Here is a 60948-nt window from a genome sequence, read left to right as displayed (position 1 = left end):
GAGCCATACAGTAAAAGGCTATTTTTCGTCAGATGTTTCTTAAAATGTCTCCCCAAAAACAATGTAGTGTATTGAAAATATATGGAACATAAAAAATAAGATGTCATATAGGAAACATTAGGTACAATTAACATTTTGTTTGTTGTTAAAATAGGTCGATAAAATATTTTCTTTTAAAATGCTTGATATTTTTGTTTTGTTCTGTTTATAATCACCATCAAGATATTAAAAGGCAACATCAGTAAATAATTGTCAAAATGTCGAAGTAAAAACTATCGGCGTCGGACTGACCCAATTTGTACTCGGTATCGGATGGATATCTAAATGTTCCGTATCGCCCACGGAGGTGACGTGATGCGCAGCCGATATCACATGGCGCGTTCACGGCTCCGTAAAGACTGCATAGAGCTGCTGCTCGCTGACTTTTTTTGTAGTCGTCATGTTCTCGCTGCGGCAGGGACCAGGAAGACGAGCGCTGGACGGGCTGGTCCACGAGTGGCTCCCATGGGACTGGAGGCAAGAAGACGAGTAGAGAAGCAGCACATACACGCTGCAAGAAGCCCATGCTAAAGGTACAAATCTGAATTCTTGTCCTCATCCTCTGCTTGGGACCTTGTTTGTATTCTATGAAAATATTCCGAGACTGATCGTGCAATTTGTCAATGATGCTTTCTATTATTTCTTACTTGTGTCAAGTAGATTTTATTTGTATCGTCATTCCGAATCACTTTATTCAGCAAAAGTTGAGTCATGTCTAAATGTTAGCATAATAGTTGCTATTTATCTATATTCCAATTATAACATTTTAAAAAGTAGAGTAATGTCTAAATATTAGTGAAATACAATTGATAATAAACGTATTCTATATTACTGTAATTATGTTATTATAAAAAAGGGAAGTCATCTTTAAATATGAGCAACATAAAATTAGTATTATTCTATTACTCCAATTATCATCATTAGACAACTATATTACTCCAACCTAATAATATTAATAACTGAGTAGTGTCCAAGAAATAAAAACAATTTAATGGACATTTATTATTACATTATTCTGTATTATTGTGATTAATAGATGAATAAACATGAGAGTAAAGTCTAAATATTAGTATAAGAAATTATATAATTGTAATATACTAATCTATATTATGAGTTTATTCTCATTATATAGTATATTATCATAATCTGATTAGTGTTAGTATTATAACAATATTGTTAATCTAGGCTCCAGCACCCCCCACACCCGAAAGGGACAAGCAGTAGAAAATGGATGGATGGGATATATCACAGTATTATTAAAATTGAGTGTAAAGTCAAAATATTAGTATAATTTTGTATTTTTATTACAATATTCTATAATACTAAATGATCATACCTTTGTCCTTATATTATAGCTAGGGATGTCCGAAAATGGCTTTTTTTGCCGATATCCGATATTCCGATATTGTCCAACTCTTAATTACCGATACCGATATCAACCGATACCGATATATACAGTCGTGAAATTAACACATTATTATGCCTAATTTGGACAACCAGGTATGGTGAAGATAAGGTCCTTTTTTTAAAAATTAATAAAATTAAATAAATTAAAATCATTTTTTTGAATAAAAAAGAAAGTAATCTATCAATCAATCAATGTTTATTTATATAGCCCTAAATCACAAGTGTCTCAAAGGGCACAAAGTAAAAAGTAAAAACAGTTACATAGAAACTAGTAATGAATGAAAATGAGTAAAATTAACTGTTAAAGGTTAGTACTATTAGTGGACCAGCAGCACGCACAATCATGTGTGCTTACGGACTGTATCCCTTGCAGACTGTATTGATGTATATTGATATATAATGTAGGAACCAGAATATTAATAACAGAAAGAAACAACCCTTTTGTGTGAATGAGTGTGAATGAGTGTAAATGGGGGAGGGAGGTTTTTTGGGTTGGTGCACTAATTGTAAGTGTATCTTGTGTTTTTTATGTTGATTTAATACAAAAAAAACACAATACCGATAATTAAAAAAACGATACCGATAATTTCCGATACTACATTTTAAAGCATTTATCGGCCGATATTATCGGACATCTCTAATTATAACTTGAGCAAAATGTAAATATTAGTGATACAATAAATAGTGTTAGGCTAGTCTATATCATTGTAATTAGCATTTGATTTTAAAAAAAACAAGTGTTAAGTCTAAATGTTGATGATTATATATTCTTATTACAATATTCTGTATTATATTATCATTATTGGATTCCTATTATACATCCATCCATTTTCTACCGCTTGTCCTATTATAACTTGAGTAAAATGTATGTCAGTATTATAAAAAATATTGTTGTGGAATTGTATATTATTGTAATATTATATTAAAAATGGGAGTAAAATCAAAATATTAGTATGTGCATATTCGTATTACACTATTCTATATTACTCCAATTATGTTCTCATTCCAAGTTTTTATTATACTGTACTGGTGTTCCTAAAATCTAAATATTTGTATTAAAAAACATTGTTATGTTATTTTATACTATTGTAATTATTATTCTAAAAAGTTGAGTAATGTCTAAATACTAGTAAAACAAAAATGTATTTCCGGATTAAACCAGTGAAACCATATATTTCATTTTTAATATCGGCTATATTATTTTTATTTGGATGAAGAATGTTCAGAACTCCTGTTTCCATGCCAGCATTAATGGATGATTGTGCCCATCTAAATATGAAATGTATATTTAAAAAAAGAAAACATTACCAATCTGGCCCTTTTTGTCAGCAGCTCTATAGACGGCCCTCCATTGGCACGATGAAGAAAAATCCGCTGACTCAGCTCTTCCTCGCTCTACTTCTCTCCCTGCCACCGGTCAGCGGGCAGCTGATCAGTGGCCCGCTGGACTGTCGGAAACAGTGCGTGTGTGCCAGCGACATCATCAGCTGCTCCAGAGTCAATCTCACCTACGTTCCCGTCCCGCTTCCAAAGTACACGTCCATGTTGGACCTCAGCTTCAACACCATCGGCCGACTGCGAGCCGAGTGGACGCCCATCCCACTGACGCGCCTCCGCACTCTGCTGCTTGCCCACAACAGCCTCAACTTCCTCTCCTCGGAGGCGTTCGCGCACGTGACCGAGGTGCGCTACCTGGACTTGTCTTCCAACGAGCTCCGCCAGCTGGATGAGTCAATCTTCGGGCCCCTGAAGAAGCTGGAAGTACTTCTGCTCTACAGGAACTTGATCTCGCAAATCGACCGCTCCGCCTTCTCGGACCTTGAAGGCCTGCAGAGGATCTACTTGAACCAGAACCAGATCTCACGCTTCCCCTTGGAGCTGGTGAAGGAGCGAACCCGCGTGCAGAATATCACGGTGCTGGACGTCTCCTCCAACCGCATCAAAACGCTGACGCCTCAGGAGCTTGGAGCTCTGCCCGCCTGGATCGCCAACGGTCTGTACTTCCACGACAACCCACTGCCGTGCAGCTGCGATCTTTTCCAGCTGGTTGCACGCTGGCAGCTCAAAAGTCTCAGCTCCGTCGTGGACTTCAAGAGCGAGCACACTTGTGTCCTGGCTGGCACGCCCAAACAAAAGGTGCCCATACTGGACCTGCACAAAGCCTACCTGAACTGCAGCCAGGTGAAGACTACGGACAGAGAAGCTTACCTGGAGCAGTCCTTGGTGCTGGACTGTGACACCAAGCAAAGGAACATGGCAAAGAGCTGGGCGCTGCCGGGAAACGCCACCGCTTTGATACTTCCGGACGGAAACCTTCAGCTGGGGCCGCTGAAAGAAGATGACTCCGGCGTCTACACCTGCTATGCCACCAACGACGTCCTCAACGAGACCTTGTACATCACCGTGGTGGTCTTCAACGCCACGGTCGACGGTGGCATGGAGAATCTTAAGACGGCGTACACCACGCTCATCGCCTGCTTGGTGAGCATCGTGATGGTTTTCATCTACCTCTACCTCACGCCATGTCAGGGAGCGTGCTGCCCGGTTCACGACCCCGAGAAGAACGACCCGACGGGCAGCCTACGCTCTTTCGTCGTCAGTATCGCCCACGCCGACACGCAGACGGCGGCTGAACAGGGAGGCGGAGACTTGGCCAAAGACTTGATGGAGCAGAACGGCAGGTTGAACCCCTTGAGTGAAACAAGGAGGACGTCTGTCAGCTCGGACACGCCGATGGTGGTCTGAGAAGCACTTTCTGTACTGGTGGTCTAAGAAATACTTCCTGTATAAGACAATGAGTACAACAACAGCAACAGTAAGTACAGGAGATCTTCTCAAGGGCTATCATGACTACACAAGTAAAACTAGGAAGTACTTTCAAGTGTTTCATTCCTATTGTCGTGACCAGATCTGGTCATTAGGGCGTTAGGGTTATGGGTATGAAAACGAAGGAAAGTATGAAAAAGAACATTTATATCATCATCTGTGTCAGTAGAACATTTCAGCCTACAAGAACGCCACTTCTAACACGTTGCGGTAAGTTGTAGATGTTTACGTTTTACCTGCGCGTATGCTCTCATTAACGCTGTTATAATGTCACAAGTGACTGGAAAATGTGCATCTTTTGTAGTAGTAGTGTCTATCTCTCTCACACACACACAAACACCAACCAACTAAGTACCAAGTACCATTAAAATGTAGCTACTAAATACATTTGGAAGTTACTTGCAAGTTACTCAGTATTTGATTAGCTTTTTCACTGAGTCATATTACTCTCTGACTTGGGTAAAATGTTTGACTACTTTACCCATTTCTAACAATACAAATATAATACAAATCTTTTATTTTATTAAATTAAGAATTTGTTCCAACAACCGTACAATTTTTTTATTTTTTATTTACTACAATAAATTATAATATTCTAGTAGTTTTTTAAATTCTAATAATTCTCTTCTCTTGCAATATTGGGATGTATTTTTTTATTCTTATGAGAATAATGTGTACATTTTTTGGTCTTCTCATATTTAGAGAAGCATTTTTTCCCCTAAAATTTATTTCATTATCTATTGTTTGGATGACTACTTTAATTTTTTACCTCAGTCATATTAGTCTAAAGCAGTCCTTCCGAAATAGTGGGGCAGGACCCCGAGGGGAGGGGTGCGGTGCGATGCAGGAACATGTTGTTTTTTTGGGGTACTAGAATTTGACGAAGCGCATGTAGCGTTTGGCATCACTCTGACTATTGTTGGAGACGAGAAAAGATCGGTGTGTTGTTTTCTTAATGTTAATAAGGATTCAATGTTATGCAGAGGCGTACTTATTACAATTTTACAATATAGACAAATTATACTATTTATAGTCGCGGTGGAGAGTGTGGGAGGGCAAAATATTTTCTTCCTCCACAGGGGGGAGGACACAAAAAATAATTGAGAAGTACTGGTCTAAAGTAACAGTACTGTAAAAAAAAAAAAAATGAATTGATAATATATATGATAATAATATTGTGTTTAATTTTAAATAATTGTCTTAAAGTAATACTATTTTATATACTGAAATTTATTTTTAATATTATGTGAATATGTTCATTTTTTCTTGTCTACTCACAGTCAGACAAGTGATTTCCCGCAAAAAATATTCTATAAGTAATATCTGGATAACTTTTTTTTAACTTTTACTTAAGTCAAGGTTTATTTGAGCATCTCTGGCCATGACCCTTCAGAAGATCAAATAACATTTTTGTCTGCACAAACTACTGCTTAACAACGGGTTCATCAGCGAAAACTATGTCAACATTCACAAGCCTCCCTTCTTTTTTTTAACATTTGTTTATTAATATTCAGAGACATTTAAATGACATGTACCTCAAATGCTGTTTTTTACCAACTTCCCTCCATAATTGCATCCAGGAAGCCATCTTTGCTCATGGGACACAAATGTGTGCGAGGACGTGAAACGTGTGCACATTAGTGCCGAACCCTGAACAAACATTCCAGTCGTCATAGTAACATAATCATTACCTATAAACAGCGACATAATTAGTAATTATAATCAGCAACATTATAGTGCAAGTCAAACATTGCTGTAGAAGCAACTGGACAAACATTTGTATCATATCATCCTGAGAACATGCGTCTTCTGCAGGCAACTTGTGTGTTTTGGGGGGGTTTGTTTGCATAACAAGTTAACAAGGTTATTTTTTTATTTTTTTAAATGTGTAACTCAGACAAAAACAATTAAATGTTCACTGCAGAGCACGCTGGTTCTCAGAAATCTATGCCAGATTGACCCTACCTTAATTAATGTGTCTTTGTTGTAAGTAGTATTAGGGAAGAAATTAAAAGTTAAAGTTAAAGTACCAATGATTGTCACACACACATGAGGTGTGGCGAAATTATTCTCTGCATTTGACCCATCATCCTTGATCACTGGGAGGTGAGGGGAGCAGTGAGCAGCAGCGGTGGCCGTGCCCGGGAATCATTTTTGGTGATTTAACCCCCAATTACAACCCTTGATACTGAGTGCCAAGCGGGGAGGTAATGGGTCCCATTTTTATAGTCTTTGGTATGACTCGGCCGGGGTTTGAACTCACGACCTACTGATCTCAGGCGGACACTCTAACCACAAGGCCACTGATGAGCATAAAATTGTAATTTGGTGTTGGGGAAAAAAATCATTCACAATTCTTATGAGACAAGAACACATGTATTTCTCTTTTCTGTGCCTTCTAAATAGCGAAAAACTGCTAGCGCAAGTAATGGGGATTCATCTATTTCATCTATGAAGAGCTCTAAAAAAAACATCCAAAAAGCACTAACAATGTTTTGTATACATGCCGTGACCTGCATATTAACCTAGCCATAGCAACATTTCTATTGTAGGGGCTAATACAGAGGAACTACTTTTCTGGCGTAGTGACACAGTGTCTCACTCCGGCCGCTAGCAAGAAGCAATGCTAGCTCGCTAGCTACATGAGTCTCTTCTACTGCTGCCAACCAGGTAGACTTGACAGGTAAGCCTGGTTGGTCACGCCTATAAGAACAGCTGATAGGCAACACGTCGCAGTGGTCAGGTGACCCTTCTGAAGAAGACTGTAAATGACAGTTGAAACATGTCAGGTAAGAATTCCGTCTAATATACTAAAAATATTGTCTGGTTACAAAAAAAATTGAAAAGTATATGAATAAGAAGACATAATGAACCTTTTAAGCAACTTAAAGAAAGACTCGGGTACGAATGTGTTAAACCCCTCCGCCGCTTGGAGAGACTTGAGAAAACACGAGCACGATGCAAAAAATATGTACGATTCAACCTCCAATGTAGAGACAAGGACATTACGGCAACAAGCCTCAACATAAGAAACCCTATGAAAACCAAAAACGCAGAAAAAATCATTAGCATAGCACGAAAATAACTAATGAAGGAAAGGATATGGATCACAGCGAACAAGATTAACAGGATCACAGAGCAAACATAAGCGGAAATGGACAACTTCAAGTAAAACTCCCCAACTGAGCACGATACCGACACAAACAAGTTAATAGAAACACATCTCAAACTCATCTACGAACAAGAATTCGCCATAACCAAAGGACGGCAGATAATTAAATTAAATAAGCTTATCGACAGAAAAAGGAAAGAACAGCTGATAGGCAACACGTCACAGTGGTTAGGTGACCCTGCTGAAGAAGACTGCGGATCACAGTCGAAACATGTCAGGTAAAAATTCTGTCTTATATACCGAAAATATTGTCTAATTACAAGAACATTTTAAAAGTTGTACTGCCAACTTTTGACCCTTTAGAAGGCACAGAAAAGGAACATAAGGATTGTGAATGATAGACGAAATTCCAAAAAAGTGCAGTTTTCCTTTAATGAGGTGGCCACACACTGATTAAATTGACTTCAATTCATTTCAATGGGCAAAGTGGTTTCGCAATACAAGATTTTCAAAGGCACGAGTTGCGTGACACAAACTTTTCATAAGATGACCTTTTTTATCCGATTCGGTATCCAACAAAGATTTGCGCCAAAATTTTACCAGGATTGTTGTACACCGTCTTCTATCTGGACTGTTCAGATGGTCTTAAAAGACGTTTCGGCTCTCGTCTGAGCAGGCTTCACCAGTTCAGGCTGTCAGACACAGATAAAACAGCTCTAGTCTGCAGGATGGTGACGGATCCAAAGTATTTATCCTTTTTCCGGAGGGGAAGAACCACTCTGGATCCAGCACCGTGCTCTCAGACTAGACCGGTCTTAATTAATCGATTTAATGCCCTGACAATTAAAATAGACTTTATTCTATTCTAAAACATCCCCCTCATAATATTACATCTTAATTCCGTCATTGTTTTACCTTTTTATCCGTGAACGCGGCCCCTAAGGCTCCTTTTATAGCTTGCTGCTTAGCTTGATTTAAATCTTTGAATGGTAATTACGCTCTCACTTTATCACAATAGAGAAACCTTATGTGAAATTGTGCCTCTGCTGAATTCAATATTAGGACGTCAGAACAGGAATAATGTAAATAACCAGGTCTGAATTCCAAACCTCAGTTTTTATTATCATTATAGCCAATAGAAGCATGGTATCATGGGTATTTGTAGCGATACTACTGCGGAGTGTCTTTAACACTGATTTAACGCCTGGAATGCGAAGCGACCTTGTGGCTAAGGCTAGAGATTCTGCTTGTACACGGTAAATAGAAGCTTGGCAAGTGTAGCACATCGAATATTTAAGGGGTCACTTGAAGGAGATGAGCTCAACACTGTGGTCTTTTTCTCTGGAGGAAAATACTGTTGTTCACTTCAGACCTCCGCTCGACTGTCAACTGCCACAATTATGCCGTGAGCAGTGCCAGATATTCAATCTATGCTACATTTAAGCCAAAGAAAATTAAAATGCAAAATATGCATATACTGCATGTGTGTATGAACATGTTCTTGTCTTGCGTATCGTCCTTGATGTTCACTTCCTGTGTGGCCCCGTGTCCCAATACTTTTGTCCATATCGTCCTGAGTGTCAGCGTCCTCTACAGTGGACATTTGTGTTTTGAGCTGTTTTTATTCTGAAATGCAGAACTCTGACGAAGGAGTATAGTAAACCCTCGTATATCGCTGTTAATTGGTCCCGGGCCTGGTCGTAGTGAGCAGAACTATAGATAATAAATTGAATATTTTCATAGCCAAAGCATAAAAAAACTGTTTATGTCCTTCTACAGTAAATCAGATGATCAGAATCAGCTTTATTGGCCAAGTACGTTCAACACACAAGGAATTTGAGTTGGTAGTCTGTGCTCTTTGTTTTATATATTAACGATGAAAAGGTAAACAAGTACTTAAATAACTAATATGTGCAAGGCTAACAAAATAATAGTGCAGTGGTGAATAGAGCAAAGAGCAGAAAAGATTAAGTAAACATGAGTTAAAGTTAAAGTTTAAGTACCCATGATTGTCACACACACACATTAAGTGTGGCAAAATTATTCTCTGCATTTGACCCATCACCCTTGATCACCCCCTGGGAGGTGAGGGGAGCAGTGAGCAGCAGCGGTGGAGGGAGTACCAATACTAACTCTTAACATTATGGGAGCCCTTCCAACATGAAATAACACACCCACTAAGTCACTTTTACACTCTTTTAATCTAATATAGCAATTGGGACTGTGTATTTTCCATATTTGAATCGATACGAGTACTTTTGTGTGTGGTCAAATGTGTGAATAAATGTTAACAGTTTAAAAAATTATTTTTTTAATTCAACACTGAGCTGTGCAGTCAACTGAATCTCATGTGCAAGTATTAGTCAAATTTGCACGCATACGTTAGATGGCAGTAGTGTTTTGACTAAAAAGTGTTGCCTTAGTCAGGATGTAGTCTATGCCGTTAAGCTGAATAGGCCAGTCTTTTCTTTTGTTGAGTAATACACTAAATACTGTACTTACTTCGCACCAGCTGTTTGTAACGTGCATCTCAGAGGTGTTAAAATCGCCATGTACAATCGCTAATGTCTATGGTATAGTCAATGTGAATTAGCATGAAGCTATCGCATTTTAAAAAGTGTAGCCTTGTAAGCGCCTTCTTCTTGCTTTGTTGGTATGGAAAATTGAAACGAAGGCTGTCCAGCGGAGTGCGCTCTGAGGGCTTGTTTCCCAACCAAGTGCTTGAACCGAGTGCTAGGTCACCAAACGTGACGTCACATACAACTTTTAAGTATTAAAATATGGCACCGTTTGATTGTATGTGAATCGGTACCAGACTAGGCTTTGGTACCATCCCAAGAGTAAAGCTGTCTTATGCGGAGTCCTTCACTGGCCACGATACTATACGTAAACTGTTATGTTTTTGGACATCGCAACTTGCCGTAGTTGTAAGCAATGCATGATGGGAACCCGGATGTTGTGTCGTTGTATTGAAGTGCCGGCTAAAATAAAGACACGCTAAGAAATAGCTCCGTGCCCGTCTACTTATTGGTACGTAGACAAACCTACAAATAATGGGGACATATATAACAAGTGGCGACGAGGTGGTTTGAGATCCCACGGGCGCGGTGTGTCTGGAATGTGTGCGTGTAGTCAAGTTTTACGAGTGGCGGTGTTTTACTGAGGAGAAGCTAACGCGGCTAGTTAGCATTTGGCACGTCACAGCCTGCGTCTGTTGTGAATAGCGCGAAGAGGAATACAAAAAAAAAAGGAGAAGAGGAGACGTGTGACATCACCGGAGGGAGGACCGTCTGAGGAGGAAGAATTGTCAGAGGATATTGCAAATAACCAGGAGCCTGAAAGGAAAATGGCAGGAGTTGTTGGTAATATTGGCCCTTTTGATGAGCACGTGGAACAGTGGAGTGCATATGCAGAACGTTGACTATTTGGTATTGGCAAATGACATTGCTAATGATAAAATAGTACCCACATTTTTGTCAGTGATGGGTCCAAAGACATTTAATTTGTTACGTGACCTGCTGCAGCCCACCAAACCGGGGACCAAAACCTATGCAGAAACAGTGGATGTTCTGACCCAGCATTTTTCACCCAAACCATTAATGCTCGCAGAAAGGTTTAGATTCCACAGACGAAATCAAGAAGAGGGGGAATCTGTTACCATGTTTGTTGCAGCGCTGAGGAAATTAGCTGAACATTGTGAATTTGGGCAAGGTTTAAATGACGCATTAAGAGACAGATTGGTCCTCGGACTGAGAAATGAAGCCGCTCAGAAGAAACTGCTGACCGAAAGTAACCCGACGTTGCAGAAAGTCATTGAAATCAGTGTCGCCATGGAAATGGCCTCAAAGGAGGCTCACCAAATGAACGCTACAGGCGGAGTGCATACAGTTCAAACGGATAGACCTAGTGGACAAGGGACATGTTTCCGTTGTGGAAAATCAGGACACCTAGCCACGTCATACTGGTGTAAGGATATGGACTGTCGCAGTTGTGGAAGAAGAGGCCATATCGAGCGGGCCTGCTTAAGAAAAAAGAACAAGGAGAAAACATCAAAGTCTGCCAACATACATGACTCTATGAAGAACAGGAGGAAAACACAGGTGCGCACTGTGAGACAAAGGGAGACTGTGTCCAGCGATTCTTCGGAAGGAGAACAGGAGATGAGTGTACACACACTGAATATAATGAAGATGGATGAAGATTCAGAAGGTTACTGGGTGGAGCCCATGCTGGAGGGGCACCCAGTGAGTATGCAAATAGACACTGGTTCAAAAGCATCCATCATCTCAGAGGGGGTTTACAAAAAAGTTTTGGAACACCTTCCGCTGCGACCGTCTGATACTAGGTTCAAAACCTATCTAGGGGAACCTGTACCCATGGCAGGAATGACTGATGTCGTGGTACAGAGTAACAATCAGGTGAGGAAGCTCCCCATCTATATTGTTAAAGGTGATTACCCGGCTATTCTGGGACGTGTGTGGCTAGAGAAAATGAAGCTAAGCTGTCACACTGTAAAAATGGTATCACCAACAGCTACTAGTCTAGCTGCTATTTTGAGGAAACATGATGAGGTTTTCTGGAAGGAGTTGGGCAGTAGGAAGGACATTACTGTCAAGCTAAATATTAAACCGGAAACAACACCAAAGTTTATGAAGGCCAGGTCTGTACCATATGCTATTCGATCAAAAGTGGGGGATGAGTTGGACGCCTTAGTTAAAAGTGGTGTTTTGGAACCGGTGACTGTCAGCGAGTGGGCCACGCCCATAGTTCCTGTACCCAAGAAGACGGGAGAAATACGAATCTGTGGAGATTTTAAAGTGACACTGAACCCTGTACTGTCAGCAGAGCAGTACCCTCTTCCCCGCATTGACGATTTGTTTGCCCGGCTGAGTAAGGGGCAAAAGTTTAGCAAAATAGACCTTAACCAAGCCTACTTACAAATGCACGTTCATGAGGATTCTAAAGACTTGCTCACCATAACTACACAAAAGGGGCTTTTCAGATATTGTCGACTTCCTTTCGGGATCACATCAGCCCCTGTACTTTTCCAACGTGCCATGGATCAGATCCTACATGGCCTCCCTGGTGTACAGTGCTATTTGGACGATATTCTGTGCACAGGAAGTACGGACCAAGAACATCTCGACAATTTGGATGCTGCTCTTCAAAGGCTGAAAGAGTATGGGCTCAGGGTTCGCAAAGACAAGTGCAATTTTTTTCAACTGTCTGTTGAATATTTGGGACATGTAATTGATGCCCGAGGGTTGCATACTGCGCCGTCAAAGGTTCGAGCGATAGTGGATGCCCCGCCGCCAGAGAATGTTAGCCAATTACGTTCATTCTTGGGCTTACTGAATTATTATGGCCGTTTTATACCGAACTTGTCATCCAGGCTCAAGCCGCTGCATGACCTACTTTGTCAAGGAAAGAAGTGGAATTGGAGTGATGCCTGTCAAGAGGTTTTTCAGAAAACAAAGGAGACATTAGTGACGTCAGGGGTACTGACCCATTTCGATCCATCACTCCCCATTCAGTTGGCCTGCGATGCATCCCCGTATGGAGTGGGGGCGGTCATTTCACATTTAATGCCGAACGGGGTAGAGAGGCCTATAGCATTTGCATCACGGACCTTGAACAAAGCAGAGACTAACTATGCTCAGATAGAGAGGGAGGCGTTGAGCATCGTCTATGGGGTTCGCAAGTTCCATCAGTACCTGTATGGGAGACAATTTACATTGCTGACAGATCACCGACCCCTGACGACCATCCTGGGGTCGCACACTGGGTTACCCTCACTTGCCGCGAGTCGCATGCAGCGGTGGGCGTTGCTCTTCGGCACACTCGTATGACATCAAGTATCGCAAGGCTGACCTGCACGGCAATGCCGATGCCCTGTCCAGGCTGCCTCTTCCTATCACCAGGCCTGAGCCGCGGGCAGCAGAAATCTTTTACTTCAGTCAGGTGGATGGTGCGCCAGTTTCTGCTGCTCATGTGAGGAGGGCCTCTCGCACTGACCCTGTCCTGTCTGCGGTGATGGACATGGTGATGGGGGGTAGATCAGGTAGCGATGCCCCCAGTATTCAACCTTATCTCTCCAGGAGAGCAGAACTGTCGGTGCAATCTGGTTGCTTACTGTGGGGGAGGAGGGTGGTTATTCCGCCATCATTGCGTAAATCTGTTCTGCAACAGCTCCATGCAGGTCACAGTGGAATAGTTCGAATGAAGGAGATAGCAAGGAGTTACTTCTGGTGGCCAGGAGTGGACAGAGAGATAGAGACTACCGCCAAAACATGTTCCTCATGCCAAGAAGTTAGGAAGGCACCCCAACTAGCTCCCCTACATCCCTGGGAGTTTCCCGAAGAACCATGGCAACGGGTGCACATTGATTTTGCAGGACCTGTAGAGGGTTGTATGCTCCTTGTGTGTGTGGACGCCCACAGTAAGTGGCCATAATGAAAACCACTACCACTGCAAAGACGATTGAGAGGCTGGGGGAGATTTTCAGCCGGTTCGGTTCTCCTCTTCAGTTGGTCTCAGATAACGGGCCACAACTGGTGTCACAAGAAATGACTACCTTCCTTGAAGCAAATGGCGTACAACACATTCGATCCGCACCATTTCACCCTGCGACCAACGGTCTGGCTGAAAGGTTTGTGCAGACCATGAAGAAAGCTTTGAAGACTTCTCAAGAGCAGGGATCATTTCATCAGAGATTGCATAGATTCCTGTTGAGCTATAGGAATACTCCCCATGCCACTACTAAAGTTTCCCCCGCTTCTCTGATGTTCAAAAGAAACCTTCGAACAAACTTTGACTTTCTGAAGCCGACAACGGTGAAGGATATTGTTCAGCATCAACAGGAGAAACAGATTCAACAAAGAATGCAGAAGGCTAAAGAAAGAGTCTTTTTTCCGGATGAGCCAGTGTTAGCAAGGAACTACAGTACTGGCCCCCCGATGGGTCCCTGCAACCATAGTCAAACGATCTGGTCCTGTCTCTTACACCGTCAGTACTGCTGCTGGACTGGTATGGAAAAGACACGTCGATCAACTTCTTCAGGCGACAGTATCGACCCCCAACCAGCCGTCGGTGGATACTCCGAACGAGTCAGAGTTCAGCGCACCCCATATCCTGCTGCCACCACCCCAAAGAACAATGGAATATACTGGTGAGACTTCTGCTTCCGACTCTTCACTACGAGATCCTGTGATGGATGTTCCAACACGCACGGCTGTTCCAGAGTCACCCAGCGGAGACCGTAAGACTGAACATTCTGTTGAGCCCCGTTATCCGGTAAGAGAACGCCGTCCTCCAGAACGCCTGCAATTATAGAATCTATGTTTAGCGACCAACCCAAACCAACTGGGGCAGAATAATCCCCATGGGTGTGGTCACGGGGTGAGGCCGTTTAACCTCATCTCAGGGTTATGTTGGGTAACTGTTACCAAACAATGTTAAAAAAAAAAAAAAAAAATAGGTGAAGTGCCCCATGATACAGTGAGTTATTTGTGTTTTGCTATAAGGATTTTGTTGTTGGGGGGGGGGATTCTTTCTAAGGGGGGAGGAGATGTTATGTTTTTGGACATCGCAACTTGCCGTAGTTGTAAGCAATGCATGATGGGAACCCGGATGTTGTGTCGTTGTATTGAAGTGCCGGCTAAAATAAAGACACGCTAAGAAATAGCTCCGTGCCCGTCTACTTATTGGTACGTAGACAAACCTACAAATAATGGGGACATATATAACATAAACGTCACGCTCTGATTGGTTTGGTCTCACATAGTGGCAAATAATACTGTAGTATTGATCTTTTTAGTTAATTTAGTCATTTATATTTAGGCAAAAAATACATAAGAATATGCTTAAACGCAAACACTGTCCACTGGAGTGGACGCTGATTCTCAGAAGGATCTGTGCTAAACTATAAGAAAACATGACATTCCTTTTAGATCATTGCTGACAATTTCAGCAAAGCTGCCCTTCTGTAAGTGTCTGCGTTTTTGTGTGTGTGTATGTTTGTAGAACAAATACTATTAAACTTGTATCTGCTAAGTGGAAGTGTGCTGGCTGCTCCTACTGTGTTACACTGATACAAACTCTGCAGTAGAGTGAAATGTGAGATGGCTGATGTGATCTTTATCGTGTCAGACAAACATCTACTCCACTTGTCTATGTCTGATGTTGTGTGCTCTTTCTGTCCGTGGTATACTTTATATTGGTCTAAAGCAATGTAAAGTACTGCAGTAATAATAAAGTACTATACAAATTAAAGGTGTGTCAAATGTTTTGACTTCCCAGCGTCTCACTAAAGCGAATACAACCCCTTTCATTCGAGCATGCTTTTACATTATATCTTCTCATGGGATAATACTTTTGTACTATTGAAAATAAACATGGGTTTAGAAGTACAGATGTACTATCTTAACACAGAGGCATTATTCAGTAAATAGATGGCAACACCAGTGAGTGGCAAGATAAATTGTGTTGCTGACACACGGCTGTGGTGGTGGTGGTCGCGTCATAACTTGGTGGTGCATGAGTGCTGCCGTCATTGGGAAGCTGTTGTTCATAGCTGGGGTCATAGGCGCCGATCCCGTGGGTGCTTCGGGGCCCGAGCACCCAATGCTGAGCACCCACGTACGATTGATGGCAACTTTCAATCGTTAAGGTAATTTTTGAAAAATCATTCATTTGTTGTTGAATTTTGTGGCGTGTTTGGTCCGTTTTACATAATTATAAAGTCACAAATCGTACAGTCTATAATTAACAAAGTCTAACCAAGAGTTCATAGTGTCCGATGATGAACTGATGACTCAATCGTCTAGACCAGGGGTCTCAAACTCGCGGCCCGCGGGCCAAATGCGGCCCGCCGGACGCTAGTTTGAGGCCCCCGCCTTGATATGAAAGTTTAATGTTAGTGCGGCCCGCGCGAGTTTGACATGGATGCTGTATGGTATCATGTACCCAGAAATGACAGCTTAAAGCTGTGTGCACACCTTGACACGATTTTGTCCCGCCCATACGCGAGCGAGCCCGCCTGTTTTGCTTTTTCTCTCATCATCCATGACTGAGATCACCACCATCACTGCGCTGTACTGCTCTGAAAGTCCGAAGCTCCGCTGTCATTTCTGGGTACATGATACCCTCTGGAGGCGTCACATTCTCCCTAGTTCTCCCTATAAACGTGCATTTTTTTCACACTGACAGGCTCAGATAGTTACAATAAGTGTCCGACAACATACTAGAAAGGAGAAATGAACGTATGTCTACCTTTAGCTTGAGATCGCTGTTTGTTGTTGTTCTGCTGCTGTGTGGACTAAAGGGGTGTTCACAGCAAAAGCGACAAAAATAATCGCAAAATACTCAAAAATACTCCCATGGTCAGTAAACGGCCGCCGGTAAACTGTGGGTTTTTCCCCCAGTTCTCTCCTTCAGTGCTGCTGCTCTGAGCCGGCTGCCTGCCAGCTAGCAGTGGTTCAGTCCTCCGGTCCAGTCCCGCGAAAAAAATAAACAACCTCCGGTCTGCATTGACTTTGTATGTAATCTCGTCGGTTTTCCCCCGGTTCTCTCCCTCCGAAACTCCCGGTCAGGTAAACCGCCAGCGAACTCCGGTCCAGTCCCATTCCCCCGGTCAGGGGAAGTTCACAGGGGATTCACCGGCTCTCTCCTCCCGGTCAGTAAACAGGGGATTCACCGGCTCTCTCCCTCCAGAGCCGGCTGCGAAACATAAACTCTCCTGGTCGTTAAACGGTTGTCGGTAAACTCTGTCTTCCATAAACTGCAGCGGGCACAGCAGCCTGCAGGACACCGCACAGGACCTGTGTGCAGTAACGTTATGAGACTCTCCACACTGATTGGCTCTCGCAACAAACAGCGATCTCAAGCTAAAGGTAGACATACGTTCATTTCTCCTTTCTAGTATGTTGTCGGACACTTATTGTAACTATCTGAGCCTGTCAGTGTGAAAAAAATGCACGTTTATAGGGAGAACTTATAATATAAATATTAAACGGCCACCACAAACACTTTGTGTTTCCATGGTTTCTGACGTTCAACCAATCACTAACTGTGCCGTGCTCGACGTCATATGCAGGCGCAGGACCCTGAGCCAATCTGGTACCAGCGGAAATTACGTTCTTTGTACGTCAGCTAAACACTAAAACTTAAACTTCAACACAACAGCGATACCTAGTGAAATTATATATTACACAGCCCCAAACATGTCTTTCTCAAAGCCTGCAGTGAAGAGAAAGGTTGGTGATGAGCACAGACAATTTCAGGAAAAGTGGGAAATTCAGTATTTCTTTGTGGAGCACAGGGGCACTCCGACGTGTCTTATTTGCACAGAGAAAGTTGCGGTGCATAAGGAATACAATTTGAAACGTCATTACACAACTAGACATGCTGAGGACTATGCAAAATACCAGGGAGATGAGAGAGCCAACCGAGTTGCCAATCTTAAAACATGTCTACTGAAGCAACAAGATTTTTTTAAGAAAGTAACCAAAGAGAATAACGCAGCAGTCGAAGCTAGCTATGTGGTTAGTGAGATGATTGCTAAAGCAGGAAAGCCATTTACAGAAGGTGAATTTGTCAAAAAGTGCCTGTTACAGGCTGCAAGTATTGTCTGTCCAGAAAAGAAAGGTCAGTTCAGCAACATCAGCCTTTCTGCCAACACCGTGGCAGAGCGCATTTGTGACATGTCAAGTGACATTTATGATCAACTGTGTGAGAAAGCAAAATGTTTCAGTGTATACTCAGTCGCTCTTGATGAGACCACAGACATCACTGACACTGCCCAGCTCGCAATATATGTCCGTGGTGTTGATGACAATTTTGAAGTGACAGAGGAGTTGCTCACAGTAATGCCAATGCATGGCCAGACCACCGCTCAGGAGATATTTCACCAGCTGTGTGATGCCATTGAGAATGCCGGTTTTTCATGGAAGAGATTTGTTGGGATAACAACTGATGGAGCGCCATCAATGACAGGGAGGAAAAATGGACTGGTGGCACTTGTTCAAAAAAAACTGGAAGAGGAGGGTGTGGAGGAAGCCATAGCTCTGCACTGCATTATCCATCAGCAGGCCCTTTGCAGCAAATGCCTGAAATTTGACAACGTGATGTCTGTTGTTGTGCAATGCATCAACCACATCAGATCCAGGGGCTTAAAACACAGAAGGTTCCGTGCTTTTTTAGAAGAAATGGAGTCAGAATATGGGGACGTGCTTTACTTCACCGAGGTACGTTGGCTCAGCAGGGGAAACATGTTGAAGAGATTTTTTGAGTTGAGAGCAGAAGTGAAAGTCTTCATGGAGAAGAATGGGGTGGCTGTTCCTGTGTTAAGTGATCCTATATGGCTCATGGACTTAGCTTTTCTTGTTGATGTCACGCATGAGCTTAATGTACTGAACAAGAGGTTACAAGGCCAGGGGCAACTTGTCAGTGCTGCCTATGACAATGTGAGAGCATTCTCCACAAAACTTATGCTATGGAAAGTTCAGCTATCTCAGACAAACCTTTGCCATTTCCCAGCATGCAAGGCACTTGTGGATGCAGGCACACCATTCAGTGGTGAGAAGTATGCTGATGCCATTTTGAAGCTACAGGAGGAATTTGACCACAGATTTGCAGACTTCAAGACGCACAGAGCCACATTTCAAATTTTTGCGGACCCCTTCTCCTTTGATGTGCAAGATGCCCCTCCTGTGCTTCAAATGGAGCTCATTGACCTGCAGTGCAACTCTGAACTCAAAGCCAAGTTCAGGGAGGTGAGTGGAAGAGCAGACAAGCTTGGGCAATTTTTGAGAGAATTGACTCCCAGCTTCCCTGAGCTTTCCAGAATGTTCAAGCGGACCATGTGCCTTTTTGGGAGCACGTACTTGTGTGAAAAGCTCTTCTCCACCTTGAACTTCAATAAGTCCAAGTACAGGACCAGACTTACTGATGAGCATCTTCAAAGTCTACTGAGGGTCTCAATTGCTTCCTCCCTCAAGCCAAATGTGGCTCGGCTATGCGAGAGGAAGCGCTGCCAGACCTCTAGCCAAAAGTAGGCAAGAGAAGCCATGTTCAGAACAGTTCATGTTGAAAGTTTCATTAATGTTCATGTTAAAGGTTAAATAACTGTTAATACTGTTAATTTGAATCTGAAAAAAAATAATTTCTCTACCCACCAACTATATGTGGTTTCTTAAGTTTTTCTTATTTGCTGTTTTATTATTATTTTATTTATTTATTACTGATTGATTGATTTATTTTCTTTATTCTTTATTTGTTTATTTATTTTTTCATCTTATTTTGTGTAGAAAATTAAAAATTAAGATATTTGAGAACAGTGGAATGTTTTATCAGAGCTTTTCTTGTGGAAAACCGGAACCAAAGCACTGAAAAAGTGTAGGGTATAGCAGAAGCAAAAGCATTGAAGACAGTTTTTTTTTTCTTTTTTTTTCTGTTTTTAATAAATGCGTTTTTTTTGTTGAAAACCTGATGCGGCCCAGCCTCACCCAGACCCTAGCTCCAGTGGCCCCCAGGTAAATTGAGTTTGAGACCCCTGGTCTAGACATTAAGCAAACTGCACACGAGTGAATGAAGTGCATACTTACTCAACAGCCATACGTGTCACACTAAGGGTGGCAGTATGAACAATGCCAACACTGTCATAAACATGTGCCATATAGTGAAAGCACACTAAACAACCACAAACACATTTTGGAAGAATATTTGCACCGCAACACAACAAACACTACAGAACAAATTCCCAGAGTTCCCTGCAGCACCAACTCTTCCGGGACGCTTCAGTATAAACAAACATCATTGGTGGATCTACAACTAACATCCACTCTAATGATACCACGTACAATAGTGTATCTAGTCGATACTACTATGATTACATTGATATTTTTTAACATCACAAAACCTTGTTTCGTTTTTTTTAACTTCATATTATGTTTATAAACTCAGGAAATATGTCCCAGGACACATGAGGACTTTGAATATGGCCAATATAACTACTTGGTATCGGATTGACACCCAAATTTGTGGTATCATCCAAAACTAATGTAAAATATCAAACAACAGAAGAATAAGTGATTCTTATATTTTAACAGAAGTGTAGATAGAACATATTTAAAGAGAACGTAAGCAGATATTAACAGTAAATGAACAAGTAGATTAATAATTAATTTCTACCACTTGTCCTTAATAATTTTGACAAAATAATAGAATGATAAATGACACAATATGTTACTGCATATGTCAGCAGCTAAATTAGGAGCCTTTGTTTGTTTACTTACTACTAAAAGACAAGTTGTCTTGTATGTTCACTATTTTATTTCAGGACAAAATTGCGATAAGAAACATATGTTTAATGTACCATGAGATTTTTTTGTTAAAATAAAGCCAATAATGACATTTCTTGTGGTACCCTTTATTTAGAAAAGTACCTAAATACTTTTGGTACGGGTACCAAAATATTGGTATCGGGACAACACTAATACACACACATCGAGCACCCACTGGCAGAAATGTAGATCGGCGCCTATGGCTGGGGGACATTAGTTCAGATGCGAATACACCTCAGGTAATATTTATGTGTGATCAATTATTGTTAACTAGCAGAGCCCGCTTCTTTTCATCACCGCACTTGATGGGTAATGAGGGAGACTGCACCAAAGAAAGCAGGACAGGAATACAGTGGACATTGATTGATATGCTTGATGACCTTTCCCTCCTGAGCCATAGCATCAACTAGATGAGAAAATGCGGAAACTAGAACACAACTCAAGACGGGTTGGACTGACAATAAATACATCAAAAACAAAAGAGATGCAGGTGAAAACAGATGGGAAAGTCAGACTAGTAGTGTGCTGCAGAAGAGCAGAGCTGGAGATAGTGAATGACTTCACCTATCTTGGAAGTGTCATCAGCAATGATGGACAGGCACACAAGGATGTGGAGGCACGCATAGGGAAGGCCAAGGCTGTGTTTGCCCAGTTAAACCCAGTCTGGAGGTCCAGGAACATCTCCACCAAATCCACATAATGTATCCTTGAATCCAACGAGAAATCAGTCATACTATACGGCTGCAGAACTTGGGGCCTGACACACCTCAACATTAAGAACCTCAAGACTTTCAATAACACAAGACTCCGCTACATTTTGGGAATTTGGTGGCCTAAGAAAATCGGTATCCAGGAACTGCTGGTCAAAACAGGTCAGGAGCTGGTCAAAATTACAATCAGAAGAAGGAAGTGGCGATGGATTGACCACACTCTTCTGAAACCTCCAACATCCATCACCTTAGCTGCCCTGTAGTGGATATCTCGAGGGAAGAGGAGGGGAAAGTCACGGCTGTCCCGGGGAGGGGTGTTGACAAAGAGCTAAGCAGAGCCAACACCATGTGGCAAGAGGTGACGAGAACCACAGGGACCGGAAAAGGTGAAGACAACTCGCTGAGACCTTATTTAGGTCTATCTAAAAGAGCTATATTGTAAATAGTTTGTTGTGCATTTTACATTTGTTTGCTGTTTTGTGTGCAAGTTTTTAAATTTAAAAGTATCTCATTTGAACAATATCCAGTGTTGTGGTATTTCAATTAACTAGAATTCAGTGTGCTGTGGGGCCCTATTGTAGTAAATCACACCTGAGCCATCATAAATTAATCAAATCTTTAATTGCCATGAGAAAGTAGACAATGCAATAAACTGTTTGGGACACGAGGGGATGGTTCCATCTTTCAGCTGGGCGCTAATGGCGGAGTTAGCGCCTGGCCATTTCACAGTCACATCCATAAAGCAATATTCGTCCGTAGTCACACACTGCCTATCACGATCACATCTGCGGTAGGAAGGGACCAAGTTTACCGGTAAGTAGAATCACAGCTGACTGTTCAAAGGTTTGAAAGTTCTCTTGCCGTCTGAGACGTGTAGTATCCAAAATAGCTGCACTCGCCCATTGCCTTCTCTTAAGTATTAATTTGTGATTTCCAAAAGCGTCTGTATATATACAAGAAGGAGAAACACAGGCATGTCTGGATGACTCGCCTCCATCTTTGTTACGAAGCTGGCTGTGGTGCAATCTTTCTGATGTCACTTCCTGTGTGGGGCGTGGACTTTCTGGTGTCACTTCCTGTGTGGGCGCGGTCTTTCTGGCGTCACTTCCTCTCCAAACTCACTTTGTAAACGATAAATGAGTCCATACAAAGCTAAGTGCCGGAGATTTAAGAAATACACGGCTGACTTACCCGTGTAAAAATTGGTCCGAGGAGGGGGACCTTAAACGCTGGTTTAGAGTGGCTGAAACGGGGCTTAGACTAAATAATTTTTTGTTTAAGGGGTTAAACGACTTAGTGTAGACATGGCCTTAGGCTTTGGAAAGGGCGAAGAGGATTAATTGAAATAAATTGAGAAGAGCTTTAATCCAGGGATTCTGAAACTATGACCTTCAGGGCCCACCTTTTCCACTACACAGGGACCCTGAGGCCACTCAAATGTTCACACTGAATTAGTAATCTTACTCTTGATTTTAATCGATTCAACAAGTATATCTAACCTACTAACAATTTACAACCTCGTCGAATAGTATGAAACCATTTGTTAATTACAAAGATTATTTATTTATTTATTTAAGACATAAACCATAGGCTTAGGTCAGGCTGATTTAAAAAATAGGTACTTGTGAAATGTACTGACTAAGAAGGGACACATAAATAATTGAAGAAAAATAAATGTTAAATTATGTTGTGCTAAAATAAATAAATACAATTTATGATAAATATGTTTAATTCTACCGTCAATAAAACAAAAGCGCAAATGAAACTACAGCTTGACCACTTTTGTCATAATTTTTGCGCTTGAGAAACTTCTTTATGACTTAAAGGAGCCATATGTAATAATTTCATGTCAAGTCATCATTAAATGGCTCTGATATGTCAAAAGGCATTAATAAATCATGTTCTTTTCAAATACCTCTACAACTGGTAACAGTATGCTCATTTTAAAATTAGATTAACAGCCTCGAAATATTGTTAATGTTTTCATTTCATTTTGATGCTCCGCCCTCCACCGTTTGACCAATTAGAAAGTCTGTGAGTGTGTCACATCCAGGTTGCCAGTTACGCACCGCCCTCTTTGTCTGGCTACTGCCACTGGTAAAGTTACTAAACATGTCAGACCTTAGTAAATCTAAAAGGCGTCGTTACCATTCTCAACTTATTCATGACAAAGCCAGGAACAAAACGAGGATTTGTATCGGGGATGCCTTTGAAAGATGGAGACGATTAAAGGCGGAGCAGATTTTTTCTTCGGACGCCAAACTTGCTAATTTCTTCCTTGATAGGTAAGTAAGGCATTTACGTTTTCTTATTACTTGTAATAAATAGAAATTGACATTTCGTATGTAAACTATATTGTCCACTACAGTCTATGATCTTGTCTAACAAAGCTAGTATGTTCGTGCAAAGAATGCTTAGTGTGATGGTGCTTAGCACCTAGTGTAATGCTTAGCATGCTAGCCCGGTCAATGACACATCGACATATTGGCTAAAGGGGAAATAGATGCCCGATAGCCTGTATGTCGATGTGTATTCAAACTGACAGAGCAAAATATATTTTCGACAAATAAAACCTAAGTGGATATGGGTAGTGTCAGTGTCTATTTTGTTCTCAATATGCTGATACGCTGAGGAAATGGGTTCCAACATTAGCACGGCTGTCATCATGGCAATGTGACACATATGGAGACAGCCAAATCACATGATAAAATAATTCCTCATTCGTGTAGCCTATAGGCATACTTTGGTAAAATGTCTCCTCTTTAGTTTTGGGCGTACATTAGGCTGCTAAGCATGGTCTACTTATTTTCACCAGTATAACCATTGCTAGCGTTGGTTGTAGTTTGTTTTAGTCTTTGTTTTCTAATACTACTGACAATAACAATATGATTGCCACTAATAAACTCATGTACAAATTCCAATCCGGCTTCAGAACTAACCACTCCACTGACACATGCCTTCTCTATCTGACCGACCACATCAAACATGAGGTGGACGCGGGCAAATACTGTGGCATGGTCATGCTGGACCTTCAGAAGGCCTCACCGTTAACCACGCTATACTGTTGGATAAGCTCAGAGCAATCGGATTTAACAAAACCTCATGGAGCTGGATGCAATCTTACTTGGAGGGGAGGGAGCAGGTGGTAGAGGTGAACGGCACCGTGTCTCCCCCCCCTCTCGGTGAGCTGTGGAGTCCCCCAAGGCAGTATATTGGGACCTTTACTGTTCCTAATATACATAAACGACTTGTCATCGGCATGCGACTGTGAATTGTTTTTGTTTGCGGATGACTATGCCCTGCAGGTATCCGACAAGGACAAGTCACATGTGGAGAAAATCCACATCAATAAAAGTTCACCTCCAGGCAGCTACAACCCTAAACTAACACCCTCCCCGGATTGCTAATAATCAAATGTAAACAATCAAATGCAGATACTTTTTCTTATGCCTTCTGATCTCTCTCTCTCTCTCTCTCTACGTCCACTACTTGCTGTCCATATCCTACCCCCCCACTCCCCCTCCACACCCCTGATTGTAAATAATGTAAATAATTCAATGTGATTATCTTGTGTGATGACTGTATTATGATAGTATATATCTGATAGTATATATCTGTATCATGAATCAACGTGGACCCCGACTTAAACAAGTTGAAAAACTTATTCGGGTGTTACCATTTAGTGGTCAATTGTACGGAATATGTACTTCACTGTGCAACCTACTAATAAAAGTCTCAATCAATCAATCAAAATTGCCATTTGTTGTGATATTGTACACAGGCATGACGTACTTCTTCCTGATAATAGCCTAATTTCGGTGTAAAATGTGATGGTTAGAGATTTGTTATTGACAAAACGCTCATCTATTCAGCTATGATCCCAGTACCTCAACCACTAGTAAGAGGCAGTGAAGTTCCTTGGAGTAGCCCAGTCGATCAAGCTGGATTTTAACCCCAGTCAGGGAGACGGGGAGGGGACTACAGAATTTTGACCGTGATTGCAGTACCATTTCTGGCCAGATTATTACATATGGCTCCTTTAAACTCCATACTTTTTGTTTTATATTTTCATTACTGCCTCAAGTGGTGGAAAAATGTATTACAATTTAGCGCCGCTCAGACAAATACAGACCACAACTGAGAAAGAGATGTTCCTTGGCAAGCCTCTAGGGGGGCGCTTGCAGCCCAACAATGGGCCACAATTAAGAAACACCGTCTTAATCCTCTTAATCAGAACTACACATGCTTTTACTGAAATATTCTACTGCTACATTAGGACATCGCTGCTGGAAATGGTGGATTATCATGTTGGAAAACTGCCATGAGGCCTAGTTTATGCGTTAGAATTGTAGAATTCATGTTTCCTCTCAATGAACCGCATAGGTACTCATGCAGCCCGAGCTCATGATGCTATACCACCACCCATAACTGTCAACATACACGTGGGACATTTTCTGGAAAAAGGCTGTCCACGGATGTACCTTGCAGTATTTGTCCCTTAAAATGTCATTTGATGAAGGCTGTACTCTTACAGATATGTGGTGAGTGTGAATCCACACCAGCAGCTGCATGAATGATTGAAGAGGAGTCATGTTACCTTGTTTACTCAGGCAGTGACTCAGTACTGCACTACAACAGTCAGTCCTGTTATTAGCATGGAATTAATGTCTAAATGAAGCATCTCCTGCATATAGAAAAGACAGATTTAGAAATACAAACAGATGTCGACCCCAGCCTGAGATCAGTATAAGATTAGCAACAAGAGTAAAGCCAGCATGTGTGTGAAAGTCACCATGATGACTCATCCTTTTCTTACACTCCCCTCCTCCACCTTACTCAGGAAGGTTAAGTGAATGGCACAGCAGCCGCTGGCGCATGATGTCTGCTGCTATCTAGTGGCGAACACTACGAAGTGCAGCAAAATCTTACCTCGGGATATCAGGTTGAATTGAATCTTGCAGAGATCATTTAATATATCGACATAAAATCTGCGGTATTTAACAACATGGAAATTAATCACAAGGTTTGAAGGTTTGTCAAAATTAGTTTTTTCGACCCAGTAAAATTTAGCTCTTGTAAAAGATTAGAAACTAATTGGTCATTTGCACTTTCTCTCCCAATAAGTCCAAACTTTTAAATTATTATTTTTTTAAACAGTCTAAAAGCAACCCATGTATATATGCCACAATGTAGTGTGTTTGTGTGTGTGTGTATATATATATATATATATATATATATATATATATATATATATATATATATATATATATATATATATATATATATATATATATATACACACACACACACACACACACACATGTACATACATGTATATAAAAGCATGCATTGAATATATTACAGTAGCTCTGAAAAGTTTGTTTAAATAGTTCAACTCAAAAAGAAAATATTTATATTGACTATAGCTTACAGCAAACTATTCATTTTCTCATAAAATCCAAGTTCAGTGTTTAAACTATAAATTAATGTTAATACAATGATATTGTTATTGTTATTATTATTATTATTATAGTCATTTATTTCAGACCAGGGGGATCCATATCACAGAAGAAAAAGATACTACATTGATAAAAAAACAAAACAAAATATGAGATGCACCTTAATATAAAAATAACCGGCAGCTTTTATGATACTTTAGATAACAAAGCGTATTATTTTTTATAATTTTAAACTTTTTTTTTAAATTTAATGTCTTTTTGCTCTTTTTTTGTTAAGAATATGGCATGGCCAATATTAAAAAATATATATTCTAAAAAATGATTTAACCCACATTAGCTTTTGACTGACAGAAAAACACTGCATAAGTAGTTTTTTTAAAGAGCAACAGCTGACTTTATTAAATAATGCAGCAAAACAATGCATATTACAGATATACATTTATTGACATTTAAGTTGTACTCACCTACATTTTATGATGAATTCCTGGAGTCATGTAGTCAGTCCATTTGCCCTGATAGTTACCCTACAGTACAAAACACTTCATATACATAACACTAACAGGCAATGAGCATTTTTAATATTTGGGTTACAGTAAACATGAAAAGGAGCAGTATGGTGTCGTGCAGTACAACCCCAACAATACTTCTATTACTTCTGTACTGACCTTTCTGAAGTGCCGAGTTCACCATTAAACTCTGCTAACGTGTGTCTTAGAATGCTGAAAAGGGTTAAAGACTGCAGAGAAGTTCAACCAGACTCTTAAAGGGCCCATAGTGTCCAGATGATTGAAATTTCACTAACAAATTCTCCATGTATTTTTTGCTGTTGAAAATTAATCTGACAGTCATTTCCCACAATATCAGTATGTTTTTAAGTAATATGTAGATAACTAACTATAGTTGGAATGCCCTCTTTCCATTGGCAAACTCGCTATGTCGCCCCCTCTTGGTGTGACACCATCTACAGAACTGGAGCACATTTCCCCACAAGAACAGTGTGGATAAAAGCATCTAAAACTATTATTTTCATCACCTAATTGCATGTTTTTGTCGCCTTGGTCCATGATTACTTCAAAACTGATATGGTTAACATTAGGCAAAAAAAAATCCCCATTTCCGTACTTCACTGCTCTTCCAATAGACACCATAAAATGTTTCCTCATGCTCTTTCTACATTTCCTCCAGCAGTTTGAGGAAAATATCAGTAGAAGAGGATGCTAAACAGAATACTAGCGGCTTACCTTCTTTTCTCTTGTTTTCGAGCGCAGAGTCTGCTCTTCTTTGTCCGTTTTTCCGCAGGTTCTGACTCAGTCTTTCTTCCCTTGACGGTGTTCCTGATTTTCAGGATCACATTTAGCTTGAATCTTTTTGTATCCATCCAAATTCTGACCAAAACCTTTCTTCTTAGAAGTCAGAATAATTAAAACGGTGGCTGCAAATTACACCCCTCTCGCTTGGTGCATTCCATTTTGACCGTAGAGGTCCATACTTTCCTCTTACTGCCATCATTTGGAAACGTATGCAGGCTGCCCCTTCTTTAGTGTATTGCTACATCCTGTCAAAGTGCATCTGGCAGACATATTTCCTTATTCCTTCAAATTATTTGCACAAATATCATGATTGGGGATGAAGATGCTACTAAAACACATACTACACAATATGAAATTGTCAGCAGGCTGATGAAGGCCCATCCACATTCTGGAGCTTAAAGTGTGCATTCTAAAATGTGCTGAAACTTACAGAAAATAATCACTACCGTGTCTATTTTATCTGTAGTCATCATTTAAGTGCAGAACTATATAACATGTGCCAATGTTGTTGGCCTACCTCTGAGACGTGCATCTCATGTCAGAATCCCACGGAAGTGAGGTCACAAAGCAGGGATGGCACCTTTACAGGTAGCACTTCTGATCTGTGGGAGGGACACATTTTAACAAGCTTGTAATTTAGATTAAAAAGCAACGATCTATGTTTGACTTGAGATGAAATTAACTAAATTGGGTGAAAGATGCTGGAAAGATAATGCTCAGTTTTGATATGAATTAATCAAAATGTTTATCAGTTAACAGTTGAACCAATTAATCATCTTATATTTGCTTTATGATGCAGGTCTAGGGATGTGAATCTTTATAAACAACTTTTTTATTCAATTGATTCTTATTAAAAAAAATTCTTAAAACAATTTTTAAAAAATTGATGATTTGATTTAGAATCAAGATTAATAAGAACAGCAATTTAGATGTGAATGGATCTTTTTGAGCACCTTTATGCAGGTCATGTGTTGAATGTCAGATTGTGAGATTATTACCTGCAGGACATGCTTGGGTCTGTCACACTTCAACACATCTAGGCAGCCTCCAGTCGGTGGTGTCACCATGTGTGGGCCCGTCCGGTCCCGCGCGTTGGAAGATGAGAAGTAGTAACGTCTGATGATGTTCGGTGCCATCAGGAGAGGTTATTCAGTAAATTATGTCAACCATCACATTTCTTTCCACTTCAGTTAATGAATGGCAAAACAAGCCACCAAAAGTGGAGGGCAAGGATGCCGCAGAGGCGTGTGCAACGTGGCCCTCACTTTCATGGTTTCAAGGTTCTTCTTGAAAATCCAAGTATTAGCAAGGAGAAAAAGCAAGATAACCCCGGTGACACAGAAGGCCTTTGGAAAACGAGGTCATCGCACAGTAAATCAACACACTTGATTTGAGCGTTTCTCATCCTGGGGGAGGGGGTTTGTCACATTGGGTTGACTTGTTAGACGCTGGAGACAATAATCCCCCAAAACAGACTAAAAGGTCACAAAAGTCGTCTTCCTTGTGGTTCCCACGAATGAGCAAATTTATTGAGACACAATCTGTGAAGTGCACTTTGTTTACTTCCCACGGGCACCGACGTTCTCTGTGTCCGTGTCCAGATATCCTGAGTATACAGCGCACGCGCACACAAACACACACACACGGTCCATTTGAAAAGAAAACAAAGAAAAGTCCCGTCAGAGGAAGGCCCGCAGAGTATCCTCTCACAACCGCCTGGCTTTTTTTTTTTTAACAACTGAGTTCACTCAGCCTGGCAGTGTTTCTAAAGGCTTCATCAACAGGTTACACAATCACTGCTACTGATTACAACATAAACAATATTTAACATAATTTGGTCGATTAGAACATAAATAAAAGCAAGTTTTGGGGTTGTTAGTAATTAATACAATATTCTTTTACTGCTGATTTCTAAAACAAAAACGTAAATCTAATGAGGACTACGTTGGTGAATTGTTACATTATGGCATAGTTACTGACAAAAAAATGCTTGCTTGAAGATCTCTTAACCAAATACAATTGCAAATATACCCCACAGGTGTTTAGCAATATGGAGCTATGGCATCAAACATTTAACATTGACTTAAAAAAAATATTAAGACCTAAAGATGTTTTTTTCCTGCAGCATTGACCAAAAAGGTAATCTGTGTAATCAGTGATGACTAAATTCATAGAATTATTCTGAATGAAGACTGAATTGATCTGTAAATGAAAGAGTAAATACAGCATGCTCACTGCAAACTGCTTAAAATGTTTCCAAAGTGACTTGAATAAAGCACAAGTTCATCTATTCCTCACGACGCCCCACGGATAATGACCACTACCATGTAGTCATCCTCCGATTTGGCAAAAGCCCTTGCCGACTCATCCATAAACTGCTGAGAGAACTCACAAGGCGGGAAAACGTGCAGGACGCCGCTTTGCTCCTTGCTGCGGCCAACCCCCGCAGGGAGGCTGACGATGCCAGCTGCCTCCTTCTGCTTCAGGTAGGTCACCAGGTTCTTCAGCGGCCTGTCAGTCGAGTCTTTGGCGTCTTGCGCTGCCGCGTCCTCGCATTTGAGGGGCATGGCCAGGAGGACCGCGTGGCTGCTCGGTCCGGCAGCCTTGATGCGGCGGGAGACCTCATCAAGCTTGGGGGCGTCCATCCGCAGGCGCTGGCTGATTTTCAGCTGCGAAGCTTGGCCACCTTCAGTGCGCTGCGCCAACAGGCCGGATGCCACCGTGTTGTCGCCGTCGAGCAGGTGCAGCGTCGTGGGGAAAGTGCTGTTCTTCAGCAGGAGGACGCCCTGCCACACCTGACCCAGCCTCTGGACAGACTGGCGCCCTGAACCGCTCTCCTTCGCCAATGGGCTCTTTGGTCTGCGCTTGAGGTCTCTCTCTGAGCAAGAGGTGGGCGCAGTCGGGCTTAGCGTCCGTCTTCTCTTGTCCTGACTGTTTGGGCGCCCTCTCGGGGGGCGCGAGTGTTCATGGTCACTACCGCCAACGCCATCTCTGCTGTTCACTCCCTGGCTTTGCTCCACAGGGTTGCCATTGCGGTTAGCGCAGTAGTCTTTGGTTTCAGGGGAACGGTCTGGGCGCCAGCCATGTTCCACGGGTCGCCGTCTACGCCCCGCATCTCTGCCTTGCAGCTCCCACTCGCGTTCCACCGGCCAGTTTTCCCGGGAATGTCTGTCCAGGTGAGGTGCGGGCGGGAAGCCAACTCCTTTGGCGCCCACTCCGGACCATTCTGCGGGCGAGGAGAGATCTCGGTCTCTGAAGCGAGGTGGCAGCAGGGCCGAGCGCTCTCGTGCAGAGGAGTCAAAGCGGTGATGGAAGGGTGTGGGGACCAAGTCGTAATGGGGAAAAGGGAGGGGGGGCTGCATGTACTGTTGCTGCTGGTTGTAGTGGTGCTCCGTGTCCGCAAAGTCCACCCTGAGTCTCCTATCGGGGCCGCCCAGTGGAAAGCCTTGCATGTGTGTGCACGCGGCCTGAGCGGCATCCAGACTTTCATACTGGATGTACGCCCACGCCTCACCCTTCCGGTAGTCTATAGTCCTGATGATACCAAAGCGGTCAAACTCTTTAGCCAGTGCGTCCAGGGAAATCCAAGGGCCAAGACCTCCCACCCAAAGCCTGGTAGTGGGCGTAGGTTTACCGTAGCCGATTTTAACTAGGGTGTGGCCCAGCATTTTCCCAGTCATAGCTACTTTCGCTCGATGGGCCATGTCAAGATTCTCAAACTTGAGAAATCCATACGTGCTTCTCTGTCCGTGCCCGGCCCGTTTGATGTTCACCTCTGTGATGACGCCGAACCTGTCGAAGGCCCGTCGCAGGGTGCTCTCTGTCAGACCAAGGTCCAGATTTCCCAGAAATAAAGTCCTGTTGGGCCGCTGGTCGCCCTGAGGCGAGTTCTCGTCTTGAAATGCAGCAGATTCCGGCAGGAAGGAGGCATGGTTTCTGGCATCATAAAGAGAATAATATGCTTCTCTTTCGACGTCTGTGAGGTGAGGCAGGGGAGGAGGGGGGATGGGCCCGAGCGCCATCTGCTGTAACCGGAAGTCTCTGTAGCCCAAACCTGTGGGGGAGAGTGGTCTCTGCGAGGGAGCATGTCTATGTCCTGAGGGGAAGCCGTCTTTGGAAACAGGAGAGCGGCTTCTTCGCCGGCCCATGTAAAAAGCCTCCACTTTCAGAGGTCGATCGAAGAGCACCAGTCGACCACGGGTGTGCTTGGCCGCTCGGGCGTCCTCGGGTTTCCGGAAGTTGACGAACGCCACCCTCTCGTCGTTGTCCCGGCTCATTTTGACGCTGACGTTGCCAAACTTCTTGAATTCGTGAAAAAGTCCATCTTCTATCTCCTCGTCATTTAGTAGAGAGCCCAGCTCGCTGATTTTCAGAGTTTTGTACTCACTTTCAGGGGAGCGAGGGGCACTGCGTGAGGCGGACCTGGACGTGTCCGCGGCGAGGTCGGCGACGCCGTGCGTCCCGGACGGAGCTCCGTAATCATAGCCGTTAGCAGCTCGGCTGTCCGAATAGTCTCTTTTGTCGCCGGGGAGGCTTCTCCTCGATGAGGCTTTGCAGTTGTCGCTGGAGGCGGCGAGCAGCTCCCCCGTCCTCCTGCTGCTGCTAGCTAGACTTCCCCTCCGCTCTTTGCCGTCGTCTAACAGCCGTGAGCGTTTTCTCACTGGCGAACGCTCTCTCTCCTTCATTTCCAAACACCGTTGACCACAATATGAAGACAGTGGTTGTGTTTTTTGCTACCACAAGCACAACGTAACTTTTTTTCCAAGTTGAAAATGAGCCCAAAAGGACGCTCAGTCGACATACACCAACGCCATATTGGAACGGCTTCACTACTGTACCGGAAGTCGCGCTCTGTGATGATGGAGAGTGCTGATTGGCTAAGGAGGTTGTCACTCAAAGAAAAGAGGAAGTGCCTCCGCCTATCACAAACAAGGGTGCGGCTCTGACAGGAGGTACAAGGATATTTGAAATGACACAAAGATAACGATTGTGACACGACATCACTTTCGTTTGGGTTTCTTTAAGACGTCTATTATTAGGCGTTCAGCAATTTGCTGCCAGGCGAGTTTTATTTGCCATATTTTGTTACAGGAAATACGAATTAACTAAAATTGCAAGTGTCTTTTAGTGTGTTTTCCATAAAAATAGTGCATGTAAATACGCACTTATGATATTGCAGATTAACGCCAAAATAAAGTCACGTGACAGTAAATCTTTTTTTTTAAAAACAATTCGCTAACGCAACACTCACCTTTCCCGCTAGAGGGCAGTAGTCCTCTATGTTCTGCAGAGTGGTTGAATTTTTTTTAAATTCAAAATTGACCCTCTTGAAGAAAATTGTACTCCATCCATCCATCCATTTTCTACCGCTTGTCCCTTTTTGGGGTCACGGGGGGTGCTGGAGCCTGGCACATGGGTTAGTGCATGTGCCTCATGAGGCCTAGATCTAACTCAATAAAAATAAGGCAACATTTTCCAAGCAATTTTTGTTAGTTTAGTCAAGTAATTGGTATTTTGAGTAAGTAGAACTTAATAATATGCATTTCGATTTATGCAAAAAGATTAAGTTGCATTTACAGAAAAAGCCAACAAATTGAGTACAATCAATGTAAAAAAACATCAGCATATTAAACACACAAGACTTAATTAAAATAAGTAACATTTAAATGAAAAAATAATTTTTGTACTCAATTTTATTAATTTTGACCAACTTAACCTTTCTTTGTTTTGAAAATGGAAACTGCTTAAAATAATTACTTAGAATACAGGTAATATTAAAAAAATCAAGACATATCAAATTCCAACCTTTATTAAATCATTACCATATAAAAACAGTGGCAATGAGCTGGACAGTATTAACAGTCAACATCCATATTTAGTGCATAGAATGCATGACCTTTTAAGTGGAGCCCGACTTAAACAAGTTGAAAAACTTATTCGGGTGTTACCATTTAGTGGTCAATTGTACGGAATATGTACTTCACTGTGCAACCTACTAATAAAAGTCTCAATCAATCAATCAAACCTCAACTTTTTAAAGTACTGTATAGAACACCTTCACAGTAGTTTTCTTTTTTAACCGTATACATATTATCAAATATTTTTCACAAGCCATATCCTAACCGTGTCAATAAGCTGGAGAGTATTAAAAGTCAAGAACATCAGTATACGGTATAGCTCGGTTGGTAGAGCGGCCGTGCCAGCAACTTGAGGGTTGCATGTTCGATCCCCGCTTCCGCCATCCTAGTCACTGCCGTTGTGTCCTTGGGCAAGACACTTTACCCACCTGCTCCCAGTGCCACCCACACTGGTTTAAAATGTAACTTAGATATTGGGTTTCACAATGTAAAGCACTTTGAGTCACTTGAGAAAAAGCGCTATATAAATGTAATTCACTTCACTTATTTAGTGCATAAAAGAATGCATGACCTCAGCATCTCAAGATTTACTTAGAACATTCACAGTACAGTTTCTTGCTAAAACAATTTAACATTAAGATTATCTGTACTTCTGTAACAATTCACAAGCAGAACACCTTCACCATAGTGTCTTTCAGTGTGTATATTTTGAAACATTTTAACTTGAACAACTCACAGATCCCTCTTTCTGACCAGCTGGAGCTGGGGCAATTTTGTGTGTATAAAACATAAAAAAACTTAATTTACACACCAGAAACAATGACCTGGAGCTTTGTATAAAACCTGAACAGGACAACAATCTGAAGAATTCCACTCAATGAACAATGTATAATGATTTTGGCTTGTACAGCCCTTTGAGACACTTGTGATTTAGGGCTATATAAATAAACATTGATTGATTGATTGATTGATTTTGAACAGACACAAGAAAATAGCTGTTCAAAAGTGCAAGCTGACAGTCATGGCTCACTGCCTAAGCTAGAAGCTTGTTTTTGAGAGTCATGAATTTGGGGGTTGGTTTTGGGCACAGTGTGTCGAGTCCCACAAAAAGTCTTTGAAACACCTCAAATGTTTTGGAAAGTTTGGATGGATACTCAAGATTAAGTGCATACGTCAACCCCAGAAGTAGGCAGCATGCTTTGGCCAGGTTTCCAAGATGAGTAAGGACTGGTACTCCCTCAATGATGATTCCTACTGCATTTGGCTCACGACAGATGTAGATGCTCATATTCTTCATTTCCAGATCCTCATGAACAGTGGTCTCTGCAGTTCCCTTTGAGATACAAAAACAGTAATTTAAAAAAAACAAACATCTAATTTTATATTTAATATAAGTTGTGTGATTTAATTCAGATAATGATTACTTTTGTGAAGACCATTCTGAAAACTTTTGAATTCTAATTTGAGATCTTGTACATTAAACTTGGTACAATAGATGCATTTCCAGCCACATGCTTTTTATTGGCATTTTTAATTTGCATATAAAAAACCTGAATAGAACCACCAGAAATTAAAACAAACAAACAAACAGTACTATGTTATTTATATATATATATATATATATATATATATATATATATATATATATATATATATATATATATATATATATATATATATATATATATATATATATATATATATATATATATATATATATATATATATATATATAGTAAATGTTTTAATGCTTGTTTAAGGGAGTATTTTTTGTTTGCATTGTTTTTTTTAGGGCAAACAGAAACATGACAGAAAGGCATCACTCTGTGGTGCTATGCTAATTGGCTATCCTGGGGCTCCTGCCAATTAGCTGCATGCTCGACCTCCACCTGACAACTGCTGGTTCAGTCAGTTCACATAAGTAAACCAAATTTAAGCTTGTACATCAGACTGATCCAAACCTGCTTTTAAACAATACTTACACAGTAGTCAGAGATTAGCTCCTGTCCGCTCTCTCCCACTCTATGTGGCATCTCAGAGTCACATCTCTCTTCATCACTGCAGAGGCACTTTGGTCCTAGAGTTAATAGAAGAAGAATAAATAAATGAATTTTGTTGGCAATTTTACTCCAAATCTGTGATATCGTTATTAGAGCATGATTACAGTTTCAGTTTTCTTTTAACCCACCTGTATCAGTTCCATCAACAAGTTCTTAATGTGTTGTCCAGTCACTCCACCTTTTGCACTGAAGAGCTCCAGGAGTTTCGGAGTGTACCTGTCCAGCTGGGACATAAATGTTGATTCCAGTGGAACAACAGTGCACCTTCGGAACTCTTCATTAATCTGTAAGGAAGGCTGAAACGACGCGTCGACGTAGTCGACGTCATCGGTTACGTAAATACGTCGACGCCGTTTTTGTGCGTCGACGTGTCGTATATTTACGTCACACTACCGTCATGGCGAAGCGCAAAGCAGACGATCAAAGCAGACGATGCGAGCGAGGGGGAAAAATCACGCCAAAAGTCGTCAAAAGTGTGGAAGTATTTCAATACACAGCCTAATAATGTTGTTGTATACACACTGTGTCGAGCGGAAATGGCCTATCATAGCAGCACAACGGCTATGAACGAACATTTGAAAAGAAAACCATCAACCATCAACTAGTCAATCGTCCGCGTGAGCATACCTTGTCATCATTACACAGAAACATGAATGTGTCATTTGTATCTGCTAGGGGTGTAACGGTACGTGTTTTGTATTGAACCGTTTCGGTACGGGGCTTTCGGTTCGGTACGGGGGTGTACCGAATGAGTTTCTAAGCTAAAGCTAACTTTAGCTGCTTAAGTCTTAACAAGTTACTTCGCTCCTTCTGCCTCTGTCTCAGCACGCAGCATTGTCCCACCCACACAACCATCTGATTGGTACACACGAAGCATTATCAGCCAATCAGCAGTGTGTATTCAGAGCGCATGTAGTCAGCGCTTCAGCGTCGAGCAGATAGGTGTTTAGCAGGTGAGCATCAGGCAGCGGACTCTCCCCAAATGATAATAAACACCTCCCAGTCAACTACTAGTAACATCACTATGAGCCCGTTGACCTTCTAGAAACTTAAACTGCAGCTCAGCTCACTCGCAGTCCTGGCTTGAGGTGAACGCTAATTACCTCTCAGTTCCAGCCACATCGACCCCTTCTGAGCGCCTATTTTCAGCTGCTGGGAATATTGTAAACAAGAAAAGAACCAGAGCATGTAGACATGCTAACCTTTCTTCATTACAACTGTTAGTCACTCACTGGAATGAGTAGAATTGGTTATTGTGAACTGTGTTGGACTGGATGTTTATTTTGCACATTTTAAAAGCAATACTTAATGTTTACAGTGCTCCAGAATATTTAGATTGGCACTTTTTTGTATTGGATGTTTATCTTTATTTTTGCACATTTTAGCAAATAAGCAACACTTTCACTTTTGTTGAAATGTTTACACTGTTGTTACAGAATATTTCGTTTTACACTTTTTTGTATTGGATGTTTATCTTTATTTTTGCACATTTTAAAGCAAAATAAGCAATACTTTTACTTTTGAAATGTTTATACTATTGCAGAATATTAAGATTTGCACTGGATGTTGACTTTTATATTTGCACATTAAAAAGCAAATAAGCTACTTTTAATTTTGTTAAAGGTTAAAAGTTTTAAATGTTTACATTGTTACAGAATATTTAGTCATGTTGTTGTCAATGTTGACTGAGTGGCCATACTTTTTTTTTTTGTAAATAAAAGCCATGCCTTTTGAAAAAACTGGCTTACATTTATTTTTTCATCTTCATTTTGAATAAAAAAAATAATCGGTAAAAGGAAAAATAATCTATAGATTAATCGAAAAAAATAATCTATAGATTAACCGAATAATCGAAAAAAATAATCTATAGATTAATCGATAGAAAAATAATCGTTAGCTGCAGCCTTATCTGTAAGACAGCAAATGTTGACCGTTACTGATATTAAAGGTTTTAGTATACATTTTCAGGCAAAAAGTGAGTCTAGTATGTCATGTCCAAATCACAATGGAAACTTGGTCAGGAAAAATAGAATGATAAATCATTTACCTGGAATGGTTCAAAGAGGGCAGGCCATCTTTCCTTAAATTCTGCCACCCCAGCAGGAGACTTGGCAACCACTTCCTGTCTTCTCCAACTGTATACGTTCTGGTCATCATATCATTGATGCTCCTGGCACCGTCCTTTTACACAGAGGGCAGGTGAATGAAGGACTTACTTGAGGTGAGTTGAGGAATTTGACTTCTGGGTGGTATCTTGACAGATGAGAGCGAAGGGAACTCCAGCATTTAAAAGAGCATGGCAACCTATATGAATGCAAGGCAAGGCATGGCTGTGCCCAAAGGTCCCATGGTGCAGTCTGTAATGCTTTAAAAAATCACTCTTGGTTGGTACAACAGTGCTGCACAAATTACAGGGCCATACCATCTGTCATTGTAGAGAGAGAGAGAAAAAAAAAAAGACAAGTTATGGTTCATGTCTAACCTCTTGGATATATAAGCCTGATGAGAGCCCTTTATATCTGTTTTTTTTACACCCTAATATACTCAATTGCAGTGTTTCCTCTAGATTTTTTTGTAGCAGCGGTGGTCTAAGTTGGTAACCTAGCAACAGTAGGGGGGTCCGGGGGCATGCACCCACGGAAGAAAATTTTGAAAAATGACCCTTTAAATCAGTGGTCCCCAAACTATTTGACTCGGGGGCCGCATTGGGTTAAAAAAATTTGGCCGGGGGCCAGGCTGTATATATATATATATAAATGTATATATATATATATATATATATATATATATATATAAATATATATATATACATACATATATATATATACATACATATATATACATATACATATATATATATATATACATACATATATATACATATATATATATATATATATATATATATATATATATATATATATATATATATATATATACATACATACATATATATACATATACATATATATATATATATATATATATATATATATATATATATATATATATATATATATATACATATATATATACCGTAATTTCCGGACTATAAGCCGCACCTGACTATAAGCCGCACCAGCTAAATTTAGGGGAAAATACAGATTGCTCCATATATAAGCCGCACCCGACTATAAGCCGCAGGGTTTTGATGTGTAATTAGCGTAGTATATAGGGGTTCCTGCTACCACGGAGGGGATTGTCGGGACAGAGATGACTGTTTGGGAACGCAAAGCGTCCCATTTATTAACTATAAATCTTTCAATCATTCAATCAAACTTTCACATCTTTGACATGGCGAACAGCATTCGTGCAGAGTACAAATAATACAACGGTGCAAAGTAATACAAAGTGCTCGCCCGTACGTTATCAAAATAACCAGCCTACCGGTATATGAAAAGTCAGTCTTTAATCATTGTGTCATCGTCTTCTTCCTGCGTACTAAAACCACCGAAATCCTCTTTGTCGGTGTCGGAGAAGAACAGGCCGTATATAAGCCGCACCCTTGTATAAGCCGCAGGGACCAGAACGAGGGGAAAAAGTAGCGGCTTATAGTCCGGAAATTACGGTATATATATATATGTGTGTATATATACATATATATACATATATGTGTGTATATATGTATATATACATATATAAATTGTCTTTATAATCCGTTTTGTCATTTAACATCAATTAACATTGATGTTCATCAACATTTAACATTGTCACGTTATCGATGGGAAAATTCATTTTTAGACAATATGATTTACCTGAGCGGCTCGGAGACACCAAGTGTAACAAGCGGTAGAAAATTGATTAGAAAGGAAAGATTTTTTAAAAAAAGAATTTTGTGGGCCGGATTTTGGATGCTGGGGGGCCTTATCCGGCCCGCAGGCCGTAGTTTGGGGACCCCTGCTTTAAAGGCCTACTGAAACCCACTACTACCAACCACGCAGTCTGATAGTTTATATATCAATGATGAAATCTTAACATTGCAACACATGCCAATACAGCCGGGTTAACTTATAAAGTGCAATTTAAAAATTCCTGCCACACTTCCGGTTGAAAAACTCCTTTGGATATGATTTATGCGCGTGACGTCACAAAAGCAACGGAAGTGGTTGGACCCCATCGGACCCGATAGAAAAGCCTCTTGTTTTCTTTGACAAAATTCCACAGTATTCTGAATCTTTTGCAATTTGTTTAATGAACAATGGAGACTGCAAAGAAGAACGTTGTAGGTGGGATCGATCGGTGTCTTAGCGGCTAAGTACAGGGTGAGGGCGGACCTACGTCACTTCCGCCTACCAATCCCCTAGCAACCGAAAACAAACCAGCTCACAGCGAACACTGCATTGACAGAAAAAGCATTTAACGAGCGCTGTGGCTTGGAAGTCGGCGTTAAATCCTTCATTTACGCATTTTTACTTATTCGCATATCGTGTGAAAAAACGAAAATGTATTATTTGCGTCAGACTCGTCTCAGTGAACTTTAAAGCTTCTCAGGCTTAGCTTAGCTTGCTAGTTAGCTTAGCCTGCGCGCTACTAAGAAAGAGACGCGGAAGTTATCAACAACTTTGTGTGAACACACCGTACTTGTTGGAGCCCACGTCGAAGAAGAAGCGCTTGTTGTCCACAGTCATCGACGAGCCCTCCGGCAGCTGCGCGGGCTCCTCGTCCACGCCGTAATCGTCAATAAGTTTGGCCAAAGCGTCGCGGAACTCGATAAGTCCCTGCGCCGGGAGTGCAATGGTCTGACCCCAAGCCGGGCCCCCTGTTCACGGTCTGCCGGATCCTCAAGAACCGTCCCTGCTGGTTCTCTTTCAGGTCCATGTAGTACTTCCGATTCTCCCGCACTAGGAACTCGCTTTTCAGGGCCCGCCGCGGCTCATCCTGCACCATGCCCGGGTTGCTGGGACCCAACTGGGCGTAGTGTTCGATGAAGTCCCCCAAGTAGTCGCGGAACTCGACCGCCACCGACATAGACAGCGTGAGGAGGCTCTTGTTGCCACCGTCCCCTACTTCGGCTATCTTCAAGAAGTGGCCTTTGGCGTTCTGCTTGACGTCCAAGTAGAACCGTTCGTTTTCCCGGTGTAAAGCTGCGAGCCATTTGTCTCGTCTCTGTGGGCTTTTATCACGCTTTGGCAGAACAAAATACAACCTTTGTTTTCCCTGTTTCCAGTTGTGGTTAGCACAACCAAAAACAACACAGTTTTTCGGCATTTTGGAGGCAGAATGACGGGTTTAACCAGCGTAGGTCGACAGGTTAAAGAGTAATGGCAACGGTTTGTTTTCAACGCCAGTCTGGTTGCTATGGCTCGAAGAACCCGTATGTAGCTCAGTTGCCCGGATGTCGGCCCTCACCCATACTGTAATATCTGTGATATTTGCATTAGTGTACTGTGTCTTTAAGGGTTTGGGGAACGCGCATGCGCGAGTGAGTTGGCGGAGAACTTGAGTGTGTGTGATCGTGACTTTTGGCTAACAGCAGCTCGTGTATGTGTGTGCGTTACTTTTTGAACTACAACCAGTTACCGCTTGTTAATAAAGCGATTGAGCAATTTGTTTAATGGACACTGGAGACTGCAAATAAGAAAGTTGGAGCCGGTGGAGCAGCGGACTACAGCAACACCAACACCAGGAGGTTGTGTTGTGTTTTGAGCAGGATAGCAGACGCACTACGGTGAGTCTAGCTTTGGCTTCCAAACATTTGATCGATTGCCCGTACGTGCGTGTCGATATGTGCATGTGACGTACGTAACTTTGGGGAAATATATGTTTCTTGCCGACTCTGATGGCGGCCGGGGTGTCGTCAAAAGCGTAGAACGCCCGCCGCCGCATCTAAGTTAGCTACGCAGCTAGGTTAGCTTCTGTTTTTTTAGCTTCGCCAAGCTGAATATTATTAATCGTGTATTTACATGTTCATGGTTTAATAGTATTATTGATCTTCTGTCTATCCATCCAGTCAGGGTTTTTTTTTTATTTAGTTTCTATCTGCATTTGAGACTGGCGCTATCGCGTTGGCTACGTAGCTAGGTTAGCTTCTGTTTTTTTTAGCTTCGCCAAGCTGAATTATTAATCGTGTATTTACATGTTCAGTCACTGTGAATGTCCATTTCGCGTTCTCGACTCTCATTTTCAAGAGGATATAGTATCTATATCTATATATCTATATATATAGTAACTTTGGGGAAATATATGTTTCTTGCCAATTCTGATGGCGGCCGGGGTGTCGTCAAAAGCGTAGAACGCCCGCCGCCACATCTAAGTTAGCTACGCAGCTAGGTTAGCTTCTGTTTTTTTAGCTTCGCCAAGCTGAATATTATTAATCGTGTATTTACATGTTCATGGTTTAATAGTATTATTGATCTTCTGTTTATCCATCCAGTCAGGGTTTTTTTTTTATTTAGTTTTTATCTGCATTTGAGACTGGCGCTATTACGTTGGCTACGTTGCTAGGTTAGCTTCTGTTTTTTTAGCTTCGCCAAGCGGAATATTATTAATCGTGTATTTACATGTTCATGGTTTAATAGTATTATTGATCTTCTGTCTATCCATCCAGTCAGGTTTTTTTTTTATTTAGTTTCTATCTGCATTTGAGACTGCTGCTATCAAGTTGGCTACGTAGCTAGGTTAGCTTCTATTTTTTTAGCTTCGCAAAGCTGAATTATTAATCCTGTATTTACATGTTCAGTCACTGTGAATGTCCATTTCGCGTTCTCGACTCTCATTTTCAAGAGGATATAGTATCTAAAATGGTTTGAAATACAAATCTGTGATACACAATAGAAAAAGGAGAGAGTGTGGAATCCAATGAGCCAGCTTGTACCTAAGTTACGGTCAGAGCGAAAAAAGATACGTCCATTACTGCCTTTGAAGTCCTCCACTGTAACGTTCCTCATCTACGAATCTTTCATCCTCGCTCAAATTAATGGTGTAATCGTCACTTTCTCGGTCCGAATCTCTCTCACTCCATTGTAAACAACGGGAATTGTGAGCAGCACTACCGCTTGTGATGTCACGCTACTTCCGGTACAGGCAAGGCTTTTTTTATCAGCGAGCAAAAGTTGCGAACTTTATCGTCGATTTTCTCTACTAAATCCTTTCAGCAAAAATATGGCAATATCGCGAAATGATCAAGTATGACACATAGAATGGATCTGCTATTCCCGTTTAAATAAAAAAAAATTCATTTCAGTAGGCCTTTAAATGGTGACTACTGGTGAGATTTTTTTTTGGGGGGGGGGTGTTGAGATTGAGACTTACACAATGAGTGTTATTCTTACAAGAGTAGCGTTTTGCCTAGGAGTGTGCATGGACAGCAGGTCTGAGGGGGCTTCAGATAGCTCTGTCAAGTGTACCTAGCTAGCTGCTAGCAACTTTTAATGCAAGCTAGTGACGCAGCTTTAATGTAGCTGCTTATAAACTGAAGAATAAAATATTAAACTACCACGCAAAGAAAACACTAATTATAAACTGCACAGCTATAAACAATGTTAATGAGCACATTCGAAATGGCGGTCGGCGGGAGAAGTAGCAAACTAAATATAACGTTGAACCATGCTTTTGGAAATGTATACATTTCAATCCTGGCAAATACTGACTTTTAACAATATAAATTGTTACTTAACTGAGTTCGGTAAAGTGTTTTCCTTGGGCTCCGTGAAGAGACGTGTCTGGGCTTATTCTTCCACAGCTGCATGCAGGTGGGCGGGTCTTGACGTTTTAGGTCTGATATAAACCTTTGAACTGAGTTTTGCTAAATCAATTTATGTTGGAAGTCCAATAAAATTAATTTTATCACATAAAAAAAAAAGTAAGTTACGAAAATATTCACACTTTTTACTTATAGATAACGCAAAAACTATAAAACTAAAAATAAATTGATTTATTTGAATAAATATACTTTTAAAAATAAAGTAAAATGGACAATGGGTGAGGGCCGACATCCGGGCAACCCTACGCTGGTTAAACCCGTCATTCTGCCTCCAAAATGCAGAAAAACTGTGTTGTTTTTGGTTGTGCTAACCACAACCGGAAACATGGAAAACAAAGGATGTATTTTGTTCTGCCAAAGCGTGATAAAAGCCCACAGAGACGAGACAAATGGCTCGCAGCTTTACACCGGGAAAACGAGGACGGTTCTCACTGGAGTCCCCCAAAGTCGGCAGGCAGGCAGGCAGCATCATGGCGGACAGAGACAGTGGAAGTGACAAGGGAGGAGCAGCCACGGGCCCAGGCTTCGGTTCCATGCACGCTACAGCGGGAGGGACGGGCTCGGCTTCCGGCCTCCAGCATGAGACGCAGGAGCTGGCGTCCAAGCGAGTTGACATCCAAAACAAACGCTTCTACTTGGACGTCAAGCAGAACGCCAAAGGCCGCTTCTTGAAGATAGCCGAAGTCGGGGCCGGTGGCAACAAGAGCCGCCTCACGCTGTCTATGTCGGTGGCGGTCGAGTTCCGCGACTACTTGGGGGACTTCATCGAACACTACGCCCAGTTGGGTCGCAGCAACCCGGGCATGGTGCAGGGTGAGCCGCGGCGGGCCCTGAAAAGCGAGTTCCTAGTGCGGGAGAATCGGAAGTACTACATGGACCTGAAAGAGAACCAGCGGGGACGGTTCTTGAGGATCCGGCAGACCGTGAACAGGGGGCCCGGCTTGGGGTCAGACCATTGCGCTCCCGGCGCAGGGACTTATCGAGTTCCGCGACGCTTTGGCCAAACTTATTGACGATTACGGCGTGGACGAGGAGCCCGCGCAGCTGCCGGAGGGCTCGTCGATGACTGTGGACAACAAGCGCTTCTTCGACGTGGGCTCCAACAAGTACGGCGTGTTCACACAAAGTTGTTGATAACTTCCGCGTCTCTTTCTTAGTAGCGCGCAGGCTAAGCTAACTAGCAAGCTAAGCTAACCCTGAGAAGCTTTAAAGTTCACTGAGACGAGTCTGACGCAAATAATACATTTTCGTTTTTTCACACGATATGCGAATAAGTAAAAATGCGTAAATGAAGGATTTAACGCCGACTTCCAAGCCACAACGCTCGTTAAATGCTTTTTCTGTCAATGCTGTGTTCGCTGTGAGCTGGTTTGTTTTCAACGAATTCCCGGTTGCTAGGGGATTGGTAGGCGGAAGTGACGTAGGTCCGCCCTCACCCATACCACTGAAAGAGTTTTTACAGTGCACAATACGAAGGTCCTGAGTAGTCCTGAGTTCAATCTCGGGCTCGGGATCTTTCTGTGTGGAGTTTGCATGTTCTCCTCGTGACTGGTTCCCTCCGGGTACTCCGGCTTCTTCCCACCGCCAAAAGACATGCACCTAGGGATTGGTTGATTGGCAAGACTAAATTGGCCCTAGCGTGTGAATGTGAGTGTGAATGTTGTCTGTCTATCTGTGTTGGCCCTCCGATGAGGTGGCGACTTGTCCAGGGTGTACCCCGCCTACCGCCCGAATGCAGCTGAGAGAATTGTACTCAATTGTATTATTTTTTTAATTACTTAAGCAAATGAGTAGTTTACTTAACTTCACAAATGTCTATTAAGTCACAAATGGATGGATCGATTAAGGCTGAAACGACGCGTCGACATAGTCGACGTCATCGGTTACGTAAATACGTCGACGCCGTTATTGTGCGTCGACGCATCGCATATTTACGTCACACTACCGTCATGGCGGAGCGCAAAGCAGACTGTGCGAGCGAGGGGAAAAAAATCACGCCAAAAGTGATCAAAAGTGTGGGATTATTTCAATACACGGCCTAATAATGTTGTTGTATGCACACTCGTGAAGGCTACCGGTAATTAGCTCTCAGTTCCAGCCACATCGACCCCTTCTTAGCGCCTATTTTCAGCTGCTGGGAATATTGTAAACAAGAAAAGAAGCAGAGCATGTAGACATGCTAACCTTTCTTCATTACAACTGTTAGTCACTCACTGGAATGAGTAGAATTGGTTATTGTGTACTGTGTTGGACTGGATGTTTATTTTGCACATTTTAAAAGCAATACTTGCTCCAGAATATTTAGATTGGCACTTTTTTGTATTAGATGTTTATCTTTATTTTTGCACATTTTAGCAAACAAGCAATACTTTCACTTTTGTTGAAATGTTTACACTGTTGTTACAGAATATTTCGTTTTGCACTTTTTTGTATTGGATGTTTATCTTTATTTTTGCACATTTTAAAGCAAAATAAGCAATACTTTTACTTTTGAAATGCTTATACTATTGCAGAATATTAAGATTTGCACTGGATGTTTACTTTTATATTTGCACATTAAAAAGCAAATAAGCTACTTTCAATTTTGTTAAATGTTAAAAGTTTTAAATGTTTACATTGTTACAGAATATTTTGTCATGTTGTTGTCAATGTTGACTGAGTGGCCATACTTCTTTTTTTTGTAAATAAAAGCCATGCCTTTTGAAAAAACAGGCCTACATTTATTTTTTCATCTTCGTTTTAAATTTAAAAAAAAATAGGTAAAAGGAAAAATAATCTATAGATGAATCGAAAAAATAATCTATAGATTAACCGATTAATCGAAAAAATAATCTATAGATTAAGCGATAGAAAAATAATCGTTAGCTGCAGGTTTAGGATCGATGGATACTGAAATGCTAACAGGTAGAAACACAAAATAAAACATAAAAAAATTATCAAATTTAATTAAATGGTAAAAAGCATAGTTAGAAATATAATACATTTAAAAAAACATGAGTCTAATTTTTTTTTTGGCTGGACTTTTAAATAATTAAGAGTTTATTGTACATTTGTTGTATGATAATAATGCACTTAGTCATCTGTACAATATATAGGGCGCTCCCACACAGAGGATTACAACTTGCAGTGACTGTGCCATGCAGTTATTATTCAATCATGTTCTTTTTATACACTAATATATTAAAAGAAGCCCAACTGTCACTCCTGTTTTATCATTTTTTATCATGTTGCTAAATGTAATGTGACCTAGTTACTCGTTGTATCACTCAGAATACTCTGCAGTATCATTTGCTGTGGGTATTTTAAGGGGATTACTCCCATGTCCAAAAAATGGGGACAGAGGCTTTGCCTTCAACTCTTTAGTGAGGGAGACCATCTGGTAAAGTTCCTCTGTGGAGGGTCACATCATCCAGAGAGGCAAACTGCCATACAAAGGTATTCAAATGTATATCTCCAGTATAGGAATACTTTTAGTTTTATTTTGCTAAAATAGTTGCATTAAATGTTGTTTACAGTTACAGTATGCACATGTTACTAAAAACTAAACTAACTAAAAACTAAAACTAGATATTGGTCAGCTGATCAAAAGCTTAGAACCATGGCCTAAAAAGTTCCAATATACAGTGAGAGATGGGTCTCGTTCCACTTGCAAATGAACTCTGCAGTTGGGTTTACCTGAGCACAAATGTAAATATTACATGGACCAACACCGCAAACGTGTTAAAATGATAGTAAAACAAAAACAGAAAAAATATATATATTAAAACAATAAAGGCAAAATCTTACAAGGCTATTGTAATACTGTATGTACAAAAATATTGTGATTTTAGAAAAATAACATGGAAATATTACAAGAAATAATCTGTAATATTACGAGAATAAAGTCATATTACAAGCTTAAAGTCAGAATATTACAGGAATAAAGTAATGATATTATGAGAATAAAGTCAATATTATGAGAATAGTCAAAATATGAGAATAAAGTCATAATATGCCAAAAGTCATATAAGAATAGTTATAATATTACAATAATAAAGTCATAATATGAGAATTAAATTATATCATGAAAATAGTAGTATTACAAGAAAAACGTCATTATAGTACGAGAATTTGGTTTATGGTTTGAGTTTATTTTGAACATGCAATTACAACATGATACATCACAATTTCCAGTTTAAAGGCCTACTGAAACCCACTATTACCGACCACGCAGTCTGATAGTTTATATATCAATGATGAAATCTTAACATTGCAACACATGCCAATACGGCCGGGTTAACTTATAAAGTGCAATTTTAAATTTCCAGCTAAACTTCCGGTTGAAAACTTCTATATATGATGACGTATGCGCGTGATGTCAATCGTCGAAACGGAAGTATTGGTACCCCATTGAATCCAATACAAAAAAGCTCTGTTTTCATCTCAAAATTACACAGTATTCTGGACATCTGTGTTGGTGAATCTTTTGCAATTTGTTTAATGAACAATGAAGACTGCAAAGAAGAAAGTTGCAGGTGGGATCGGTGTATTAGCGGCTGGCTGTAGCAACACAACCAGGAGGACTTTGACTTGGATAGCAGACGCGCTAGCCGACGCTAGCCGCCGACCGCACGGATGATCGGGTGAAGTCCTTCGTCCTTCCGTCGATCGCTGGAACGCAGGTGAGCACGGGTGTTGAGCAGATGAGGACTGGCTGGCGTAGGTGGAGCGCTAATGTTTTTATCATAGCTCTGTGAGGTCCCGTTGCTAAGTTAGCTTCAATGGCGTCGTTAGCAACAGCATTGTTAAGCTTCGCCAAGCTGGGAATTATTAACCGTGTATTTACATGTCCATGGTTTAATAGTATTGTTGATCTTCTGTCCATCCTTCCAGTCAGGGATTTATTTATTTTGTTTCTATCTGCATTTGAGCCTGATGCTATCACGTTAGCTCAGTAGCTAAAGAGCTTCGCCGATGTATTGTCGTGGAGATAAAAGTCACTGTGAATGTCCATTTCGCGTTCTCGACTCTCATTTTAAAGTTAAAGTTAAAGTACCAATGATTGTCACACACACACTAGGTGTGGTGAAATTTGTCCTCTGCATTTGACCCATCCCCTTGATCACCCCCTGGGAGGTGAGGGGAGCAGTGGGCACAAGAGGATATAGTATCCGAGGTGGTTTAAAATACAAATCTGTGATCCACAATAGAAAAAGGAGAAAGTGTGGAATCCAATGAACCCTTGTACCTAAGTTACGGTCAGAGCGAAAAAAGATACATCCTGTACTGCACTGTAGTCCTTCACTCTCACTTTCCTCATCCACGAATCTTTCATCCTCGCTCAAATTAATGTGGTAATCGTCGCTTTCTCGGTCCGAATCTCTCTCGCTGCATTGTAAACAATGGGAAAATGTGAGGAGTCCTTCCTCCGGTGACGTCACGCTACTTCCAGTATAGGCAAGGCTTTTTTTTTTTTTAGCGACCAAAAGTTGCGACCTTTATCGTCGTTCTCTACTAAATCCTTTCAGCAAAAATATGGCAATATCGCGAAAAGATCAAGTATGACACATAGAATGGATCTGCTATCCCCGTTTAAATAAAAAAAATTCATTTCAGTAGGCCTTTAATCCCATTTTTCCATTACATGGCATTTGCTAACACTTTTTTTCATTTCCATCCATTTTCTACCGCTTGTCCCTTGCGGGTCACGGGGGTGCTGGAGCCTATACCAGCTGCACACGGGTGGAAGACGGGGTACACCCTGGACAAGTCGCCACCTCATCACAGGGCCAACACAGATAGACAACATTCACACTCACATTCACTCACTAGGGACCATTTAGTGTTGCCAATCAACCTATCCCCAGCTGCATGTCTTTGGAGGTGGGAGGAAGACGTAGTACCCGGAGGGAACCCACACAGTCACAGGGACAGCATACAAACTCCACACAGAAAAACCCCAAGCCCGGGAATCGAACCAAGGACCTTCATATTGTGAGGCACATGCACTAACCCCTGTTCCCGTGCTACCCACAATATACTCAATAAATAAAATAAAAAAATACCAAATAGTGAAGTAAGTTCTATTTTATATAGTGAGATGAATAAGATTATCAATCATTTCAATATATTTATCATTGTTTTCTTCTTTGTACTTTGTAAACACTTTGAGTTTGAACAGTTTCTCAAACTGGATCATATTAGTACATTGTTTGATTTCTTTGCTTAATCCATTCCATAATTTAATTCCACATGCAGATTTACTAAAGATTTTAGGTGTTGTACGTGCATACAAATGTTTTAAGTTACATTTTTCCCCGAGGTGGTATTTCTCTTTTGTTGAGAAAAATTGTTGCACATTCTTGGGTAGCAGATTTTAGTTTGGCCCTAGTATAGATCCCTGTGGTACGCCACAGGATATGTTTAGCATTGTAGACGTGTGTTCGCCTAGCTTCACGTATTGCTTCCCGTTGGTTAAGTAGTTTCTTCCCTAGTTGAAGACCAACCCTCTGATGCCATACAGTTATAATTTTTTGATTAAAATATTGTGATTAATTGTGTCAAATGCTTGAGTTAGATCCATAAACACTGCCTATAACAATTATATAAAATATAAATGTGACAGATTGTAGCCAAAGGCAGAATTCCATCTGCATCTCATTGCAAAGAAACACGCCCAGGGCTTCCACTAATTCAGCGTTATAGTGAGTTGTATTTTTCATGCACTTACTTTTGCTGTATTTATCTAGCACAAGTGGAAAGCCGGTCCGTGGTGTAAAAAAGGTTTGGGTCCACTGATCTATTGCATTGAATCTCTTCCGTTATTTTGATTTAAAGCCATCGATGTTGAAATATTAGCTCTGTATAGGTATTGGTTTTCTGCGAGTATGTAATCGTCCAATCTGTTATTGAGCAGTTTTTCAATAATTTTCGAAAATTGTGGAAGTAAAGAAACAGGTCTATAATTTGTAAATTGGTGTTTGGCTCCAGTCTCATAAATCGGTACAACTTTAGCTATTTGCATTTTGTTTGGGAATTTGCCAGTTAGAAATGATAGATTACTAATATACATTAATGGTCCTGATATCTCTTCAATAACCCTTTTTATTGTTTCCATATCAATTTCATTACAATCAGTTGAGGTCTTGGATTTGCAATTATTCACGATTTTAACGGTTTCCGCTTATGTCACTTTTGTGAGGAACATTGATGTGACGACCGGGTCGCGTCGTGGTGCGAGGTGTTCTCCCAAGGATGCAGACGGGCTCGGACACAGCTTGCAGGTAGGAAAATGATTTATTTTAGAACTAAATCAGACAGGAGAAAAACAAAAACGACTAGCGTGGGAGCTAGCAAGCAAAATAATGTAGCATGAGAGCTAGCAGGAAACAAAGTGGTCGTTACTTGTTGCATGAAAGCAAATTAGGAAGCCAGGCCGAGTGAGGCCCGGGCAAAGACTAAATAGCCCTCTGATCAGTGCTCGGGCAACAGGTGCGCGTCCCGAACGCTGATCAGAGGCAGGTGAGTAAAATCTGCAGTCATGGCAACAGAAACAAACACGTGACGCTAAAGTGTAAACAAATTGTGATCCGAGCAGCGGATCCTAACAGTACCCCCCCCCCCCCTAAAAGGACAGATTCCAGATGTCCCTTGAAAACAAAAAAAACAACTGGAACCCAAAAAAAAAAAGGCAATAGTTCACGAGTCAAGGGCGGGCGGGGGGGTGACTTGGTGGTGGGTCGCCAGGCCACGTGTCCCCGAATCCACCGGGGAAGGGTCAGGTGGCGGCGGCGAATGGAACGCCGCCGCCGCTGGCGAGGCGGGCGAGGCGGGCGACCACGGTAAGGCCACATTCGTGGCCGCCGAGAAGGTGGGCGTGAGTGGCGCCAGAATCTCAGCAGCCTCTGAGTCCTCTGAGAGAGCTGCTTGCGCAGCCGGACCACTCGAGGTCGCTGAGACGTCGCCGTGGAAGCGGTAGGTGTCGACGTCGCTGTCGTGGCAGCCGGAGTCGCCGCTGTCGTGGCAGCAGGAGTCGCCGCTGTCGTGGCAGCAGGAGTCGCTGTCGTGGCAGCAGGAGTCGCTGTCGTGGCAGCCGGAGTCGCTGTCGTGGCAGCCGGAGTCGCTGTCGTGGCAGCCGGAGTCGCTGTCGTGGCAGCAGGAGTCGCTGTCGTGGCAGCCGGAGTCGCTGTCGTGGCAGCCGGAGTCGCTGTCGTGGCAGCCGGAGTCGCTGTCGTGGCAGCCGGAGTCGCTGTCGTGGCAGCAGGAGTCGCTGTCGTGGCAGCCGGAGTCGCTGTCGTGGCAGCAGGAGTCGCTGTCGTGGCAGCAGGAGTCGCTGTCGTGGCAGCAGGAGTCGCTGTCGTGGCAGCAGGAGTCGCTGTCGTGGCAGCCGGAGTCGCTGTCGTGGCAGCCGGAGTCGCTGTCGTGGCAGCCGGTGCTGGTGCGAGAACCAGTCGTGGTGCAAGTGCTGGTGCGAGAACCAGCCGTGGTGCAGGTACTGGTGCGAGAACCAGTCGTGGTGCAGGTACTGGTGCGAGAACCAGTCGTGGTGCAGGTACTGGTGCGAGAACCAGTCGTGGTGCAGGTACTGGTGCGAGAACCAGTCGTGGTGCAGGTACTGGTGCGAGAACCAGTCGTGGTGCAGGTACTGGTGCGGGAACCAGTCGTGGTGCAGGTACTGGTGCGAGAACCAGTCGTGGTGCAGGTACTGGTGCGAGAACCAGTCGTGGTGCAGGTACTGGTGCGAGAACCAGTCGTGGTGCAGGTACTGGTGCGAGAACCAGTCGTGGTGCAGGTACTGGTGCGGGGACCAGTCATGGTGCAGGTACTGGTGCGGGGACCAGTCGTGGAGCAGGTACTGGTGCGGGAACCAGCCGAGGTGCAGGTACTGGTGTGGGAACCAGCCGAGGTGCAGGTACTGGTGTGAGAACCAGTCGAGGTGCAGGTGGCCTAGCTGGCGGTTGCGGCTTAGCAGGCCGAAAAACCGGTGGTGGCGGCCGGGCAGGAGGTTGTGGCTTAGCCCGCCGAAGGACAGGTGGCGGTGGCCGAGCAGGAGGTTGCGGCTTAGCACGCCATTGTGCCACCCCACTCGCACAGCTCCCAGTACTAGCCCCCCCCTCAAAAAGCGGATCCCAGACGCGTTCCTTGCGGATTGGAACCGTCTTCAAGGGTGGGTGGAGGGTGGTCAGGGGGAGGGCAGAATCCTCTCCTCTAAATTGTCCAAAATGTCTCTTATCACCCCCCACTTGAGACTGGGACTGACTAGATTTAGTCCTTAAAAAAATGTCCTGATAATGATTAATCGCAGAATTAAAGTCCTTAGGAGGTGGCTGATAAAAAGGAGCAGAAGAATTTAAAAAAAATTCTTCGTCTCTGACGTCATCCACAGTGGGCGGGATGACGTCATCCGTGTGGGTCTCCAGCTGACTGACAGCCCAATTGGTGAAATGTTTGGCAAAGTGGTCGATAGGGTTGCCAAACATCTGAGGGGAAGCTTGGGAAGCTTGTAGCTTGCTTCGGTCCGGGGGAGGAGCTTGCGGGAGCGGCGCGTCTTGACGGCGAGGGAAGGACCTTCTGGCCGGCTTCCGTCTTTGCCGGCGCGCCCGGTACTGCGGTGTAGCGGCGATGTCTTCCGACCAGAGGGAGTCGATGGGGATAAGAGAGCCTCCAGCTCCCCACATGAGAGTCGACCTCTCCTCCGTCGAATAGCGAAGCGTCTCGGCTTCCATCGCTCGCAACACCTCCCACGTACCTTCGTCCAGCTCCTCCGACGTGCTCGCTGCGGGAGAACTTCTTCTTGCTGGCTTCCTACTGTGACGACCTGGTCGCATGGTGATGCGGGTGTTGTTCTCCCAAGGATGCAGACGGGCTCGGACACAGCTTGCAGGTAGGAAAATGATTTATTTTAGAACTAAATCAGACAGGAGAAAAACAAAAACGACTAGCGTGGGAGCTAGCAAGCAAAATAATGTAGCATGAGAGCTAGCAGGAAACAAAGTGGTCGTTACTTGTTGCATGAAAGCAAATTAGGAAGCCAGGCCGAGTGAGGCCCGGGCAAAGACTAAATAGCCCTCTGATCAGTGCTCGGGCAACAGGTGCGCGTCCCGAACGCTGATCAGAGGCAGGTGAGTAAAATCTGCAGTCATGGCAACAGAAACAAACACGTGACGCTAAAGTGTAAACAAATTGTGATCCGAGCAGCGGATCCTAACAATTGAGTTGGGATTTCTATCTATAGTTTCATTGAAGTCCTCAGTTGAAACTTGGTCTGGAATCCTTTCCTCCAAATTTCCGTCCAATATTTACAAAGCAATTATTGAACCTTATAACTACTTATTTCATATTGTCATTATTTATGTTTCCGTCTAAGAAGTATTGGGGGTAGTCCCTCTTAGTGCCATTTTTATTAATGCTATTGAGGATGCCCCATGTTGCTCTCATATTGTTTTTGTTCCTGTCTAATAATTGGCTGTTATAGTATTTTCTACATGTTCGTAGTATGCTGATTAGCTTGTTTTTATACTTTTTGTACTTATTTTCTGCCTCTGTTTTTCTTTGTGTTATACATTTTCTGTATAATGTATTCTTTTTCGTGCAAGCATTTTTCAATCCTTTTGCCATCCATTGTAGATTGTTCTTTTTCTGCTTCCTACTGTGTTGTTTCCATAGATAATGTTTGTCATAAAGCACCATGAACATGTTTAAACAATTACCATATGCTTCATCTAATTTAATAATTTTCACTGTACACATTGTACAAATTTAGACTTTCTAGGTCATATTTTAAAGCAATCATACACTTAGACATAATATCACGAGAATAAAGTCATAATACTATGATAATAAAGTGATAATATTACAAGAATAAAGTCATAATTTTACAAGAATAAAGTCAAAATGTTTTTAAAAAAATCAAGAATTATACAAGAATAAAGTCACAATACAAGAATAGTCATATTATTACAAAAATAAAGTCATTATGAGAATACAATTCTAATATTATGAATAGTCATATTACAAGAATAGTCATATTGTTACGAGAATAATAGAGGAAAATGGATTAGCGTTTTTGTTGCGTCCTCCGTCAGTACCCAGGTACGCAAATGATCCCACTCGCAGTCTAAATTCGAAAAGACAACGCCTGAGAGCAAAGTGAAATAATCCTCGTCACTGTCCTAAAGCCGAAAGCAGACAAACAATAATAATAATAATTTAAAAAATTACTAAAAAGCAAGAGCATCTAGCGGTAGGACCTGCACTTCGCATATTACAACTCAATGCTGAAGGCCTTACTGGTGCCAAGCAAAGCCTAATAGAAGTCCTTGCCTCCCAACATCTTATTGATGGGATCTGCCTTCAAGAGACCCACATAGGCACAGAGGTAGAAGGTCATCAATGTCTTTGACCTCCTGTGCTACACACCCCACGCCAAACACAGACTTTCCACCTATGTGCGGTCTGACATAGCTGACGCAAACCACCTGACAACAACACACCACTCAGATGCCATAACCATTGGCGGCTTCCATATTGCTAATGTGTACACTACCCCTCGTGCCAACTGGGATCTACAGATCCTAGCCACTCTACCCCACTCTGCCATGTATGTGGGGGACTTTAACAGCCACTACCCTGACTGGAGATACCCAACAACGGGCAGTGATGGTGAGGCACTTTCAGACTGGTCATCTAGGAATGACCTTGTTGTGATACATGACTTCAAACAAAGAGGAACGTTCCACTCAGCTAGGTGGAATAAGTAGTATTCTCCTGACCTGTGCTGGGTCAGCTCTCTGAATGGAACCCCCTATCCTGCACAGATCCTCATTCTTGACGATTTACCACACAGTCAACATTGGCCCTCGCTTATACACATTGGCCTACAACTCCCAGTCATAACCAGCCCAAGGAAGATGTGCTGGAACTTCCACAAGGCCAACCGGAAGAAATACAGTGAAACCCTGGACCGGAGTATTGTCACCATCCTACTCCACACCATCACTGTAGACAAAGCATACAACCGCTTCTGCAGCGCCACCTACAAGGCTGCCCCTACAGCACTCCCACGAGGCTACCGATTCTTTACGTCCCATGCCTAGACGAAGAAAGTGCTGCCCTCCTACAAGCCTATGAAACATCAAGGGACCCTGAGATGGCAGATCATGTCATTGAATCGCTAACTACAACCCAGTGAAAAAAGTGGGAGGAGACAGTAGTTGACCTTAACTTCACCCACTCTAGAAGTGTTGTAGGATCTAGGATCTGCACAAGAACCTACTACCCAAAGCCGGTCACACCAAACTAAGTCGCATCCCATCTAGTGTCTATTGCAAAAGCAACCCAGGACAAACACACTAGAAGAGCAGATACAGCTGAGCTTTAGTCACAACGGAACGCTTGCAGAGAGGAAAGAAACGCTGAGCCTTTTGAGGCTGCAGAACTGGAGAAAGTCCTGCAGGGTTTGAAATCTGGGGAGGCAGCAGGATATGACCACATCTCACCAGAATTTATGCAACATCTGGGCCCCCGAGCTAGAACCTGGCTCACCCAATTTTACACCAGAATCATACAGACAAACTGGTCTCCCAGAAGGCTCAGTTTACGCTCCAACACTGTTTAACCTCTACACAATTGATTGATTGATTGAAACTTTTATTAGTAGATTGCACAGTGAAGTACATATTCCGTACAATTGACCACTAAATGGTAACACCCGAATAAGTTTTTCAACTTGTTTAAGTCGGGGTCCACTTGAATTGATTCATGATACAGATATATACTATTTTCATAATACAGTCATCACACAAGATAATCATCAGCGTATATACAATGAATTATTTACAATATTTACAATCCGGGGTGTGGTATATGGAGGCGGGGGGGGGGGTTAGGATTGGTTGGTATCAACACTTCAGTCATCAACAATTGCATCATCAGAGAAATGGACATTGGAACAGTGTAGGACTGACTTGGTAGGATATGTACAGCAGGTATTGGACACAGAGAGAGAGATCAGAAAGTATAAGAAAAAGTGTCTACATTTGATTATTTACATTTGATTATTTACATTTGATTATTTACAATCCGAAGAGGTATGCTGTGGAAGGGAGGGTGTTAGTTTAGGGTTGAAGTTGATTGGAGGTGTTGTTTTAGTGTGGTTTTGAAGGAGGATAGAGATGCCCTTTCTTTTACATCTGTTGGGAGCGCATTCCACATTGATGTGGCATAGAAAGAGAATGAGTTAAGACCTTTATTAGATCGGAATCTGGGTTTAACGTGGTTAGTGGAGCTCCCTCTGGTGTTATGGTTATGGCGGTCATTTACATTAAGGAAGTAGTTTGACATGTACTTCGGTATCAGGGAGAAGTAGCGGATTTTATAGACTAGGCTCAGTGCAAGTTGTTTTACTCTGTCCTACACCCTGAGCCAGCCCACTTTGGAGAAGTGGGTTGGAGTGAGGTGTGATCTGGGGTGGAGGTCTAAAAGTAACCTGACTAGCTTGTTCTGGGATGTTTGGAGTCTAGATTTGAGGGTTTTGGAGGTGCTAGGGTATCAGGAGGTGCATGCGTAATCGAAAAAGGGTTGAACGAGAGTTCCTGCCAGAATCTTCATGATGCTTTTGTTGACCAGAGAGGAGATTCTATAGAGAAATCTCGTTCGTTGGTTGACCTTTTTGATTACCTTGGTTGCCATTTTATCACAGGAAAGATTAGCCTCTAGAATGGAACCTAGGTAGGTGACCTCATCTCTCCTGGTGATAACAATGTCACCCACTTTTATAGTGAAGTCATTGACTTTCTTAAGGTTGATGTGGGACCCAAATAAGATGCATTCCGTTTTACCCAAGTGTATGGATAGCTTGTTGTCAGCAAGCCATGTGCAAATTCTACAGAGTTCAGCACTGAGGATTTTCTCCACCTGTGACTTGTCCTTGTCGGATACCAGCAGGGCCGAGTCATCCGCAAACAAAAACAATTCACAGTCGCATGCTGATGACATGTCGTTTATGTATATTAGGAACAGTAAAGGCCCTAATATACTGCCTTGGGGGACTCCACAGCTTACTGAGAGGGGGGCTGACACGGTGCCGTTCACCTCTACCACCTGTTTCCTCCCCTCCAAGTAGGATTGCATCCAGCTCGATGAGGTTTTATCATATCCGATTGCTCTGAGCTTATCTAACAGTATAACGTGGTTAACGGTGTCAAAGGTCTTCTGAAGGTCCAGCATGACCATGCCGCAGTATTTGCCCGCGTCCACCTCTTGTTTGATGTGGTCGGTCAGATAGAGAAGGCATGTGTCAGTGGAGTGGTTAGTTCTGAAGCCGGATTGGAATTTGTACATGAGTTTATTAGTGGCAAGGTAATTATCGACCTGTTCATAAACTATTTTCTCCATTACTTTCGAAATGGAACTGAGAATAGAAACAGGTCGGTAATTGCCAGGTTCTAATTTGCTTCCTTTTTTAAAGAGGGGAGTTACTCTTGCTATTTTTAAATCTTTTGGTACTTGGCCTTGTGTAATTGAGAGGTTTATTATGTGCATGATGATTGGGGCAATGGTGGTGGCACAGTCCCTGAGGAATCTGGAGGGGATATATAAATATCCGCTCCCGCTTCTCGACTCTACTTTCAACCCGCTACACTCTGCTAGACATTTCACCAAATTGGACCTCCGCAATGCTTATCACTTAGTCCGAATTAAGCAAGGAGATGAATGGAAAACTGCCTTAACACACCACTTGGACATTTTGAATACCTGGTCATGCCTTTCGGCCTCACCAATGCTCCTGCCGTTTTTCAGGGCCTCATAAATGATGTCCTACGTGACATGCTCGATCGTTTCGTGGTAGTTTATTTAGACGATATCCTCGTTTTCTCGCCTACCCCTGAACTACACGTCCAGCATGTATGCTTAGTTCTCCAACGCCTTCTCGAAAATAGTCTATATGTCAAGGCTGAGAAGTGTGTGTTTCATTCCGAGTCTGTTCCTTTTTTGGGTTTTATTGTTGAGAGGGGTCAACTCCGAGCAGATCCGGCAAAGATTCAGGCAGTGTTAGATTGGCCTACACCCACTTCTAGAAAGCACCTCCAAAGGTTTCTAGGTTTCGCTAATTTTTATCGTCGTTTTATCCGTAATTTTAGTCGAGTAGCGGAACCATTAACGAGACTAACTTTCATTAAGCGTCCTTTTTTGTGGACCTCAGAGACTCAGTCTGCTTTTGAGAAACTCAAGTCTTTGTTCACCTCTGCACCTGTTCTTGTCCATCCTAACATATCCTCTCAATTTTTTGTCGAGGTTGACGCGTCTGACTCCGGCGTGGGGGCTGTTCTCTCCCAGCGCTCCACCTCCAACCAGAGGCTGCACCCCTGTGCCTTCTTCTCACGCTGCCTGACTCCTGCAGAACGCAATTATGATATTGGCAATAGAGAGCTACTCGCCGTGGTGTTGGCACTACAAGAATGGAGGCACTGGCTGGAGGGATCGGAGACCCCGTTTGTGGTGTTCACTGACCACAAGAATCTGGCCTATATTCGTACTGCTCAACGGCTCAATCCAAGACAAGCAAGGTGGGCGTTGTTCTTTGCCAGATGTAACTTCACCATGACTTTCCGCCCCGGTTCCCAGAATGGAAAACCAGATGCCCTGTCGAGGATGCACTCCTTCCCCGAGGAAGAGGTCAAGACCGAGACGATCATCCCTCCATCACGGGTACTGGGAGCGTTGCAGTGGGACATTGAAGGCCGCATTAAGGAGGGACTCAGGAACGTTCCCTCTCCAAAGAACTGCCCTCAGGGGCGCTTGTTTGTGATCCCAGAGCTCCGTCCTGAAGTACTGAACTGAGCCCACAGCTCCAAGGTCGCCTGCCACCCGGGCATAACCCGTACCTTTTTCCTCCTATCCCAGCGCTTCTGGTGGCCAACCTTCAGGGCGGACACCAAGGACTTTGTATCGGCCTGTGCCACTTGTGCCCGTAACAAGGCTTCACACCGGGTACCAGCTGGTCTTCTGCGCCCGCTTCCCATTCCCTCCCGCCCGTGGTCCCATGTGGCATTGAACTTCGTCACAGGACTTCCACCATCCAATGGCAACACGGTGATATTGACTTTGGTGGACCGTTTTTCTAAGATGGTCAATTTCGTCGCGCTGGCCAAATTGCCCTCTGCACTCGAGACGGCAGAACTGCTCGCACGCCATGTTTTCCGGCTGCATGGTATTCCGGTGGATGTGGTTTCGGATAGAGGTCCACAATTCTCGTCTGCTGTTTGGAAGGCGTTCTGCAAAGCATTAGGAGCATCACCCAGCCTTTCTTCAGGATACCACCCACAGACTAACGGTCAGACTGAGCGCACCAATCAAGACCTGGAGGCCTCCATCCGCTGCGTCTGCCACCAGCAGCCGGCCTCCTGGGCGTTCAGTCTACCGTGGATAGAGTACGCTCATAATACGCTAATCAGCTCTGCTACTGGCATGTCACCGTTCCACTCTGCCTACGGTTACCAACCTCCCGTTTTTCCTTCTCTGGAATCAGAGGTTGCCGTCCCATCTGTGGCTGCCCACCTGCACCGCGCACATCAAGCCTGGCGCATCTGCATTGCTACGCACCTCAGAACGCAACCAGCGCCTTGCTAACCGCCACCGCAGCACAGCACCAGACTACAGGCCCGGTCAGAAGGTCTGGTTGTCGTCTCGTGATCTTCCTCTCCAAGTGGACTCTAAGAAACTCCAGCCCAGATTTATTGGGCCTTATCCCATTGAGCGTATCATTAATCCCTCTGCCGTTCAACTACGCCTTCCCGACTCCCTAAGGATACATCCCTCATTCCACGTATCTCTGATCAAGCCCGTTTCCACCAGTCCCCTGAGTCCTCCAGAGGTGCCTCCTCCACCCCCCAGGCTTATTGATGGCCATCCGGCGTTCTCTGTCAAGGCCATTCTCGAGGTGAGGAGAAGGGGCAGGGGTTTCCAGTATCTGGTGGACTGGGAGGGCTACGGCCCAGAGGACCGATCCTGGGTCCCGCGTTCTCTTATCTTAGACCCTACACTGTTAAATACTTTTTATGATCGTTTTCCAGAGAAGCCAGGTAAGCCGACAGGTGGCGTACATTAAGGGGGGGGTACTGTTATGTTTTTTTCCTGCCTTCTCTTT

At 42.5% G+C, this 60948-nt stretch overlaps 2 protein-coding genes and 2 pseudogenes across 2 annotated transcripts; 2 read left to right on the top strand and 2 right to left on the bottom strand.

Annotated features, from left to right (window-relative positions):
• The first annotated feature begins 380 nt into the window (after positions 1–380).
• Positions 381–4815, top strand: LOC133653934 (amphoterin-induced protein 1-like). The gene is made up of 2 exons (XM_062053783.1): positions 381–572; positions 2779–4815. Exons 1-2 carry the CDS (start codon positions 564–566, stop codon positions 4189–4191), a joined length of 1422 nt encoding a protein of 473 aa, XP_061909767.1. The 5' UTR covers positions 381–563; the 3' UTR covers positions 4192–4815.
• Positions 4816–5337: 522 nt separating this feature from the next.
• LOC133653920 (uncharacterized protein K02A2.6-like) lies at positions 5338–15622 on the top strand (annotated as a pseudogene).
• Positions 15623–29704: 14082 nt separating this feature from the next.
• LOC133653927 (RNA-binding protein 15-like) lies at positions 29705–33059 on the bottom strand. The gene has a single exon (XM_062053771.1). The coding sequence runs from the start codon at positions 32886–32888 to the stop codon at positions 30498–30500; it is 2391 nt and encodes a 796-aa protein (XP_061909755.1). The 5' UTR covers positions 32889–33059; the 3' UTR covers positions 29705–30497.
• A 982-nt stretch (positions 33060–34041) lies between these two features.
• On the bottom strand, positions 34042–43723 carry LOC133653909 (transcriptional activator protein Pur-alpha-like; annotated as a pseudogene).
• Positions 43724–60948: the final 17225 nt, after the last annotated feature.

The sequence above is a fragment of the Entelurus aequoreus genome, linkage group LG01 (genome assembly GCF_033978785.1).
Source record: "Entelurus aequoreus isolate RoL-2023_Sb linkage group LG01, RoL_Eaeq_v1.1, whole genome shotgun sequence".
Classification (NCBI taxonomy): domain Eukaryota; kingdom Metazoa; phylum Chordata; class Actinopteri; order Syngnathiformes; family Syngnathidae; genus Entelurus; species Entelurus aequoreus.
Note: the sequence above shows the minus strand (reverse complement) of the source record. Positions and strands in the feature narration are given on the sequence as shown.

What these genes read in the sequence shown, in the direction of transcription:
- LOC133653927 (XM_062053771.1), bottom strand. Translation starts at nt 32,888, where the DNA reads ATGAAGGAGAGAGAGCGTTCGCCAGTGAGAAAACGCTCACGGCTGTTA.